General features: G+C 38.6%; 3 protein-coding genes and 1 long non-coding RNA gene across 7 annotated transcripts; 2 read left to right on the top strand and 2 right to left on the bottom strand.

Annotated features, from left to right (window-relative positions):
* The first annotated feature begins 17,084 nt into the window (after positions 1–17,084).
* Positions 17,085–19,356, top strand: LOC141621609 (replication protein A 70 kDa DNA-binding subunit D-like). Its single transcript, XM_074437986.1, has 7 exons — positions 17,085–17,364; positions 17,464–17,753; positions 17,852–17,930; positions 18,020–18,146; positions 18,268–18,454; positions 18,544–18,673; positions 18,831–19,356. Exons 2-6 carry the CDS (start codon positions 17,630–17,632, stop codon positions 18,630–18,632), a joined length of 606 nt encoding a protein of 201 aa, XP_074294087.1. The 5' UTR covers positions 17,085–17,364; positions 17,464–17,629; the 3' UTR covers positions 18,633–18,673; positions 18,831–19,356.
* Positions 19,357–24,684: 5,328 nt separating this feature from the next.
* Positions 24,685–27,928, top strand: LOC141623645 (uncharacterized). 4 transcript variants are annotated; one of them, XR_012533492.1, is made up of 4 exons: positions 24,685–25,013; positions 25,101–25,167; positions 25,289–25,366; positions 25,891–27,928. It is a non-coding gene; the product is annotated as an uncharacterized LOC141623645 (long non-coding RNA). The 4 variants fall into 4 exon arrangements; XR_012533493.1 differs by having other exon boundaries at positions 25,289–25,964; positions 27,471–27,928; XR_012533491.1 differs by having other exon boundaries at positions 25,289–25,964; positions 27,339–27,928.
* An 80-nt stretch (positions 27,929–28,008) lies between these two features.
* On the bottom strand, positions 28,009–41,416 carry LOC141623644 (protein Iojap-related, mitochondrial-like). Its single transcript, XM_074439763.1, has 4 exons — positions 41,010–41,416; positions 38,858–38,945; positions 35,737–35,834; positions 28,009–28,356 (listed from the first exon to the last, which is right to left on the bottom strand). The coding sequence occupies exons 1-4, from the start codon at positions 41,292–41,294 to the stop codon at positions 28,291–28,293; spliced, it is 537 nt and encodes a 178-aa protein (XP_074295864.1). The 5' UTR covers positions 41,295–41,416; the 3' UTR covers positions 28,009–28,290.
* A 48-nt stretch (positions 41,417–41,464) lies between these two features.
* LOC141618447 (uncharacterized) lies at positions 41,465–48,373 on the bottom strand. Its single transcript, XM_074435556.1, has 2 exons — positions 48,000–48,373; positions 41,465–41,543 (listed from the first exon to the last, which is right to left on the bottom strand). The coding sequence occupies exons 1-2, from the start codon at positions 48,371–48,373 to the stop codon at positions 41,465–41,467; spliced, it is 453 nt and encodes a 150-aa protein (XP_074291657.1).
* Between the last annotated feature and the right edge of the window lie 23,716 nt (positions 48,374–72,089).

Here is a 72,089-nt window from a genome sequence, read left to right as displayed (position 1 = left end):
TCAGTCTTCTTGGAAGAAACTTGCCTAATTACTGATGAGGCTCCTATGAGAATGAGCGATACAGAGGTACAAGTTCTTGGATTTGCCTCTTATTCTTTTAATTGTGTTCTGTATGCTACAAGAGTTGGTATTACATTATTGCATGCAAATTTTCAGGTCACAATTTGGTCTTATTTGTCATAGTATATTCAACATGCATCAAAACATTGGCACTTAATAGCGTTTGTTTTTATTTTCCTCAACTATTTTCAGACTTTCTGGAGGAAGGGTTAACGAGTTCTATTAGACAAATCTTTTCATAATTCCTAAAATTCTTGAATGGATTTGCACTGGATTAGCGTTTTGGTAAACTAGGTAGTTTTTTCAAGGTTTTGTAGGAGTGAGCTTTTCACCGAGTTTTTTGTTTTTTCATTTTTGATGCAATTTTAATTCTTATAATTGACTGAAAGTCACATGTTGCATCCGCATCCATTTATTGTGCTCGATGCAAATATGGTCGCTTATTGATGTAGAGCAAGAGCACAAAGCAATGCCAGTAAGTCTAAAGAATGCCATCTTAAATGAACTTTGCACAAATATATGAAGTATAAACCTAGGGTTATCATTAATTCATTACTCTTCAAGCCTTTGGGGGAATGCATTTACACAGTTTTACAATCCTCCAGGAGAAAAAAAAAAGGAATCATTTCATTCCCTTAAACAAAAATAAACAAAGGAAAATACATTTCTGTGACACTAAATATGAAATTGAAAATAGAATGTAAGTATCTCATATGTTTTAGACTCCTTGGTATGTTTATTAAATAAGCTGGTAAAACGTGCTAGCAGCGAAAATATTACTTGTTGATCGTCCTGTGGTTTTAAAATTGCAGATGCGACATTATCAATCAAAGGTTGGGTAGGGGCCATCTCAACATTTCATATAGTAACATCATGTCTTGATAAATAGTTTTTAACGATTGTACAGTCAGTAGAACTAGAATTCTAAAGTGCAGCCTAACTGATTATAGCTTCCCTTTTGATAAGAATGTCTATAGCTTCTCTTCTAATAAGAATGTAATACGTATACACACGTGGTCTTTTATATTAAAATTACGGACATAATGATATATATGTTGCAATGTTTCTAATTCATCTTGTCAACTAAGAGTTGCACATTCCCTTACTATCGAAGAGAAGGATGGACTAAGAAGTTGCAGCCCGAGCATCGTCGGGCCCAATAACTAGTATATATCCTAATACCTAAAAAGAGCGAGAAACTGTTTGCGTTATTTTCGTTGGACCATTATGTCCCTGGGTTTATCTTCCTAATCCCAACTGTGCCCTCCCCTATAATTACCCTACTTTTCTTTTCCCGCTCCTTTTTTTTTACGGCCTTTGGACTAATCTAAGTTATACTTATCTTATAATTTACAGCTGTCCAATTCCTCCACACTGTATACCATGCATTTGGTCTACTTCTTCCATCTGTGTTTCATATGTTCCACCTCCTCTCTTCTTGCCTCACCGTCTGTACTCTTTTAGCCACATCTGTTATTGTTCCCTGTAACTTCACTTTCACTTTTACTCTGTCTCTTCATCCACCCATATATACACGCACATAACCTTGTCTCTATTGTAACATAGGCATCGTTTCATTTGTTTGTCGCGCTGCTTGCAATCGGTTTCGTTGCCATCTCTCCTAAATTGAAAGGTCAGCTGTGAATATTTAAATGTTCCTTTTACAATTTTGTTGCACATCGAAATAAATTTCGATTACAATCTATGTTTTCCGATGTTTTTCCAACATCGCTCGTCCGCTTGAACATCGCATACTATGTGTTCGATGAAATGTCGAGGCAGGCTGTTTTATTGAATTGTCTAGCACGGTTTTTTTGTGTATTCGCCTCCTATTTGTGATTGTACTTATCATTTCTTTAAATTTAATTGTCATTTTATATGCATTTTAAATAGATTCTGAAAGCATCAATTCATTTTTACAATTTTTGTTTTCATTTTTTAGAGTTTTATATCAATATGTTTGTTTCTATTACGCTTATAATGTTCAGCTAATTTTCTCTAATTTTATACGAATCACAACATCGCATATTACTGTCCACTTTTGTGTCGTGTAGTTTGGATTGTTATCTTGCCTGTGTTAAGTTTCATATTACGATATTAGTTTTGATTTACATCATTTGTAATTTTTATTTCAGCTGTAGCCGTTTCTAGGTTGGTGGCGTGTCCGTTATCGGTCATTCGTTTGTGGAGCAACTTTCAATCAGGTTTGCATATTTGTGCTCTCTAATATGAAATTAGCAGCCTTGACATAGTCAACTTTTGATTGTTCATCTTTCTCTTTGATGCGTTCTTAACAGTCTTATACTTGTATGTGTTCATTAGCTTAGCTGATGTGTTCTATTTTTTTTCCTAATTACAAATACTAATTTCGTGGTCGGCTAATTTCAGAGATTAGTTTCAAGTACTTTAGCGTGCAACACCTTGCTTCATCTAAATGGAATTTCCCATGTTTTGTGATTTTTTGTACTGCTCATGCCACTTTTGCTTATATATGTTTTTTTTTTTCGTACTACGCTACCCCCTCGACAACTTATTTTCACCCTATTTGCTTTTCGAGGTCAAAGTTTCCAAACTTTTTTATCGTAAATATGTTGGAGCATAAAAATAATTAGACTATATAAAACTAAACATTTACAGTTATTTTAATGCCATCTTTCCCGAAAGAAAGTTTCACGAAAAAAATTTAACATAGACTTCGGAAAACACGGTAAAAGTGTCGTCTTACGTTTTAGAGCGTCTACGCGTATCTTTTTTTCAGGTGGCCAAATATAGTATTTTCACTTATGGCCAATAAGTATCATTCACATAATCACATGGTTAGTTTTTTTACATCATGTTTTTATATGTGTCTGACCTAGCACAAACTCATCAATCCTACGCAACCAAATAGTTCTTCATCTAGCTAAAATTTCCTCTTCCCCTTTACTCAACTTCCCTTAGCTTTTAAATAAAAGTTACTAGATTTTCTCATTTTTTGTCGTTGCTGTTCTTTCTTTCAGATTTCGAAACGCACAAGTAGTTCGCTTATCCATTACATCTGCCTTTTGTCTGTTGGACCTAAATTACATCTGCTGAAATTGCATTACAGGTTTGCTTTATCTTTCCACCTTTTAACTGTTTATATTACTTTGCGTAAATACTGTCATAAATTTATTACATTACACGCTTGTCTATCTTTCTGTTCCGTTTTATCATATACGTCCACTGGTCTGTACGCTGCTGCTACTCCTATAAGTTTTACCATGTCTAGCCAAATGGATACGAAACTTAAAAAAAATGAAAATAAGAGAAAATGGTATGCAAATTTATCAGATGAAAGAAAGACCGAATTACGAAAAAAACAAAGAGATTCCTACTATAGGAGAAAACAAATGAAAGAAAATTTAAAAATAGTTGAATCTCCATCAGCACAACAAAGCCCCACCATCAACACACAATTTTATCGCAACAAAGGAAAATAACACATTTTGTATTTCACCGTTTTCGAACAAGGATCCACTTCAATGTCTACTCGCACAGACGGTGGCGTCCCCGCAATTACTCGTGTTGCACCACGCAAGTTTGTTGCGGTTGCGCACACTAATGCTTTCACACCACGCCAAGCTAAAAAGAGAAACACAAAACCACATAGCTATCCATTTATCTTCACTGAACCATTTACTCTTCCAGAACCTACCGAGTGCACTCATTGTGGTGCTCGGAAATTTTACCGTGAATCCAGAGGGTTTTGTTGCTCAAATGGAAATATATCTTTAGTTAATAGTAATTTGCCTGCTGACATTTGTACGTTATACTTATCTAAGACATCTACAACTCTTGAGTTTTTAAAATTTGTCCGCTCTTATAATAACTCCTTTGCTTTTACATCACTTGGTGTTCGGTTTGATAAAGAATTATGCAAAAGAAATAAAGGTATTTACACTTTTAAAGTTCAAGGCCAAGTTTATCATTTTGTAAACGAATTGCTCCCTCCTGACGATATACCAACATATTTGCAGTTGTATTTTTTTGACACAGATCATGAAACTGAAAACAGAATACAAGCAAAGCCAGTGGTAAGTGCAGAAATTGTTAGTCAAATCATTGAAATATTAAAAGTAAACCCATACGAGAACTTCTTCAGACGCCTAAAAGATATCCCTGATCTATCAGATCACAAAATAGTAATAAAGACTAAATTTGATTTAGACCAAAGAACTCATAACCAACCAACTGCGTCTCAAGTAGCAGCCATTTGGGTTGATAGAGAGGACTCGGAATATACAGAACGGGATATTGTTGTTTATAGCCATAGCGGTCACAGCCGTAGAGTTCACCACTACTACGGCTGCTACGATCCTCTTCAGTATCCCTTGTTATTTCCACATGGAGACATTGGGTGGCACCAAGGTATTTCGCGTGCACTAAAAGGACAACAAACAAGTCCATACAACTGTAATGCTGCTATTAATCTACAAAACTGTGCCTCTGCGATAGCACTATTTCAAAAGGAAGACGCAGGTTTTTCTTTTTTCTACGAACCTCTATTAATTTGAAATTAAAGAACCTCTCCCGTACTAAACTAAAATAGTGCACAATATTTTGCGTCGCAGCCTCCAAAGCCGGGAGAAAAAACCGCCAGATGGTTTCGTGCAGAGAATGTGGGATTTATCTGTATGCATCCCTTTAATTTAAGGACTATAACGAATCTATAAGATGATGAAAGCTAGTCATAAAATTAAATTGCATAAACAATATTGTAAAAGATTAAGAAATAACCTTTGGTCCTAGCAAAAACGGCCTAAGAACAATATCAAAGTTGATATTCGCCTATCAGTTGCACCCAAGACGATATGAGAAATGCTCTTTGATTTTGCTAGAATCGATCCAAAAATCACTGATTAATTTTTAGGTTTTTTTTTTGTGTTCTTCCGATGAGAGGAGGCAAGAATTGGGAAAAGAATTAGGTTAAAAAAATTCCCTCTTCTCCCCTTATAACAACCGAGTATATGGAGAAATAGGGTGGATTTTCTTTTCCATAATTTCGGCCCAATTTACCGAAATTAAGAGAGTTATTTCTCTTATTTTCGGTTATTCCAAAAATGTATAAAATGTGTAAATTGTCATCTAGTGAGGATCGAACCCATGACCTCTTGGTTTAAGTACCCTCACTATTACCACTATAACACATTCATCTTGTTGATATTAAATATAACCGATTACATTTAATTACGAATTAACAGATTAATTCGTCCAAGCTAACATTACATACATTTAATTAAATATAACTTATTATATTCAATTTACGAATTTACAGTTAATTCGTCTCAACTAATATTATTTAATCTTCATTAAATAATTGTCTCATCAACACATTGACTAACTGTTTAGTCATATAAGGCATCAATGTGATTATATTTCTATAACCACATCTCTCAAACACAACCTATAGGTGTGACCTTTAGGGACCAGTTGATCACCGCCATCTGTATGATAATAACGTCAAACTTTCTAGCAAGCCAACCGTTATTAGGTAATCGTTAATCAACTGATTAAAATACGAAGTATACCCTTGTGAACCTGTAAGAGATTTACAAATGTTATCACACTAATTTGTGGAGGACACAAGCTCCAACAAACTCCCACTTGTCCTCACAAGTGTATGTGCGATAACCGATTCTCATATCCTAAAATTTCTCCCACTCAATGTAAAACAATTTGCAAATCCGTATTCACAAAGGTCGTATTTTACAAGCGATCATCATCAAGAGTGGTTTCCCCGACTAGAGAGTAACTTAACTGATAAACGAATCAACATTCGAGCATGGCCATGCATTTCAGTTACAACTCCTCGAGTGGTCCTGAGAAATAACTATACCTGATAAGGGTTGGATATTTTCTCAACTCGAATCCTGCAGATGTAAGCACAAAGATAAAATGACCCGAAAAAATCTACTTAGCCTCCGATTCACGGTGAGACCGTGAGAAAGAAACCAAAGTCACCCAAAAACTGCCTTAATCTCAAGAGACAGTCGATAGTCAAAAGAATCGACTCTAGGAACACAATGGATGTCCTATCCACGACCTGGCACCGAATGTTTTTAAACATTTAGGACTCCATTACGTTGTCACAAAAATTTGTCCTACGAGGTATCGTTATAATCTCGTATTTGTGATCGATCAGTCAACAGTTTGACTTATGGCTCGTTGAACCCACCATCAATCGACTGCACATTATAATAGCCGGAGTTATCAGCTCACATGGGCGATTACGGACCAAATAAATATAATGTAATTCAGTTCACTTTGTGGCGTTCGATGTTGTCAGTACAATCCACATGAAAAACACAATATTATAATAAAACGATGAAGTTATAAATAGTATATGAAAAAGATAATGTATCAAATCCATAATCAAGTACTACAACTCAGGAACACGTTTAATTCCCATGGAAATAACGTGCCCTACATGCTTATCATAATTCAACGGTTTAGTGAGAGGATCCGCGATGTTATCATCTGTCGCAATCTTGTCTATCACTATCTCCTCTTGCTCCACGTAATCACGGATCAGGTGAGCTTTCCGATGTACATGTCTAGATTTGTTGCTAGACTTTGGCTCCTTAGCCTGGAAGATGGCACCTCTATTGTCACAATAGATGGTGATCGGGTCATTCGAACTAGGAACTACCGTAAGTCCTTGTAAGAATTGACGCATCCATATCGCTTCCTTTGCTACCTCCGAAGCGGCATAGTACTCGGATTCAGTAGTAGAATCTGCTACAACACTCTGTTTGGAACTCTTCCAGCTGACCGCAGCACCATTAAGAGTGAAGACGAACCCGGACTGAGATTTTGAGTCATCTCGATCCGTTTGGAAGCTAGCATCTGCGTAACCGATTGCACATAGCTTAGTATCGCCTCCATAAGTCAATACCCAATCCTTAGTCCTCCGTAGGTACTTGAGGATGTTTTTAACAGCTATCCAGTGTGTTTCGCCTGGAGTCTTTTGGTACCGACTCGTCATACTCAATGCATATGCCACGTCTGGATGTGTGCATATCATAGCATACATGATCGATCCTATTGCAGATGCATAAGGAACACGACTCATGCGCTCAATCCCTTCAGGCATCGTGGGTGACTGAGACTTGCTCAACTGCATCCCAGTCGTCATTGGAAGGTTCCCTTTCTTGGAGTTGGTCATGCTGAACTTCTCAAGAATCTTATCCAAATAAGACTCCTGACTAAGTGATAACGTCCGTCGTGATCTATCTCGGTAGATACGGATTCCCAAAATGCGTTGTGCCTCACCCAGATCTTTCATCTGGAAATGGTTCTTCAACCATTCTTTAACCGAAGATAGGAGAGGAATGTCATTCCCAATCAGGAGTATGTCATCGACATACAATATCAAGAATATAATCTTGCTCCCACTCGACTTGATATATAAGCATGGTTCTTCGACCGATCGAGTGAAACCATACTCTTTTATCACCTGGTCGAAACGATGATTCCAACTCCGAGAAGCTTGCTTAAGTCCATAAATGGAACGCTTAAGCTTGCATACTTTCTTAGGATGTTCAGGATCTATGAAACCTTCGGGTTGCACCATGTACAACTCTTCCTCCAAATAACCGTTTAAGAAGGCGGTTTTCACATCCATTTGCCAAATTTCATAATCATGAAAAGCGGCAATCGCTAAGATTATCCGAATGGAACGTAGCATGACTACAGGTGCAAAAATCTCATCATAATGCAATCCGTGCACTTGAGTGAAACCTTTTACCACTAGTCGTGCCTTATAGGTATCTGGTTGCGCGTCTACAGAACGCTTTATTTTGTAAAGCCATTTGCACTGTAGAGGTTTTACCTTATTAGGTAAATCAACTAGATCCCATACGTCATTCTCATACATGGAGTCCATCTCGGGTTGCATGGCTTCGAGCCATAACTTTGAGTCGGAACAGGCCATAGCACCTTTATAGGTAGCGGGTTCATTACTCTCTAGGAGTAAACCGTCATTCTCCTCGACCATACCAATGTATCTGTCCGGAGGATGAGAGACTCTACCCGACCTCCTAGGTTCCTCAGGAATATTAACCATATCATCAGTTGGAGGAACAACTTCCTCCATCTGTTCCTCGGTTGTTGGTTCTGGAATCTCCGACAGCTCGAAGATTCTATTACTCGTCTTGTTCTCGAGAAATTATTTCTCTAAGAACGTCGCACTAGCCGCAACAAAAACTCGATGTTCGGTAGGCGAATAGAAGTAATGACCAAATGTTCCATTTGGATTACCTATAAAGTATGTCTTAACCGATCGCGGGTCGAGCTTATCCTCGTGTCTCCACTTGAAATAAGCCTCGCAGCCCCAAACCCGAATAAAGGACAAGTTAGGGACCGTTCCCTTCCACATTTCATATGGAGTCTTGTCGACAGCTTTAGTCGGACTTCGGTTAAGTATAAGAGCAGCTGACAAAAGAGCAAAACCCCATAATGAATCAGGCACTACCGTGTGACTCATCATGGATCGAACCATATCAAGTAAGGTTCGATTTCTCCGTTCGGACACACCATTCAATTGAGGTGTTCCAGGTGGAGTTAACTGCAAAACGATTCCACAGTCTTTCAGGTGTTGATCAAACTCATTTGAAAGATATTCGCCACTCCGATCTGAACGGAGTGCTTTAACCTTTCTACCCAGTTGGTTCTGTACCCTGTTCTGGTATTCCTTGAATTTCTCAAAGGACTCACTTTTATGCTTCATTAAGTAGACATATCCGTATCTACTTAAATCGTCCGAGAAAGTGATAAAATATCTATAGCCATCTCTAGCGGTAATTGACATAGGTCCACAAACATCAGTATGTATGAGTCCTAATAGGTCACTAGCGCGCATTCCAACACCTTTGAAGGAAATTCGAGTCATCTTGCCCATGAGACATGATTCACACGTGCCATATGTAGAAAAATCGAATGCGGGAATAGTCCCATTATCGACGAGTTTCTTCACGCGTTTCTCATTTATGTGTCCCATTCGACAATGCCATAGATAGGTTTGATCTTTGTCACCAACCTTTAACTTCTTATTATTCATGTGTAATAGTTCTGTGGTTTGATCTAAGATGTAAATTCCATTCATGGAAACTGCTTTGCCATAAATCATTTCATTGAAAGAGAAAATACAGCTATTATCCTTTATTGAAAATGCAAAACCGTCTTTAGCAAGTACGGAAACAGAAATAATGTTCTTAGACAAACTGGGTACATAGTAACAGTTATTTAAAAATAACTCAAAACCACTAGGGAGTTGGATTACATATGTTCCCTACGAGACAGTAGCAACTCGTGCTCCATTCCCGACTCGCAGGTCCACATCACCTTTTTCGAGAGGTATGATGTTCTTTAGGCCCTGCATATGATTACACAAATGAGAACCACAACCAGTATCAAGTACCCAAGTTCCGAAACTTGCATGGTTAATCTCAATCATATGAATATAAGATGACATACCAACAGGAACGACGCGGCCTGCTTTGATGTCCTCACGGTACACGGGACAGTTGCTCCTCCAATGTCCAGTCTTGTGACAATGGTGGCACTCAATGTCACCGCCCTTGCTTTTTGCCTTGCCCTGTGAGCCACTAGTCTCACCAGGCGCACTCTTACTGTTTCCTGGCTTTTTAAGCTTTTGCTTACCTACAGCTAGGTCGCCATGAGCCTTGCCCTTACCTTTACCCTTGTTGGAAATCGTGAGAACATCCTGCTTCATGCTCCCACTCAATTTCATATCCTTCTCGGTCTGTACGAGAAGAGAGTGTAGCTCATGAGGACTCTTTTTCAAGTCATTCATGTAGTAGTTCGCCCGGAAAAGGGCAAAACCATCATGAAGAGAATGAAGCATTCGGTCAATGACAATGCTCTCACTGATTTTGCAATCAAGTGCCTCCAGCTTCTCGACATTCTCAATCATGTGAAGAATGTGTGGGCTAACCGGTTGGCCCTTTTGGAGTTTCGCATCAAAGAAGCGACAGGTATGCTCATTAGTAACGATTTTCGGTGCTTTTGAGAACTCGTTAGTGAGCGTGGTGAAAATCTTGTTCGCACCTTGGGCAATGAAGCGTCTCTGCAAATTGGTTTCCATTGCGAAGATGAGTACGTTCTTTATCGCACCCGCTTCCATAACGAAGTCACTATAAGCGAGTGACTCGTTGACTCCTGCATTGGGGCCTGGGTTTACCGGTATTGGCTCAGTTAAGTACCGAGCTTACCGTCAAGAATGCCAGCATTCCGTAGTCTTGCCTCCCGATCCATAAAGTTGGACCCGTCGTTTTTCGACGTGTGAACCGATTCATTTGGTCCATGAATATTTTCACCAGACTCGCGTCCAAGTGTGGCACTAGGAATTTAGATTGCGTTATTTCCAGACATTTTGTTGTAACAGTATTATCAAAATAAACGTGTTCTACACTGCGAGAAGAAGAATAAAAAAAAAATAAGCATGTGCATCGTTTATGATTTTTAAGTCTAATGAACTACTGTCATAACGCGAAGACTCAAAACATTTATACAATTGACCTCCCTCAAGAATTATATAAATGATCCCAAGACTCAATTATCTGCAAATTGATAAGCTAACTTTTTAGCTAATTCTACCGTTAGAATTCTTGGTCGATAAATTTCTGTAAATACTATCTTTAGTCCATCATAATCACGAGAAACTCTTCGGACTATGATGTTGAGGTAAACTAAGTCAACACAACTACTTACCCAACGTAGAAGGGGTCATATTATGCCTACCGACGAAGAAGGGGTTCATAGTTGTTTGCCCTTATAAAGACTAATCTCAATTTCCGTTTTAGAGGAAGATCTCATCAACTTAATTTAGATTCATTTTAAGTGAACTAATATCTAGCATGCGAGAATGAATAAGCTAAGGTGATGGCTTTATAAAGTGTGTGACATCTGTATGTCCATGAAAACTAACATACAATCTATATGAGTCAATTTTCATGCATTTTAGTAGTAGGTGGTTTGGTTTTAGGCGGAATATGATGCATAAACTATCATGTGAATGAAAAGCAATATGAATGAAAACGTAAAACAATAAAAGTCCTAGTGTGGCCTATCCTATCAAAATGAACATTAAATACAAGTTTGGAATCCATCCTTGGACCCGAGAAGCTTGTCTTGATGTTCCATCTTGATCCATGTAGCGGGAGTGAGCTCCAATCTCCATCTTTAGTCTTCTTTTGAAAAATACAATAAATAAAATTTACATAATAAACCTATTTATTACATTCTAATTTCAAAACTCAAAATTAAAGAAAAAATAAAGGAGATTCGAGATCTCATAATTACATAAAAATTATGTTTCCTTCATTACGAAAACATAATTAACAAAGGCCACACTAAGTATTACAAATTACAACCGATTGCAAAAAAACGTAAATTAAACCTTTCAATCGATTCATTCAACTAAAATAAAATGCATCAACTAAAATAAATTAAACATGCAAGACATAATTCTTTAATTATGTAGATTAATTTTCCAAACCACCTATTTAAAAACAAATTAAGTGACAATTCCTCAATTAATCACACTAATTTCAATCTTAATTCATATTAAACTTGTAATATGAATTTAATCCATCAATATTTTAAACTGCTTTAAAATAATTAGGTATCTCAAAATTGTGAACCGTTTCACAACAATTAATCATACATTGTAAAGGTAATGTATAATTAATATTGGCCAAAACAAACAAAAACAAAATCCCTTTTTTTTATATGTCTCGGCTAAACCAAGAAAAAAAAAACAAGCCCTTTTTTTTCGGCAAAAACAGGAAGAACCAAAAAAAACAACCCGTTTCTCATATTGTTCACGGTTTTTATCTGAAAAAAAACGAAACAAGACAAAAAAATTTTTTTTTTTTTTAAAACGGTCCTCTGTGAACAGTAACGTGACGTGAACAGTAACAGAAAAAAAAATTCTTTTCTCGGATGCTTTTCAACTCGGCATAAACAAAAACACTCGCAAAAAACTTTAATCGGTTTTTCAGGATAAACCGAAAAGAAAAAAAACAGAATATTTTTTTTATTTTTAATAAAAATACTGTTCATCCGTGAACAGTAACGTGACGGAAGGGAAAAAAATTCCACGGATAAAAAAAAATCCAGCCGATTATATATTTTTTTTCGCAAACCCTAATTATTGTTTACAAACAATTTTATGAAAATCATCAAAATTAAAATTCGTGGCCTTGGCTCTGATACCACTTGTGGGATTTATCTGTATGCATCCCTTTAATTTAAGGACTATAACGAATCTATAAGATGATGAAAGCTAGTCATAAAATTAAATTGCATAAACAATATTGTAAAAGATTAAGAAATAACCTTTGGTCCTAGCAAAAACGGCCTAACAACAATATCAAAGTTGATATTCGCCTATCAGTTGCACCCAAGACGATATGAGAAATACCCTTTGATTTTGCTAGAATCGATCCGAAAATCACTGATTAATTTTTAGGTTTTTTTTTGTGTTCTTCCGATGAGAGGAGGCAAGAATTGGGAAAAGAATTAGGTTAAGAAAATTCCCTCTTCTCCCCTTATAACAACCGAGTATATGGAGAAATAGGGTGGATTTTCTTTTCCATAATTTTGGCTCAATTTACCGAAATTAAGAGAGTTATTTCTCTTATTTTCGGTTATTCCAAAAATGTATAAAATGTGTAAATTGTCATCTAGTGAGGATCGAACCCATGACCTCTTGGTTTAAGTACCCTCACTATTACCACTATGACACATTCATCTTGTTGATATTAAATATAACCGATTACATTTAATAAGAATTAACAGATTAATTCGTCAAGCTAACATTACATACATTTAATTAAATATAACTTATTATATTCAATTTACGAATTGACAGTTAATTCGTCTCAACTAATATTATTTAATCTTCATTAAATAATTGTCTCATCAACACATTGACTAACTGTTTAGTCATATAAGGCATCAATGTGATTATATTTCTATAACCACATCTCTCAAACACATCCTATAGGTGTGACCTTTAGGGATCAGTTGATCACCGCCATCTGTATGATAATAACGTCAAACTTTCTAGCAAGCCAACCGTTATTAGGTAATCGTTAATCAACTGATTAAAATACAAAGTATACCCTTGTGAACCTGTAAGATATTTACAAATGTTATCACACTAATTTGTGGAGGACACAAGCTCCAACAGAGAATACTATTGCTACAAATTACAAATAAGAAAAAACATTAAATCTGTTCTATTACATTATGGCCGTTTACTACAACAATACGTTGTTGATATGTACATCAAACTTGAAACTACACGACTTGATTTCTTCCGCCTTAAACAAGACGAAATAAGAGCAGAGGTTTACCAAGGCATTGTCGATAGTATAGCTATGGGTGAATATACAGCGCTTAGAGTTGGGAGAAGAATTGTCCTACCTTCGTCTTTTATAGGAGGACCAAGAGATATGCGAAAATGTTACGTGGATTCAATGACTTTAGTTCAACGATTTGGAAAACCAGATTTATTTATAACTATGACTTGTAATCCAAATTGGCCTGAAATTTTGCAAGAGCTAAAATATAACGACGAAGTACAAAACCGTCCTGATTTAGTTGCACGCATCTTTAGAGCAAAATTAGAGGAAATGAAAACAGATTTATTTAAAAGCCAGATTTTTGGCCCTATAGCAGCATATACATATGTTGTTGAATTCCAAAAAAGAGGTCTCCCTCATGTCCATTTCCTCTTAATTCTCGAACCATCACATAAACTTAATTCTCCTGAAACGTACGACAACTTTGTATGCGCTGAACTTCCTGATAAAGACACAAATCCACATTTGTATGCCACTGTAGTCAAACACATGATGCATGGTCCATGTGGCAAACTGAAATCTACAAACGTTTGTATGTCCACATATGGTAAATGTAAGAACAAATATCCAAAACCTTTTTGTTCAACAACTACGCATGGGAAAAATTCATATCCAATATACAGAAGAAGAAATGATGGTAAAGAAGTAACTGTAAGGCACTGTGTCTTGGATAATAGGTGGGTTATACCGTATAATCCGTACTTGCTTGCCAAATTTGATTGCCATATTAACGTTGAGGTTTGTTCAACAATAAAAGCAGTAAAGTATTTATATAAGCATATATATAAAGGCCATGACCGTGTAGCTTTCAATGTCTCTTCGAGTGATATAGGAGCTGATGTCGATGAAATTTCCCGCTTCCAATCAGGCCGATGGATATCACCACCAGAGGCTATGTGGAGAATATATAAATTTCTTCTAAATGAAATTTACCCATCTGTACAAAGTTTACATCTACATTTAGAAAACCAACAACTTGTAACATTTAAAAAACATGTTGACTTACATAAGATTGTAGACAATGATTTCAAAAAAGAAACAATGTTAACTCAATATTTTTATATGAATAAATTAGGAAAGAACCCTAAACATCTATTATATAGACAATTTCTAGAAAAGTTTGTTTGGAACCCAAAACATAAATATTGGCACCCACGAAAACAAAAAGACGTTATAGGCCGCGTAGTTACGGCTAACCCCACTGAAGGAGAGCGATATTATCTACGCATTTTGTTAAATCATATAGGCACCGCTACACGTTTTGATGATTTGCTTTTGGTCAATGGCACAAAAACAATTTCTTATCGAGAAGCTGCTTTATTACATGGGTTGTTGGAATATGAAAACGGTTTGGACTTATGCTTAAAAGAAGCTTCTATATATCAGATGCCTCATAGTCTAAGACAATTATTTGCAACAATACTTGTTTACTGTGACCCAAAAAATCCTAAAGAATTGTGGACAAAATATGAATGTGCTATGTCAGAAGATTTCGCATATAACAAAGCATTTACAAAGGAACAAATTAGATATAAAGTAGTCAAAATTTTAAGTTCTACATTAGAATCCATGGGAAAAAACATTGCCGACTATAAATTTGTTGATTTCAACCTAAGTGCTTATGAAGATAATGATCACTGCAAAGAAATTGAGGATGAGTTAAACATATTGGTCACAGAGGATGAACTTTTAACAATATCGAACTTGAATGCTGAACAAAGGCTTGCTTTTGACACTATAACAGACAAAATATTTTCAAACATGCCTGGAGCATTCTTCGTTGACGGTCCTGGGGGAACTGGGAAAACTTTTTTATATAGAGCTATCTTAGCAGCTGTACGATCAAGAGGATTAGTGGCACTACCCACCGCAACATCTGGGGTACCCGCTTCCAACCTTCCCTATGCTAGAACTACACATTCACGTTTTAGAATACCAATAAACATTGACGAAAATACATGTTGCAGTGTAAGCAAACAATCTGGACTTGGCAAACTTCTTAGAGTTGCTAAAGTTATTATTTGGGATGAAGCCACTATGGCTAAGAAAAAAACTGTTGAGGCTTTGGATTTGCTATTACAGGATATAAATGATTGCGACTTGCCTTTTGGTGGTAAGGTCATTATTTTTGGTGGCGACTTTCGCCAGGTTCTACCCGTTGTCCCAAACGCGACAAAAGAGGAACTCATAGATACAAGTTTAGTTAGCTCTCGTTTATGGAAACAACTACAGAAAATTCACCTTACTGAGAATATGCGAGCCAAAGATGACCCTTGTTTTTGTGAGTACTTATTACGAGTTGGTAATGGTGAGGAAAAGACTATATCGGACGACATCATTCAGCTTCCACCTTCGATAACCATACCATACTTGAATGACACATCCTCTTTAAATGCTCTAATAGAATATGTATTTCCGAAAATAGGCGATTCTAATTTTTCAAGTGAAGAAGCTGTTACTCGAACTATACTAACACCGACAAATGAAGACGTTGACTACATTAACAACTTACTTATTGACAAATTTATAGGAGAATCTTATGCTTACTGTAGTTTTGACAAAACTGTTGATACTAATGAACAAAGTCAACATGAAGACTTCTTAAACAGTTTAACTCCAAATGGTCTTCCTCCACATATCTTGAAATTAAAAATTAACTGCCCTATACTATTACTTAGAAATCTTGACCCGGCAAAAGGACTATGTAATGGAACACGTTTAATTTGTCGCCGCTTTGAAAGAAATGTAATTGACGCAGAAATTGCTGTTGGTCCTTATAAAGGACACAGAGTATTCATTCCAAGAATTCCCCTAAAACCAAGCGAGCACGAAAAGTTCTATATCCCTTTCACTAGAACTCAATTTCCGGTTAGACTATGTTTTGCTATGACTATAAACAAAGCCCAAGGGCAAACTCTCGGATGCACAGGAATATATTTACCACAACCTGTTTTTTCTCATGGACAGCTATATGTTGCTCTATCTCGTGCTACAACAGCAACAGCTATTAGAGTTCTTATTAAGCCATCAGAAAAATATCCCTCACAAAATTACATGTGCAATATTGTTTATAAAGAAATTCTTGAACTAGCCAAAAACAACTAATATCTTCTTCTTTTAATACGCTATTTCTTTGCCACATTAAACTGCTTGCTTTTGTCATGTTTTCTTTATAAAACAATTTCTAACTTTCTCTGTTAGAATTACAACGGAACAAAGATATATAGCTAGCATTACGCCTGAGACCAAAAAATGGACGGCAAAGGTGCGTGTGATGGAAAAAGCTTTTCCTCGTACTTCTTCTCAAAGCTCCAAGAAATTCCAGAGGCTGCTTCTTATCGACGGGTAGGTAAATAATATCTTGTTGTTTTCTGACCTTTTCTTGTTTTTTATATATGCCGATTGACAACGCAGAACGTTCATGCTGATTTTCATGTCTGGGTGACTTTTTGTTACTACTGCACTACACACTGATTTTTTAACGCTTATATTTCCGTTTACTTATTATTGTCTGTCTCTTAGTTTTAGTTTTCCACTGCTGCAGAATTATATATCTTTCGGTCGTCTTTACATTTAATCTGTACTTTCAATCATTTACCCTTTCAATGATTATAGGGAATGCGCGTCCAGGCCACGATCTACAACAAAGATATTGACTCACTTTCAAATACTCTATACATACTTGGCCACTACTACATCTCAAATGCAATAGTACGCCCCATACCAGAGCAACATCGATTTGTTAATAACAAATACCAATGGACCATAAGCACAAAAACTCCTATCCGAGAGGTTTCTGAAGAAGAGCTAGATGGCAAAGTTATTGCTGCAAGTTACAATCTTGTTCCATTCTCTGACCTTACATAGTACAAAGACTCTGGCACACTTATCGGTAGGATATTAAACACGTTCAATATTTTCCTATTTAAAGCTTCTATACAATTTACTGTACGGCGTAGATATATTAAGCAACTTACAATAATGGTTGCAGATACACTTGCAATAGTGGCTGACATTTACCCAAAAAAAACGACGAGAGATGACAGCACACTACAAGAATTTCTGCTTATAAATCACGAGTAAGTAAACTGCCAAACTACATTAACGTTTGTTAAAGGTACATCACTTTACAACCTACTTGTATATGTCTTTTCATAATGAAGCCAACCATTTTGACTATGTGGGACGAACTCGCATCAAATGAAGGTTCCTACATCTCGCAGTTTCTAGACTCCTTTCCTATTATTCTTGCTACACGTCTTAGAGTTACGTCCTACAATGGTATGCAAACCGCCTATCAAAAACTTTTTTTTATCGCTGTTTACGTATAGTTCGGATGCACACATCCTACAAAGCAAAATTAACACACCTTTTTTTAGGAATATCATTGTCCACAAAGTCGTCCACAGCCGTTTTATTTAACCCACAAACTCCAGAATGCCAAGCTCTTCAATATTGGTAAGTTAGCTTCCGGTGTAGTATTTGTTATAACAAGAGCGCGTTATGACCACATTTCAAGTAACAACATTTTTAATACACTCTCACAGGCTTCTTCAAAATGAAGAACAAATTAAGTTACTCCAAAAAGATACCGCAGTCTCTGCTTCCACCATGGGTGCACGTACGACTCCACCAGTTGTGATCCCTATTACTTCCGTCTCCGAAGACAACAAGGTAAACACGAACTAAAAGGTCCACTCTTATATTCATTTTTTATTACTTCCGTATCCCGCTTATTTTACTTTTACATAGGCATACCTTTCAAACTCTATTCTATTTGTTCTTCGCCTCACAGGAAACATCCTTTTGGGTAAAAGCATCAGCGTCAATAAATAAGGAATCACAAAAACTCTGGTACATGTGTTGCAGCACATGCTGGCGCGGACCATGTGTTGCAGCACATGCTGGCGCGGAATTGATGCTGAGCACAACGAAAAATTCCATTGCCGAAAATGTGGTCAAGACCGCATTGCTCAACCAAGGTACATACTTATAATAATCTCTATGATAGCGTACAATATGCAGCCGTATATTATCAAGTTTTATAATGTCATTCAATTTCGCACGCCAGGTGTAACTTCCAAATACAATTGGACGATGGTGTGGCATCACTACCAGCTACAATTTTTGGAGAAAATGCTGAGAAAGTATTCGAAATAGATGCCAAGACTCTGATGGAAATATCTGAAAACACACATAAGGTATGCATAGACTACATTTGTCTTTTTCAGGAATCGCTTGCCCCCTAACCTGGAAGACCCAAAACTCGTACTTTCTAAGTAACAGTCATTAGATTTGCTATAAGTAGTACTTTCGTTCTCCACATTTGTCTTTACAAGTACGCGAAATTTTGTTCAGGTTGAACCTAAAGCAAAGCGCTTGAAAACAGAAACTTTGTCAAAGGAATATTACTTCCTTCTTAAGCATTCCAAGAAACGAGAGCATCAGTTTATTGTGTCACAGGTGACGGAAAAATCACCAACAACTGACGAACAAGATCCGTAATAAACATCGCTGCAAAATACAAAGGACGTTGTTTTGTTTGGTGCAGTACAGTGAAGCTGTGAAGTAGTTGTATATAAACAGACCCTGCTGCAAACATGATGTACATAACTCGCCACAATCACTTGCCTTTTGCAGAACATCCCGCATAACACAACTTTTTGAAATGAACGGCTCCAGACACATGGTAGCTTAGGCATGGCACAAGTTTTTGACAACACATCATCCCATAGCGTACACCATCTTGGAGATGCACTGCCAAGCATCTTAAGCTCGCCTAATGCTGCTGCTAGCCGCATACTTTTGTTGACAACGAAAAAACATGTTCACTCATAAACCTTGTAAAAGTTTATGTGAATTTATGTATATTAAACCTTTTCGCTATATATACATATATTAGTACTCGCTTAGCAATTCCCGTCCTTACCGACTACTTAAGACGTTGCTGCCCGAGCATCGCCGGACCCAAAAACTAGTATCCTAAAAAGAGGCAACATTCCTCTTGCGTAATTTCTCCTTATCCCACTTTTGCCCTTCCTTATACTTATACTAATGCAACGATTCTTACTTTGTTTAAGAGCGACAAAAGGTTTGCATCATTTCCGCCGGACCATTTTACCCCTCTGTGATAAGTACTCCTTATTGTTGTACAGACTTGTCAACTTATAATCATGCTGCTCAATTGCTCTCTTGACAGCTCATTTTTACCTCCACGGTTAGGCTTACCAATCTCCATCAATTCTAAACTATATACTCCAGTTTCCATCTTACCCAGCTTCGTCATTTGCGCCATCTTTCTCATCTGATAAGTTAACATCATAACTTATTGTATTTTCATTGAAATTATTTATCATCCGTATTACCACCTTGTATATTACCTAATATGCATGTTGCAGCTTTCTTTTTAATTGTTTTATAACTTTAGAATTAAAGCCGTCAATTTTTGACATGTTTATTCTCAATTGTTATGCTCTGTTTTTGATTTGGTTGTCAAACTCAAATGTTGTTGCCATCTGATTTTCAGCCTTACTTATTGCTGCTTTGAGACTTTGTGTTTTGTTGTACATGTAAGATTGTAATCCCCTGAAGAGGGAGTCTTTGCTATTCATTAATATATAGGTTATACAAGATCTATTGCTAACAATACAACGATATGTACGTGATATGAATGCACTAAACTAGGAAACAATATATTGACATATATTTACATATCTTTGACTAATACACCCCCGCAGTCGGAGCGGGAGGAGGACGGACGCTCAGGCTGGACTTAAACCGATCAAAGCGATGTCGCGGCAGGCCTTTCGTAAAGATGTCGGCATATTGATATTCAGACGGGACATGGAGCACGCGAACAGTACCAACTTGAACTTTTTCTCGGACAAAATGAATATCCAATTCAATGTGTTTCGTACGTTGATGTTGAACTGGATTAGTAGATAAGTAAACCGCCGAGATATTGTCACAATAAACGAGTGTGGCTTGCGTAATGGGAACGTGGAGTTCAAGTAATAAATTACGGAGCCAACTCGTTTCAGCCACGGCATTGGCAACGGCCCGATTCGGCCAAAGACTTTGGATTTGGATAAAGTGGGTTGTCGTTTGGAGGACCAAGATACCAAATTATCACCTAGAAAAACACAGTACCCAGAGGTGGACCGTCTAGAATCGGGGCAACCGGCCCAGTCCGCATCGGAGTAGGCCGTTAGTTTCAGTGGACTTGATGGCGTGATAGTGAGGCCGTGGGTAATGGTGCCCTTTACATATCGAAGAACACGCTTCAAAAAATGAAGATGAGGCTCACATGGAGCGTGCATAAATAAACATACTTGTTGAACGGCATAAGAAAGATCAGGCCGGGTAATAGTTAAATATTGAAGAGCCCCTGCAAGACTCCTATAGCTTTTAGGATCGGCAATTAACGGACCGGCCGAGGCACTCAATTTAGCACCAGTTTCAACGGGTGTAGAAGTTGGATTACAATTAGACATATTTGCGCGGGCCAAAATATCAGCGGCATATTGTTGCTGAGAAAGAAAGAGTCCACCTGCATTGCGAGTAACAGTAATGACAAGAAAATGATGGAGTAGCCCGAGGTCAGTCATAGAAAATTCCCTGGAAAGATCGGCAATGATGCGTTTGATCAGGGAAGGGCTAGATGCAGTGAGCACAATATCATCCACATAGAGAAGTAGATATGCCGTGTCACCCCCATTTTTATATACAAATAAAGATGTGTCACAAATGCTACTTCGAAACCCCTGAGAGATCACAAAATTAGAGAAGCGTTGGTACCAAGCACGAGGGACCTGCTTGAGTCCATATAAGGACTTGCGCAGGCGACATACATGTCGAGGGGCATTGGGGTCAACAAAGCCGGGTGGCTGATGCATATAGACTGTTTCAACAAGGTCCCCATGAAGAAAAGCGTTCTTGACATCAAGTTGATGTATTGGCCAAGAACGGGAAGTAGCGAGACTGAGAACGGTACGAATAGTAGTAGGTTTGACAACAGGAGAAAAGGTTTCATAACAATCTACACCAACCTGCTGACTTTTTCCATTAACCACAAGGCGAGCCTTGTACCGCTCTAAAGACCCATCCGACTTAAACTTATGTCTAAATAACCACATGCAGCGAATGACAGAGGCATCCATAGGACGAGGTACCAAATCCCATGTATGATTATCTTGTAATGCACTAAATTCGGCCTGCATGGCTGCCTTCCAGTTCGGGTCACATAGGGCAATGGTGGGTGATTTGGGTAAGGGACTAAGGGTAGGCTTGGGGGAGATAACGAGGGCTTTAGGCTTGAATATGCCATTCATGCCTCTCGTTGTCATGGTGTGGGTGGGCACTGGAGGCTTGGGCGGAAGAGGTGGTGGATTGGGAGGAGGAGAAGGTGTTGTATTAGGTGGTGGGGATGGTATTGTATTCGGCGTAGGAGGTGAGTGTGGTTGAGGTGTGGCAGGAGGGTTCGGTGTAGAGGTAGGAGGGGGGTGCGAGGTGGAGTTGTGGGAGGGGTATCTGTATTCGGTGGTGGGGTAGGGTTGGTGGTATGGTGTTGGGCAACGTGGTCAAGGACGTGGGTGGGTAGGTCGTGGTCAGGGGGTTAAGAAAGCGGTATGAGGATGGTGTGATCGTAAAGGAGGACGCAAAGGGGAACACCGATTCGTCGAAAGTCACATGGCGAGATAAAATGATTTTATTAGTGGCAAGGGAAAGACAGCGGTATCCACGATTTTCAGATGGGTAACCAAGAAAGACACAAGCAGTGGACCGGGGAGCTAGTTTGTGAGGGACTTTGGCAGACAAATTTGGAAAGCAAAGACATCCAAAGACACGGAGGTGGTCATATGAGGGTTCTTTTAGGAACAGGACGGAAGTGGGGGATCGAAAATGTAGAATTTTGGTGGGAAGAATATTATGGAGATAAGCAGCGGAATGTAAAGCATCGACCCAAAATTGTGGGGGAAGGGAAGCGTGGGAAAGAAGAGCTAAAACGATTTCATTGAGACGGCGTATCATTCGTTCAGCTTTGCCGTTTTGTGGTGACGTTTGAGGACAACTAAATCGAAAAACAAGGCCATTTGTATTAGCATAGGACCGGAAAGAAGAGTTATCAAATTCCCGTCCTAGGTCACATTGAAAAGATTTAATGGGTTTTTCGAATTGAGTTTTGATGTAGGCTTGAAAATGGTTAAATTTATTGAACACATCCGATTTAAATTTAATAGGGTAAACCCAGACAAATTGCGAGAAATTGTCAATTAACACAAGATAATATTTAAAACCCGTATGACTGGGAACAGGAGAAGTCCATAAATCGGCATGAACAATATCAAAAGGCGCAACAGTGACAGAATTCGACTCAACAAAAGGAAGACGCTTATGCTTACTAACTTGACATGAAGAACATAAACTGGAGTCGTGCTCCTTATTACAACTGACTCGAGATTGTTTATTAAGACAACGAAGAATTAAAGGGCCTGGATGGCCGAGCCTATTGTGCCAAGTGGAGGAGGTGAGGCCGACAAACGGAGGAGAATTGACGGAGGTGGACGCTGATGGAGACACAGGATATAACTCGCCACGACTATTGCTCCTCAGAATCGTTGTCCTACTCTGGAGATCCTTCACACAGAAAAACCAAGGGGATCAAATTCAACGGACACATTATTGTCTTTTGTAAATTGTCGGACCGATATGAGATTTTTAATAATGTGTGGTGTGTATAGGACATTGGTAAGGTGTAAGGTTCGGTTTTTCGTGTGAATTTGGGTGGTACCGGTTCCCCGAACTGGAATGCTATGGCCATTACCAACATAAATAGACCGAATATTAGATACATTAGAAGAAGGAGCAAGCATACCTGAGTCGGAAGTGAGGTGTGATGAGGCGCCAGTATCCATGTACCACGGCCCATCAGATTGAGGAGCCAAGGTCATTGCATTAAAAGCTTGTCCAATGTCAGTGAATTGCGGCTGCTCGTATTCAGTCATAAACGCTTGAGCAGGAACCCGATTTGCATTAGAAGAGCCAAGAGCACGCCAATTTGATCGAGTGGTCGCGGGATAACGAGGAGGTTGTTGTGTGGGCCATGGCTGCCATGGAGAGCTCCAACCTGGATAAGTTGGGTATGGACAAGGGGGTACGGGCCATGAGGGTTGTGGCCACGGCTGGGGAGAGAATTGCGGGACAGAGGACATGGTTGATTGTGATGAATTGGGACGGTTGTTTGAGCGACCGTAATTGTTGGTGTTGGATTTGCCATTACCACGATTTTTGTTGTTACCTTTGGAACGATTGGAAGAGGCTTGGCTTTTATTGTCAGACCAATTGCTTGAGTCCGATGGAGGTGATGATGGGGCAGCGAGTGCAGTGGGGGGTTCATCACGAGTGGACTGTCGTTGGCGCTCGAGTTCCAACATACTGCAAGCATTGGTGAAAGTGGGCATGGTTTGTTGAATATAGGCAGCAGTGGTGTCATAATCTTTGGGTAACCCACGAACCAGTTGGAGAACGAGACGTGAGTCGGTGACGGCTGCATCAACATCCTTTAATTGGGTGGCGAGAACCTTGAGGCGTTGGCAATACGCTTCAAGAGACGGCATGGATTCAAGCTTTAAAGTCGAGAATTCATTTTCAAGGGCAGCAGCGCGGGCGCCCTTGTTATTAGTGAAGATGTTCTTGACACGATCTCAAGCGGCTTGGGCAGTCGATTCATCTTCGAGGACGCGCTCAAGGAGGTCGTCACTAAGGGTTCCGTATATCCATTGAAGGACATGAGCATCAATTTCTTGCCATTCTTCGAACTTTGCGTCAGTTTTAGCCGGCGCGGGAGTTCCATCAACATGATGAAGGACTTTGTAGCCCCGAGCGTGAAGCAAGAACAATTTGACCCATGACGAATACGAAACCTTAACACCGTCTAATACACGAACTTTATTCTGGATATTAGTAACGGTGTAAACAGGGTGGAGTTTCGATGGCAGGGGGGATTCATTACCGGCCATGGAAACGAGATGTTATTGTGGTGGCTGTGTTAGCAGCGAGAAGAAAAGAGGCGGCTAGCGGGTTTGAATTTCTCGAAACCTAGCTGATACCATGTAAGATTGTAATCCCCTGAAGAGGGAGTCTTTGCTATTCATTAATATATAGGTTATACAAGATCTATTGCTAACAATACAACGATAAGTACGTGATATGAATGCACTAAACTAGGAAACAATATATTGACATATATTTACATATCTTTGACTAATAGTACAATATTGTCTTATTTTCATGCCCTGATGCACATCATATGTTTGCCGATTTCCCTCAAACACGCTTTCAATTAAACTTCGTTGTTTCTTACTACCATAAAAAAGCGATAATTTAATTGATAAATGGTTCATTTAACTACTTTATATATGTGAATCAGGGATATTGGTTTGGACGCAGGAGGCAGATGGGAATACTATGCAGCAGGTTTCAACTTTCCCATAAACCCGATGCCGATGATCAAACACTTTCTTCAACTTAATAATCTAATTGGTTGGTTCTTATTTTTTTGCAATAATGCTCTTTAATTGCTTGAATTTTGATTTTGTTTGTTTTTCTGAATTTTCTTTTGCTCTCCAGTTCCATCTCAGAAAGCTCATCATTTATTCCGACCTCTTTTATCACATCAAAAACTGATTGTCATTTGGTAAGTTAACAAGTTAATTATATAGTAAAATCATCATCTATATTAGGAAGCTGTCAAAATTTAACATTGCATGTTCTCATTCTAGCGCTCTGTTTTTGATTTCGGTTTTTTTGTTTCTTAGTAAATCCGGACCACAAAATAGAGTCAAAATCGGCGCAACGTTGTTCTGATCTCAGTCCAGAGTCCAGATACCATCCAGGTTTTGGTTTTGTTTCGTTTAATCTGATTTTCTGCTATTATTTATTGCTGATTTTGAAACAATAATTTGTATTTTGTTGCACAATAAAGTGTCTTATTTTGATGCACATCATATGTTTGCTGCTTTGTCAAGTGCTTTACTACTATTATATTGTTGTAAGAGAAGCATAGCATAAGTTTCCCTTTGCGCATCCCAAGTGTTCGACAAAAGGTAGACAAAGACGTAGCATAAGTTTTCTTTTGCGCATGCCAAGTGTTCTACAAAAGGTAGACAAAGACATAGATACGAGTATGCGACTCGTATATGGAAATGCCTTCCATTTTAATTTTAGCTAACTACAGTGTCATCCGTTGTTAACAGGGTTGTTAAGTAATGGTTTAATTTACTAAAATTAGCAGTCGCATAGTTTAACTTTAAGCTTCTGTACTTGTGTACGATCAGACCTTGACCGATTTAAACAACCAAAACTTCTAGGCTCGATTGATTAAAATCAAAGGAATATAAAATTATTGGTTGTTTTTTAGGCGTTACTACATATATTTTGCGAGGTGTTCCGGTCTTCATCAACAAATATGTTTGCTTGCTCAAAGAGCGCTAGGTATCCTCTTATCTTTGTATATTTTCCGTTTGTTTAATAAGTGCATTGACCTTTCTGCAATTCTGCACGCTCTACGTCCTATGTTGGAAGTGTATGTTGTAAAATATATTAAATGATATTGATAGCTAGCTATTGCAATAGGATTTCTTGATTACCAGTGTCTACACCACTAGCGAATAAGGTCAGAAGAAATGCGACACAGAGAAAATGGTATGCAAATCTATTTGCCGAAAGAAAATTAGAATCAAGGAAAAACAAAAAAAAACCGGGTATTTTGCCTGACGAATTGTAGACGTTTTGCTTTCTAAAGAATTTATTATTCCTCTCAGAATGCTTACCGAAAATAAATATATTGCTAATATCACTCGACTGAACAAAAATTTGACTATCAACGTACGAATAATGGAGAAATCTTTTCCCCGGATTGATTCTCAAAGTTCGCAGAAGTGCCAAAGACCAATTCTCATTTATGGATATGTAAATTAGATTATCCAAAAAAAAACCAGTTTTCGGCTTAGGCATGGTGATTGTCAGTACGATATACGAGTCCTCTACTTATATATGTTAAATTTACGTATACAATATGAATAGCTTAGAAGCACTCATGAAAGGTTCGTATTGCTGCATATTTTAATGCCTTTGTTCCAAGTCGGGTTAGGGTATGGGTTTGCGGATGTGAACAAAAACTGGTTTCCATAATTTTTAATCAATAGCATCTAAGTGCTCATTTTTGGTATGAAGCCTCTACTATCTTGTGTGTAAGTTACGGTTTCAGTTTGCTATCCCACACTTGAGACTGCCTTATAAAAAAAATACTTTTGTTTCGTACTTGGCCGATTTAATATATAGAGGCTTGTAGGCAAGGTCTGGGTACACAAGTCAAATAGCGCAAGAGCATTTGTAGTTTTGTTACTTTGTACCAAGGTAGGAGCTGACTACATCAGCAAATAGCAAGTCGTTCTACAAAGGCCTTTTGTGCTCAACGTTAATTACTTCTTTATATTTGTTACTTGTATTTTTCTACGTGAAGGTTTTCTTACTTTGTTAAGGATGTGTTGAAAACAAGTAGGATCGATAGGTACATAAAGTAGTACAACTGACTTACTTCTTAAGCTCTCCAATTCATTTTCATTTTTTAGATTCATACTATTATTTTGGTGAAACTCTCTCTCATTTTTTTGAAATAGAAGAAAGCATTAATGCCTGATCAGAACTAAATTAGTCTATGGTTATCCATTTACTTCATTTGTAATTTTGTCGTATAGTTTTTATTTTACATTTGCATTTAGGTCAATTAATTTGGAATACATTCATAACTTTTGATTATGAACATATGAAATCATCTTTTGATCTTGAGAATTTATCATACTGTAGCAAGTGTTCGTGGACCCGGGTTGAAGATGTGAGACCTGATGAGTGGCTGCCGAGTTGTCGCGAACTATCGTTTAAATTAGTGTGACAAACTCTTTTGTTTAGTGTATGCTATTGGGTACTTTTATTTTGCAGGCCACAGGATATCACCGATATTCTACACAAAGTGAAGCCAAGCTGATGAAAACGTGCGGGCTTTCTACAATAATACGCCCGAATAAATAATACGTCCTTACACTTTCCAAGAAACACAATAATCATTTTATCGTGCCATGTAATTTTTTTCTCACACCAAAGAACCAGTTGTATATAACCATCTTGTATGTGACCTCTGCAAAGTCCGTCCATTCTACAAGGCACAACTTTTTGGATTTGACCGTTTGACATCCTCAGGGAATGCCTTAGCTCAGGCAGGGGCACAACTTTTGGGTTAAACATCATCTCAGGGGACGTACAGGGCAACCGTCTAGATGTATTTATGCTATTTGACCGTCTAGAAGTATTTATGCTATCAAAATACTTTTGTCCACACAAAAACTCCTATAAACACATGTAGGAATACTTGTATGTATATATATGATGCATTCTCCATATATATTATCAATGTAGCAAAGACGTGTTTTCCGGAAATCTTAGGCGTTGCAGCCCGAGCATCGCCAGGCCCAAAAACTAGTTTTATGAAAAGAGTAATATCAATATTTATCGTCTCCATTTCTCATCTAATATTGTCCTCAATTCGTTGGGTCTTCAAATTTTACTAACTGCATACCTCTAAATTAACATGGAGTGCATTGAGAAAATTAAAGATTAATACTCCACGCGACAATAAAAGAATTCAAGCGGAACAAAAGTACCAAGAAGACAAGGGCGTAAGAGCACACAAATAACTTGGAAGGGGAGGCTCTTTACATCACCGCCATCAGCCTAATTGTTATGCATGTACGAGTGTTATTAATTACTTAGCACTCTTCCTCTTGGAGTTGTTCTTGGGCCGCACCTTCACCATAGCTTTATCCAATTCCTGAACCATATACAAGAGGTCAGAAAAATCCAAGCCAAAGCAAGAGGGCAAATTGTTGAGTAAGAGAGTCTCATGCTATAAGACCATTCCAATTAGATAAAAGCCCCAATAAAATATAACTTAAGAGTTTTTTTGTCAAAAACTACCTAATATTTACCTCATTTTCATAAATACTACCTACAGTTTTTAATTTTGGAAGAAACTACCTAATATTTTCACTTTTGTTGAAAACTACCAAATTGAAATTAATGAGCAAATTCGACAATTTTTTTTCCAAATTAACTAAAATTCCGACAAATAAGTCAAAATGCCAATCAAATTAATCATAATTTTGTCCATCTCGGCCAAACTAGTCAAAATTGTAGTACAACAAATTGAAATAAATGTGTTAGTAGCTAATCAAAACAGTTGGCGATGGTCAAGTATAGTAAATAATGTATGTTCAATGCCAAAAATAATGTTTTTGAGTTAGAATTTTGTCTGATTTGATCGGATTTTTCAATTTGGTAGTGTCCGACAAAAGTCAAGAAAATTTAGGTAGTTTCTCACAAAATTAAAAACCTTAGGTAGTATTTATGAAAATGAGGTAAATTTTAGGTAGTTTTTACAAAAAAAAAAAACTATTAACTTAATCAAAGAACTCCTAACTTCTGTTTTACCTCACTCTTGTCTCCATCACTTGCATATCTATATTACGACTTATATCATAATTCATAGCATTTCACACAAAATATATTTATGCCTATGTTAGTCCGACACTTCACATAACTGCCGTGTCGCGTGTCAGACACGTGTCGGTGTCCGACACGACACGACACTTCGACACTTCAATTTAGACCACAAAACAGGAAAATTCATCCCAAATAGTCGTGTCCGACGCGTTGACACGTGTCTGAGTAACACAGATTTATGCCATTTATCAAGTTAATTATCCGGCATTTCTTCAAAATTCTATCATTTGCTTAACATCCACCATTAATAACAATACAAACTTCTAGTTTTAATAAGATAACTAATGACATTGTCCTGCACACTTTGGATTTAGATGGTAAATTAGGACTTTAGTTAAAACTTAAGTTTTAAGTTGAATATTGTATATTTGGAATATAATGTAAAAATTAGCATATAAGTTTGGATATTTGAGGTTTTAAATTGAAAATTAATTGTTTTTATTTGAAAACTTTGGAGTTTGGAGTGGCTTTCTCCAACTTGGTTTTAACTTGAAAAAATCATGTTTTAAGTTAAAAACTTTGAATTTAGACTAAAAGTTTCCAATATAAAATCATGAGTACTCCAATTATAACCATTAATTAAAGATAGAAGCATTGAATTGTACTTTTGAAATCTGGAACTTGATCTTTCAAACCAATAAGATGCTTGTGGTTGGCATCGATGGGTAATCAACGATGATTATTTGTGATGTTCATAATTTCTTTTCAATTGATTAGTGGTTGTGGGAATGACAATCACAATGGTGATCGGTGAGGCAGTAAGGAAGAGGTGGTGGTAGTGATGGTGGTGGATGTGGCCTTCAAAGGCGTGGAGGACATTGACATGGGAGGTGGAGATGGGTTATCAATTTTTTTTTAGATTTGTTTTGATTGTATGACGTGAAGTGGATGGGTGTTAAACAAACCTCCTTTTATTTTGGGCTAACTTTCTCTTTTGGGCCCGTCCTAGGCTATAGGACGGTCCCATAGAAGAGTTGCTGAAGCAAGAGATAACTTGCCAAATAAACCCTACTCTTCATATTTTTCTGCCGTTCAAATTCTATTACATTTGGTAGTGACGAAAGTTTTTTCCCTCTGTACCTTTTTCTTTCCATAGGAGGGTACTTCAGAGTGGGAGAGTCGTTGTAGCATGTGGCTCTTTATTTAGGTAGGTAGTACGCATTGTTGAAGTAATCAATATATATATATATATATATATATATATATATATATATATATATATATATATATATATATCTATCTATATTAATAAAGGAAGCTTTTTTCGAGCGATTACAGAGAGTCCAACTTTTACGAACTACCTAAAATAAATTAACAATTAAATAATTTGAAAAATAATCCCCTTTACTAATACCTACACTACACGTCTACACATACTTGGAGTTGGTTGTTAATGTGTATTTGAGTTGTTCATAAATAAAAATTCTTTGGGAATAAGAATACTAAGAAAACACTATTACCTAGATGTGTATATATAATTCTTCCTTGCCTTCATGTTTTCCTCAATTGTTATGGGCATTGTTTGTCTTCTTATTTTTGTTTCTCTAATTATGTATTCTTCCCAAATTATTACTTCTATAATCTAGCTTGAATTATCTGCTTATTATTTTTTGATGATGAACTTGCTATAGTAGTGCCTAATTATTGTCATATCATTTAGCTCCATAGATGATATTTATGTCGGCTTCATTTAATCTATTGCATGTTATATATTACTCCGTATGATTCTTACTAATATGTCTTTCATACTATACATGTAGGTTCACGATAATCTTTAAATGAAGGAGCAAGATCACATAATTTTCACATGGAGTTTGATTATCCACCTTTAATTTGTTGCCGGTTGATCTAATTTATTTCATTGAGGGAGCTGGATAGAAGAGGCTAGCTAGGAGAGTAGCGGAGCGTGAATATTTCGAAGTTTACGGTTAGGAATTTTGATTTTTTTTTTTGCGTTTACATTATCTTAGACTATTATTACCCATTTGCCTCGGTGAAATTCTTCATCGCTTATTTGAAATCATGGCTCCGCACTTTGTATATATGCTTATGGCCGGTTAGGTCACTTAAATCTTTAATTACTTGCTTGCTTACCTTTTTTTTTCTTTGTTAGTGTTGAGCGTAAATTTCTTTTTTTTTAAGAACATTGTGTTATTCATTGTGATGCGGGTGAAGTGCAATTGTAAAATGGTGCAAACCAATAAAAAATCTAATATATATTGCCAAAAAAAGGCTTTTGGTGAAGGTACTACATCATTGATCACACTTTGATATTTGATACTGCAATACAAAGGTAAGGTATACAATGATTTTGAGCTCAAAGTGCTTTTATGCTTAATTAGTGCTATAGCTTTGAAATATGATTATTCTTCCAATTGATCTTTGCATTAATTTACTTACAAGGCTTTATAATCCGATGGTAATAACTTGATAAATTATAAAGGCAATACAATGCGATAGTTTATTTGGTGAATTCAACTGGTGTTGTTATGGTTTCATTGACATTATGTATATATGTTGATAATTAAGTTTTTTTGAACAAGGTGAGAAAGTCCGACTTATGAAACACTTTTGAGCATTTTTTTTTTCAACTTTCGAGTAAATATTAGAGAGTCCATATCTTACAAGTTATAATTAATTGCGGAAACTAAACCAAAGACCATATTGTGGAGCAATATTACGTCAATATTTTATTACTAATTGCTTAAACTAAACAACACTTCTCCTACTACATATTTTTGTGTATTGTTTTATATTTTTCTATTTAACCATTGTTTTTGTGTGAGAGGTTTGCTTGAGGGTACGATTTCGAACGGTTATAGAGGGTTCAACTTTTTTAAACGACATTCGAGCAATATTAGGCCAGTCTCCAAATTTTATGAAATACCCTAAAAACATTAAAATAAAATTATTAAATTTAAACAGTTAAATATGAATTTGGTTATCGCTATTAGGAAAGGAATGGATAAATACCATCGTTGAGATTTGAGAACAATTTGGTTATCGCTATTAAGAAAGGAATGGATAAATACCAACGTTGAGATTTGAGAACAATTCCATACACCTACTTATGCATGTAAATTATGTAATAAACTAATATATAAATCGTTATGAAAGATAATCACCAAATAAATAAGAAATCTATCACATTATGAATAAGCCTGGCAAACAGATCGGGTCGTGTCGGGTTCGGGTTCGTGTTCATGTCACATGTAAATGAGTCCCTAACCCTTTAACCCAAACCCGACTCAAATAATTATCGTGTCGTATTCGCGTTAACCCAATCAGGGGCAGCCCGCTGGGCGTTCAATTCGGTTCGTTGAACCGGGGCCCAACAAAGAGAAGGGCCTCATTATATCACTGCATTGCTGTAATTGTAACTCATGATGTAGGTGTTGGTACAGTGGTAAAGTTCACTTTATTTTTGTAAGAGATCGCGTGATCGATTCTTACGAGCGACATTTTATTCCACTTATTTGGTTTGTAATTGTGGGCTTCTTTATTAATTTGTTTAAATGGATTATGGCCTAAAATATTTCTGTTGCTACTCTCTGAAATTTTTTACTTCATTAATCGTCAAACTTTAACTTTCAGATTTTCACAAGTTTTGAAATAAGACGGTCTCATATCGTGACAAAGTTCGTTTTTATAAGTTATAACAAGATTATTCATTTATTGTTAACAAATGAGTTTTTTTTTTTCTTACATGATGATACCGTCTTATTGTATAAGATCGTCCCATCTCCCATGCTATAATTAATTAATTACTGTCACATCTAACATTATATTTAAGGAAAAGACGATTTTTGCTCAATCCATCTAATGTAAATAAATACTCTTGTTATCACATTTATTAGCCAAAGCTCAGAGTAAAATTGATATTTTTCTGCTCTCTCTTAAATTATCCCTTAAAGAAAAGACGATAAAAATAAGTACAAACAATACAAAGTGCAAATGATTTGAAATGGGGCCTCAAAATAAAACTTTGGAACAGGGCCTCCAAATTCTATGGGCCGCCCCTGAACCCAATTACATAAATGAGTCATCCAGCTTCATTCCTAACCTGTTAATTTCGTGTCGGGTTTTCTGGTTATGTCAAAGTTCTTCTCCTGCTATAATCTGATACATATCCCCATAATTGTAGTAGTGATCACGTAGATTTTTTTTTTTTTTTTTAGATTTTTTTTTTTTTGAAAGGTGCTTTATATTAGCTTACTCCAAGGAAAGAACAAAATCAGTGACAACAGCATCCACTCCGGACATACAATATGCGCACACTCGGGTCGTGTAATCTAGAGGCATTTAGTGTGCAAATGTTATGAGCACCAACATTACAATCGCGTCTAACATGACTAAAACATATAGTATAAAAACCATCAGCTAGCATTAAGAAACCAACTACAAATTAATGGAAAAATAGTGTAAAAAGTACTCCCTCTGTCCCGGTCATTTCATTTGTTGTCCTTTTTCATTTTGGGGTGTCCCAATCATTTGTTGTTCTTTCTATTTTAAGAATGAATTTGATAAGTAATTTGATCATTTACACTCAATTTATTCCACTTGTCATTTAGTAATTGACCCCCTCCCCTTTCCTTGGTCTTTGTGCCAAAAATCAAAGTACAACAAATGATCAGGACGGAGGGAGTAATAAATCAAGTACGTATACTATAAAATTGGGTACCATTAAAAATGGTAGAAGGGGTACAAAAAAAAATTTATATATAGGTATGAGGAAGTGGTCTTTTAATAACTTGCCTAGAAACCGCCTCTCTATAATTTTCAGTATATTGAAAGAAAGTACTAAAAGGCCCGTGCATCGCACGGGCGTTAACTCTAGTATATATATAAAAGAGGCTTTTTTCGGGCAATTCTAGAGTCTCCAACTATTCTAAAACACTTAAATAATTTTAAATTAAATTAATAAATTAATATTATTAAAACTAAATCTTAAAATTATTTTAAAAGTTAAAAATAAATCTTAAAAGATAGAGAATTTGATAAGATGTCATATTTTAGTGAGATAGAATTCTATATTAACTTAAATTGGCTATATGCGTAAGACTAAAGAGTCGTCCCTATTATATAAACCCATCATTGGTTATGCAAGATAACGCCCTATGGCTTTAATTTTCCCTAATGCATTATTTTTTTTTTTTTTTGTGTTGATTTTATTAACCGAGTAATATATAGCCCTATTTGATTATGCATCGGTTTTCGTAGATTCTAAAATTGATTATCTACTCTTATGGAGGAGTAGAGATTCAAGTAGAGGTAGATTGAAGATTTGTCAAATCCTCACCGGTCTCTGTATGTTGTGCCAAAATTAAACCATCTAATTCGTTTCCAAAGACATGTATTTTCTTTGCTAGACCGTTGTATTCTTGTTTCAAAAGTAAACGTAAATAGGTTATCGAAATGGACAGGTAGCAAGTTAGCAAAAAAAAAAAAAAAAAAAAAATGAAACGTGTCTACAATTTGTTTGGTTTCTAGATTCTATACTACAGAACTACAGTCCTACAGACATAGTCATACACTTATTCAAATCTCTGAATCTTTCTCAACGAATTAACCCTAATTTCATAATTTTACCCCCAAATTTTCAATCTTCCGATTAATTCATCACTACAAGATAAATTCTTTCATTCATAATCCGTTTTCATTGTCATTTACTCCAACATCATTAAAAATCTTGAGCATTTGTTATCGTTTACGATTCCTGTCATTTATTCTTAAATTTCGCGCAATTTTATATGCATTTGTTTCGTTGGAGCTCGATGGATTACTTAGCTTCATGTTTTAAGATCCATCGTTAATCCACTATAACGTTTTGTGGATCGGAACCCAATTATATAAGGCGTACTGTGTTGCATGTTAATTATTAGATGTAAACTCGTGCAAGATTGAAGTGTGTTTTTAAAAGCTATATATGATATTTCCATGATACATTGGTTACACTTATGAGTGATTTGTCACAATTAACAAAATAACTTGCTCTGTTATATATAGTAGATGGAGCCTATATATATAAGGTGTATATATAATAAAATAATGTTATGTGTTTGGGTTGGTTTCAATTATACATTATTTATATTTATTTTGAGTTTTTTACCCACTAAAACTCATACAAAGTATTTGCATTTTTTTTAAACCTAGAGGGGTAAAATCATTAATATTAACCAACAAAACAATCAGCTATCTCGGGCAACAACTACTATCGGTAAAATATTATATGGATGTTAATTAATATTTATAATTGTGAACATCCGCTTAAAATGGTAAAAAAGTTCCACAACAATTAAAGGAGAATCAAATTTGAAACCCGTGCAACGCACGGGCACAAGATCTAGTTGAGGGGTAAAATGTCAAATGGCGGCTACCCATGACTAGGTTTAAAAACCCAGCCTCAAAAGCTACCCTTGTGTCTCTTCATAATATATCTTCTACATCAGACAGGGTTCCTAAGCAAGGATTCTTTATTACCAGTAGTCTTTTCAGATATAGTTGATAGTCATCATAGACTTGTGTACGTTTAGCAGGGGAGAACAAAAAAAGCTCGCATATAAGATTATCAATTCTCAGTGGAAAAGCATAGAAAATTATAAATCTTTGAAATGGGTTTGCTGATTCAGTAAGAAAGTGAAGCATGTACCAGGTTTGAATCAACTGATGTTTTTTCCTTAGTCCAATGACTTTCCAAGTCGTAATATGCTCTAGCTTGCTCATCTAATGCATGAACCATCACGGTACCTGATGGGGAAAAGAAAGGAGAACAGATCAACACGACAGGTTCATTACTGTAAGAGTGAAACAAATGCACAGAAGTCAGAAGTTCAATGCGAATGGACAAAACAGTAAAACCTTCAGATAAGAATATTAAAGGCAAGGATAAGTGATAACAAAAGGAAAGAAACCAGCAATAAGCTTTACATGATTACATCATAAAACAAACAGCAGAACCACCACCCCAAGAAAGTGGCATCAGCGGAATACATTAGCATTCAAATCCCGCTGTAAATGTCATACACTAAAAAAACTCAAAACAGTTCTTCTTGGACTACACAGGGTGAGTGGGTGATGCAAAGAAGTGAACAAACATGTACACCCGCACCAAACAATCCAAAGTCCAATCTACTCCCCAAAATTATGTACCTTCCTTCCCTTGATCCTGCTAAACCCCTACGTTACTGACATGAAAATACATTATGACAGAAGGGAAATAAGCCCAACAAGTAACTGGTTGGAGGAAGATAACTAACTCACAATATGAATCATTCTGAGTACACGCCTCCTTATTCCGAAACACAAACAGAACACATGAGAAAACCATAACACACCGGTTTGGCCCCTCAGATCACCGAGGCGTCCAAACATAACTAGACAGAAGATATTGCTTTCAATTTTCTGGAATTGCTCCATTTTGTTTTTGCACAAATAATCAGGAGAACAAGTGAGATAGACATCCAATGACGGTAAACAAAGAATAATGACTAACTAGGTGGGCCATAAGATACAAAGTGATTAGTTTAATTAAGATTGTAAAGGTCAAAACAACATTTTAGTATTAAAAAAAATAAAAATGAGACTATTCCATTGACTTGACTGAATCAGAAAAATGGGAAGATTTTGAAAAATAGGAAAAGTATATAAAAGTTAGGAAATTATTACTACTAATGGGCGCTAAACTTGTAAGTTGTAACTAGGCTCTTAAAAATCATTCAAGAGAACATATTTTTGTATCAGTCCGTTTTTCTTCAGACGACTGTTTCTCGTCTGAAATAAGACAATTAACATGTCATCATTTTACAATAAAATGTTGTTATTTTCTGATAACATGTTACCATTATTTTTCACATCAGTTTCAGGGTAAAAAATGACACCACTAATCATAACATTTTGTGGATTAAATGGTTACATTTTCTTAAAAAATGGCAACATTTTATCCGTCTTATTTCAGACGGGAAAACAGCCCGTCTGAAATAAGAATTTGCGTTTTTGTATATATTGGAAAGCAATGGACTCTATCTCACGTACCATCATCCACCATCTAGAACTGCTACTCTTACCAGTACGGATTATCTATATTACTTTATGGATTCATTAGATATCGCTTCAATATTAAATGTAGACAAAACCTAGTATACATTGTAATGTTTTGCAATGAAGGTCCTTTATTGAGGCCAAAAACAAGACACCCAAACAAACAAAGCTTAGGAAAAGTAAGCTCTGTGATGATACGGATGGAAAGCCACAAACGTTAGTGTCAGACAACATAAAATGCTATTTCTTTCAAATCCAAAACTATATACAAAAGCAGTATTACTGGCGCATACAGAGGAAACAGGATGCTGAATGGATATCACGGCAAAGTATTTGAAGGATTTTATCATGGTAAATACAAAAATTACCAAAAAAAAAAACAGCCCTCATGAACTTAGAGCAACCTAGCGACTTGTCAGTACAAGATATCACAACAAACGAGTATCAAACACGGATCTAAAGCCAGTTAGCCAGGATACATGAAGTGCAAACCACTGAAAGACTGATAACTTAATAACCCTCAACACTACTGTAGCATAATAAACGTCCATAAACTGCTTGTATAGAGGGCTAGAGACGTAAGCAACGAGCCGCAATAGTAAGATCAAAGCCATATAAAAGTCCATTGCCTATAAGAGACGATATATTCAAGTTTCGCCATTAGTATTACGAAATTTTCACAACCTAATATCCTAACCGTTAATTATCCATAATATGGAGTTATATGCTCCGAATAAGTGAATAATGTGAATGAGTAGGTCACAAAACCACTGGAGAAAAATATTGTAAAGCATGGGTTACTGAATTCCCTCAAACCCCCACCAAATACAAACTGATTCTTTCGTATCCATATTACATTATTTGGTTTCAAATATCTGTATTACAGTGTCAAAAGTCTGTATCGCATATGCGTATTACCTATTTGTATCAAAGTGTACTAGAATCCGGCAGACAAAAGCAATACCGGGTTAAGGAGTGATAACGAGCCAAGCCGAACACGAGGCTTTGCTTGACTTGTGCTCATGAAGCAAAACTCAGGCTCACTGGAGCTTGAAGAAATTGAGCTCATTTCAATCTTTCGAGACTAAAACCGTGTTGAAGTTGAATTCAAACTTAACTCGAGCCTATATATAATTGTTAAATTTCTGTTTTTTTCTTAAAATATTTTTCAAATACTTGGGATTAGAAGAAAAAAACTGGTACATATCAACAAGAACATATCTTATGGTGAAACAAAGATATAATTACGATACATATCTTAATAAAATAAGAGCAAAATATTATATAATCATAACAGGTTTGGGCCGCTCGCGAGCCTTTCGAGTCGAGCCAACATTATCCCGGCTTGGCTCATTAATTCTCGAGTTGAGCTCACAGGAGCCAAGCTTCGATCGAGCTGCTAGTGAGCCGTCTCGGTCATTATCACCCCTAGGTGGGTACTCAAATAGTCACACTAAGTCACTAAGACACAAAAACAATTAAAAAACGATAGCATACTAAGCTGATTATAGGGCCAAAGAATATCTTCTATCCCCACACAAGAATTAGGTATTAAGCTATGGTGAAAAGATTTACTTTGTCCCTTCAATGCAATTAAATTCTGATACTAGAGGATCATTGGTTTTGGTACACAACAATTAGTCATGTCACATGTATCTTCAATCCATTTGTTTTGCAATTGTTCAAACTCAGGGATAAAAAAAGGTGTATGCGGAAAAAAAAAACAAACAAACCAGAATCAATAACAATCCAATTGGCAGTTTCTTCCCCGTCAAGACTTGGCAACAACATCCTTGGCGAATCCTTTTGCTTTCTTTTGGCCTACCACAATTATATACACAAACACCATTCAGTCTTCGGTCACAACATCAACATCAGAAAAAAGATTCACGGGTATAAAAAAAGCCTACATAAACTACAACTTTCACAGTTTACCACAGCATCATCTGTCGACGCAACAGTGAAGCACCATGATAAAAGACTAATGCCATATTTTTCAAAACAAATAAAACTACTCAAAATTTATCCAAACAAGTTGTGATGCTTGGATGAGTGATGTGAATGAGTTGAGATTATACGTTGAAACTTGAAACCTTACAAACTACCCCAAATAACATACAAGCTTATTTGACAAGATGCTTATTAGCTTATTTTGAAAGCTAAGTATCCGCATTACCCTTAAGAGTGTGTTTGGATGGGGGGATTTGGAGGGAAAGGGAGGGGAGGGATTTAGAGGGATGATAAATCTTTTGTTTGGTTAGGAAAATGGAGATGGAGGGATTTGAAGGAGAGGCAAAATGTATCCCTCCATTTCCATTTTCCCTCTCAGCCGAATTATTTCCCCTCCAATAAATGAAAGATTTGGAGGGGAAAATGACCTCCTACATTATCCCTCCCATTCCCTTCCCTCCATTCTCCCTCCCATCCCCTATGGTGGATGGATTTCTATTTGCCTTGGTAGGAGGAAAATAAATCCCTCCAAATCCTACTCCCTCCTTTCCTCTCCATCCTCACTTGCTAACCAAACAAGTTATTTTATATCACTTGTTTAGTGTTGCTCCCAATCCCTTTCATTCCATCCAAATCCCCTAATCAAAACAAGCACTTAAGGTTTAGTATGGCTCTCAAACTCAAACCCTTAAGGGTCGTTTGGTTCACACGTAGGTATGGGTTTGGAATCAGGAATCATACCTGGGTGGTATGGGTTTGGAACTTGATTCCTCATACCCTGTGTTTGTTTCAATTTTGGGTGGAATGGGGTTGGAACTTCATCAAAATTAAAAAAAATCTAAAATACAACATTGAAAATAATTATTTTTGATACATGAAAATAAAGATTTGATCAAATAAATGAAAAAAAAAAGGTTTTGGTTTTATATTTTTATTCTCATGGGTATCAATCTCATACCCACCTCCCCCCTTGGGTATGAGAAACCCACACCTCATGGGTTTGAGGTATGGGTATGAAATCCTTTTTTTTGCCAAACAAACACCTAGTATGGGTTTGGCTCATACCTTTATGAGTTGAAACAAACACCCCCTAAGATCTCACCCTATCTAAGCATCTAACCAAACATCACATTATTCACACATTACCACCATTTCATCACAATTCAAATTGTCGATGATACAACCTGAGCTATCAACACATGGTGCTACTCCCTATGTCAAAAACCATTTCATCACTCATTACCGCCATTTTCGTCTCTCCACGCTAGATCTTTTCAATTTTGAAAAAGATTTGAAGGAAAACTTTCATCTCTCCACTCCCATATCCGTCCCTTTCCTCCTCAAAATTAATCAAAACAAGGTGTAATGCTTGTATGAGAGAAGTACAACAAGTTGAGGTAATACATTGAAACCTTAAAAACACCTCCAAGGGAGTCGGCTGCAAGGGTCGAACAGAACACGGGGTGGGAGTGTGGATAGGATTATGTTTCCCGAAATTTTCAATTTTTGGTCTAAAAAGAAGTGTTGAGGTGAACTGTCATGTTGTGTCATGTCAGAAAAGCGACAAAGTGAAGTGTGGTAGTAACATAGCATAGAAGCAGCTCACTAATGTATTTTCTCAGCAAAGTATTCAATTTACGTATGTGAAACATCAGTGAGACTGTGTCACCATCACAGATGACCGTTTTTGACGGTTTTCGACTGTCAAGCTCACAACCTTACAAGTCCACCCTAATTAAGTATTCAACTAATCATCACACATTACCACCATTCATCACAATTCAAATCATCAACAATACAATCGGAAGTAATTATCACACATTACCACCATCTCATCTAGAACCACGCAATGAAAACAGAATTAAGCAATTCACAAAAAATAAATCAAATGAAATCAACAACATAAGGAATATAATAAAATAAAAGTAAACATGCCTTATAAACAAGGGCTTCGGCGATATTACGGACATGCCAAGTGGATCGGCCGGTGGCAAAAACCATGTAATCAGTCCAATCGCAGAAATGGGAGACAGGAATAACCCTAACGTCGTCGGCATGAACTTCGCGAAGAACTTGCTCAACTTCCTCCAATTTAAGGATCTCGGTTTTCCCGTCAATGTCGGGGGTTAATGACGCCATCGTGTTACGGCGATTCAGGTTCCATAAGTGTGGCCGGAGATTCGCAATGGCGCTGGATCTTGACCGTAGTGCTGCCAACATTTTTGGTTTTAGGGCGACAACAATTGTGATGCGCGGAAACTGGGGGACCTAAAAGTCTAAAACCCTAAATTAAACCCCGACTTTCTTTTTTACTTTATATACATCACTTGTACTTTTGTGGTGTGGTACCTTATATTTTTTTTTTTTTTTTTTTAATACCCAAAGCGTGATTACCTCATATCATTACGATCAGAAACAACCAAAGATACAACATCATCAGGAAGACAACCTTCCCAAACTCTCCTACCACTACAAAAACCATTAAAATGAGCTAAATCGTGCGCACAACGGGAATAATGGCGCCTAACAAACAACCAAACAACCTTCAAAAATCAAAAATAGATAGCTCATGCCCTTCTTGTTGCTTTGCAGGTGATGTGACTCATATTTGCACACATTTAGTCCCCGAACTAACCTCGTTCCTATGCTTTCTTGCATGCATTAGGGTCGTTATCTTTAGCTTCCTACTTTGCATATTCTTTGAGGTTTTGTATCCTTGGTAGGAGAGGAATGCTAACCTTGCATATATGGAGCAAAACGGAGCTAAATGGATTGCATCTAACGACCAAGCAACAAAGAGGAGACCAATACTAAAGGCCTAAGTTAATAAAACAAGTATTTGGGCAATGATTAAGGACCCCCAAGGCTCCTCAACGATCCCCGCGGATCATGAGGCAGCCAATTAAAGAAGAAGCCAAACTGACCTATGAGACAGGCGTCCCAAGCTCAGCCCGAGCGTCCTGAAGAGCACGACGGGCGTCCCAAGACTCAGCCCGAGCGTCCCACAAGGAGGATGGGCGTATTCTTTTACAGTATGGGCGTCCAACAGGGGCAGGTCGGGCGTTTCCTTGAGGGACTTGCAAGTCGTTAATCTTCATTTTAGTGACTTAATCGTCATTTAAGCCCTTAGTTACCCTAATACTTGTACTTAGTATAAATACTCCATTGTATTAGGAGATTATAACCAAGTTTTTAACCAAGTTTTTAATCAAGTTTTATTAGTGATAGTCAAGTTTTATTACACAATTTAATCTTAATCACATCTTAATCTTTCCTTAATTATTCAAGTGTTCTTCGATTTAGTTGGGTAATTTGAAGACTATTTGGGTTTATGATGGTGAGCGAGTCGTTGTTCACTCCATCAAACACATTTATAATCTCAACAAACAACTAGTTAGTGGTTAAGTCGAGGTCGATCCACGGGACGGAGTGCTTTTGGTTCTAAGCCTATCTATCTCAATTTATGCTAGTGTCACAAATTGGTTTGGGTTGGAGTTGGTGAGTCTAAACTAATGAAAGCAATAAAGTAAAACAAGCAATAAATTAAAATATGTAAACAATTGATTAAAGGCATTAGGGTGTCATGGGATCATAGGGGAATCATGGTGAAGTAGCATAAATGAATCATGTGGATGCAAGCAATTATTATTGTTGGAATCGATTTAATGTATATCTTACGATTTCTAGGGGAAACTTAGGTCTCGGAGCCGAGTCGGTCAAGACTATACAACACCTACAAGTCGACTTGGTTTTCCCTATTAATGTGATATAACATAAATGAGTCCTAGGAAGGTTTGGGTACTGGAGCCGAGTCGGTCAAGACTGTACAACACCTACAATTGACTTAGTCCTTCCTAATCAACTATATGCATGGTCTAAAAAGCCTTGAGTTGGTTTATGTCTTACAAGTCTTGTTGAAGAGATAAGAGAAACATGCTAGGTTGTCAATCAAGTATTTCATCAAACATGACAAGTGCATAAATTGGAAAACAATAAGCAAGCATTCATATGATCTCATTAAGCATAAATCTTTTCCGTGATTAACTCCCCTAATCCTCCACTAATCCCTAGTTAGGAGACTATTCACTCATTATCATGGAAAACATGCTAACAAGGGTGTCAATCATATTAACAAGTCTAAACATGATGAAGGAGTAAAACAATAAACAAGGATTGAGTAAAGAGTAGAGAAATTGTACCAACTTAGGATGATCAAATAGAAAGCAAAGAATAATAGAAGAAAACTTGATTGATTGATGAAGCGTTATCAATTCTCCAATAATAACCCAATAATCTTCAATTACCCAATAATAAATCTTGAACAATAATTAAGGAAAGGTTAAAGTGCAATTTATGGAATGATTAAGATTAATCTATTCTAATCTACTCCTAATGAGAGCTTAATCTAAACTAAGGAAGTTTAATCCCTTGATTATTATAAATGGAGTATATATAGTGGTACAACATTACGTTAAGCAAGGGTAGATTAGGAAATAATATGCTTAAGTGTCGAATAGAGCCTTGCAAGTCCTAGGAGGAGCCTCACGACTCCCCATTGCGAAGACAATCTCGCTGCATAACAATCCGCTCGATCTGGGCTAAAACCGAGCGTCCTGAGCTTCAACCCGAGCGGGTTGAGAATGACCCGAGCAGGTTGAAGGGTAACTCGAGTGAGTTGATCTTGACCCGAGCGGGTTAAGCTGCAGAATCCTTTTTCTTGCTTTTATGCCTATGATGCCTTCATATACTCTTTATTCCTATCATCCTTGGTCATCATTCTTGCCTCCTCTTCATACTAGTCCATCCAAGATCGTCAACAAGCTTCCAAATATGCGCGAGAGACGGGAATTCCGCCTCATTATCTCCTTTCCTACAAGACATATAAAATGCACTAGGAAAGCAAAATAGAAAGGATTTGACGGATAAAATGGCCATGAAATGCTATATTAGTATGCAAAATTAGGTTCAATTAGGGGACTAAATGTGCGTAATTATTACTCACATCAGTTTATTGGAGAATTGACAACTCTTCATCATTCATCAAGTTTTCTTCTATTATTCTTTGCTTACTATTTGGATCATCCTAAGTTGGTATAATTTCTTTTATCCTTTGCTTAATTATTGTTTATTGTTTTACTCCTTCATCATGTTTAGCCTTGTTAATATGATTGACACCCTTATTAGCATGTTTTCCATGATCATGAGTGAGTAGTCTCCTAACTAGGGTTAATGGGGGATTAGGGGAGTTAATCATTGGGTAGATCTTTACTTAATAAGTTTATATGATTGGTTTCTTGTTGTAGTTTCAACTTATGCACATGTTATGCTTGATGAAATGTTTGATTGACAATCTAGCATGAATCGCTTATCCATTCAACAAGACTTGTAAGACATAAACCAACTCAAGGTGAAGTAAACCATCTAGGACTCGATTTTTGGACAAATAAGGCTTGAAAACAGAATTTAAATTGGACAAAATTAGACTCAACAAATGGACTGATTTGAACACAAACAAATGCTAACTAATTGATTTAAGGAATAAGAAGATAAAAGACTTAAACTTGCATAATTTAAGACACAAAACAGTATGCTTGGGACGTGACAAACATCTCAAATGAACCGAGTAATGTGACTGAAAACAGTGAAAGTAGGATTGTAATTTAAATGCTTATGAAGTAAACATTCAAATAACAATTTCCACAAGGACTTAATAACCAGGATATGACTTAAACTAGATCACGAAGTAGGTTTAAGCCTTGAAATTAAACACAAGATCATGAAGAAATGTCTAATTCCATCTCAAACACTAAGTAATAAGGGGTTTTCCGCACTAAGCAAGAAGAAAATTGGTTGAAAACTTCAGTTTCAAACTCATTCTTTAATTTACTCAAATCTGATTTTTTACATGAGATGAGAGCTCCTTAAATAGAGTCCTTGTTGCAATCCTAGCCCTACATCTAAAGTAGCATCTAATGGCTCAAAAGAGTCTTCTAAAAAGACAATAAAAATGGCCCAAAGGACCTTACACAAATCAGAAAAGTAAAACTACAAGACAACTAATTTAAAGAGGATTGTTGACAATAGTACAAGCTTCATTGGCATGCTCTCCTTATTTATCTTATAAGGACTTCTTGGGCAGCTGGTGAGGCTCGTCCATAAGGAGTAGAAGACCCAAACTTGCAGCAAAAAGTACTTTAGAGCTTGTTTGGACAAAAGAAGAAAGCTTGAAAGCGATGTTTAGCACATACTCCAAAACCGTATTCATTGTGACCACTCGGTTTGGTGCAGTCTTTTGCATCTGGTTTAAACCCTTTCAAGATTAATTATCCTAGGCAAAAAGGCTCTAAACTCATCATAGAAGAGTCTTAGGCCGGAAAATGGCATGTGTTCTTAGACGGAATTTGAATTGGACCTCATTTTAGGAGATGGCCCAAAACCGTGGAAAAGGGAGCTTGGTGTTGTTTCTAATTTCACTTCATAAGGCTTGTTAGACCATACATATAGTTGAATAGGGAGAATTAAGTCGACTTTTAGGGGTTGTAAAGTCTTGATTGACTCGGCTCCAAGACCCAAAACTTCCTAGGAATTGTAAGATATAAACTAACTCGATTCCACTACAACAATAATTTGCTTGCATCTATGAAACTTGTTTATGTGATCTCACCATGATTCCCCTATGAATCCATGACACCCTAGTGCCTTAATCAATTGTTTACAAACCCCATTTACTTGCTTTGTTTTACTTTCATTTGTTTACATTTCCTTTGTTAAGTAGTTTAGATTTCAAACCTCAAACTCAACCCAAATTGTGACACCTAAGACATAACTTTCTACAACCGATAAATCAATACAATACCCGTCCCTTGGGATCCGACCTTTACTTACCACTCTATTAAGAGTAGTTTGTTGAGATTATAAATAGTGTTTTGATTGGTAAGCTTAGACGACAAAGTTTCAACCGAATCAGCAGGATGTCGATGACGGCCTTGCAATCGCTTTCTACAATAAGTTTTCACTGACCCCTTCTTGCAGCTTCCTTGATCCCCTCCAACACCGCTTTCGCCTCCGCTTCTCCCACTTCCACAACTCCCCTTCGTCTCTCTGCCATCGCCCATACAACTGTCCCCTCATCATCACAGCAGACCACCTCTAGCCCGAATCATCATCCTTCCTTCATTCCAGCATCACACGTAATCCTCACCCATCCCTCACCTAACCCACCGCTCTCACGCCTTCCATCCCCCCCCCCCCCCCAATTCCCCTTCCATTCTAGCCTTGACACACACTACCCCTGTAACACCCCCGTATACCAAGGTGCCTTAACAAGGATCACCCTAACATATAACGATGCTACTATCTCGGTTACCCGAGATAAGTATATCAAAAGAGACCATCAAAGAACAATTATTAAAGTATAATGTTAACTGAATACATAGTCTCAAAACTGAAACCAAAGTAAAAAGAGTATAAATCCAAATACAACGAAACCAAGTATCTAAAACTCGTGACAATGAAAGCTAAGACTCTAGGTGATGGCATCCCCTCCTCGTGCCCGTAGCTAATATGAACCATCACCTGTCACAATTTACTCACCATCCCCGAATAGAACACCGCAGTTTTACAAAACATAAACGGGGCCAGTTCACTGAATAATCGAGATAAGATAATTACAAAGAAACAACCAACGCAATTCAATTCAACTGTATAACCACTCTCCCAACTCTAATAGTATCCAATAACCGGCTACACACCTAAGTGTGTAGCCCTACCAGATTACCCATCCCAATAGGTAATCCTCACCGCCAGTGGGGGACCGCAGCCTTGCCCACCTAAGCCCCACTCATCGCAACGAGTAATAACCCATGTCTATTAATATGAACATCCCCCTTGTGACGAGAACCACAAGGGGCGAATCAAGGGCATGAAGCCATTCCTGAATGATGACTCCACTCAGCCGAGGACGCACCTCGCAAACATAGACAAACAACAACCAATCCAACAACCAAGAAAGACAATTCCAATAATGATACTAATCTTGCCAATACGACAACCAATCTGTCTTAAATTAATTAAAAGGCAACTGAGTAGGGAAATCCTACCTTATCACTGATCCGAATCACAAGTACACAGCGGAAGCTAGAAACGTTCCTCTACGAATCCTTCACCTAACAACAATCACAATAACTCTAATCACAAACATGCCAATCAACCATTTTCCCAAATCTAACCATTAGGGCAAAACCCTAAAAGACAAAACAACTCAAAAGACACAAAACTAGTGACTTACCGACGAAACTGATGCGAAAGAGATGAACGAACGACTCACAAACGATCAATTGCCTTGGGAGTCATTAAGGATGATTAGAGGAGTGAAGAACCTAGTTAGGTTTTGGTAAAAATGAATAAAAACTATTAAACACGATTTATATAATCTTTAATCACCTTTAATCAAACCGCGAAAATTAATCCCGTCAGGCCGGTTACTCGGTCGAGTACCTGGAGTACTCGGCCAAGTACCCCTTACTCGGCCGAGTATTACACTACTCGGCCGAGTGTTCCTGGGCAGTAGCCTGGCCAGAAAACATATGACAACTTACTTGGCCGAGTTAGCCCTATTCGGCCGAGTAAGCTAAACTCGAAAAACAATAGTATTATAGTCTTCCCTCCTTAAAAGGAACTTCGTCCCCGAAGTTCATACCAAACCTAAAACAAAATGATACAAAGCAACACTAAATACTTCAAGACAACTCCCACAACTACTCAGAAGGACTACTCACACCGACTATGAACAACAAAATAACTCATCCCAAGCTCAAAGATACCAACAACACAACCATGTTGACCTCAAACTAACTCAAAACATGCATGCGACCATCTCCTACCCCCCTTAAAAGACAACGGTTACATCCCCGTAACCAAACATACCTGTTCAAAAAGGTGAGGAAAGCGCTCTCTCTAGACTCCTCCGGTTCCCATGTGGCCTCCTCCACATTATGATTAGACCAAAGTACCTTAAGTAAGACAGTCTCACCATTCTTTGTATTGCGTACCTTTGTATCCAAGATCTCCTTAGGAAACTCTGCATAAGTTAGAGACTCATCTAACTCTATGTTCTCAACTTCAAGCACATGGGATAAGTCACACACATACTTCCGGAGTTGTGATACATGAAACACGTTGTGGACCCGATCAAGCGATGGTGGTAAAGCTATCCGATAGGCTACTTCACCTACCCGGTCTAGAATCTCATAAGGGCCGATAAACTTCTGACTCAACTTCCCTTTCTTACCAAACCCCATCACTCCTCGCATAGGTGACACTTTCCCAAGGACCTTGTCACCTACCGCGAACTCAATGTCCCTGCGGTGCAAATAAGCGTAACTCTTTTGTTGATCTTGAGTTGCTTTTATCTTTTGGCGAATCAAGTGAACTTGCTCAATCATATCTTGCACCATCTATGGCACTATTATCCCAACATACCGAACTCCTGCACTTCCTGCCATACAAAGCCTCAAAAGATGTCATCCCAATACTGGTGTGATAGATGTTGTTGTATGAAAACTCGATCAAGTCCAATCTATCTTCCCAACTTCCACCAAACTCCATGGCACAAGCTCTTAACATGTCCTCTAAAGTCTTGATAGTCCTTTCGGTCTGACCATCTATTGCAGGATGAAATGTTGTACTCATCTTTAAGGTAGTTCCCATCAAGTTCAGCAACTCTTGCAAAAATCGCGATATGAACCTCACATCTCGATCCGACACTGTATCTTTTGGTACCCTATGTAACCGTACCACACGCTTCCTGTATCCAAAGCTAGCTGCATCTTAGTCCAAGTATCTTTCATCGGGATAAAGTGAGCTGGTGAGGCTAAAGTCGTATTATCAAATCAAAGTAAAACTATCTCAGGACTAACAAGAATAGCTAGTGATAAGACAGGTATCGAATCCACAGGGAGGCGGTAAAAGCTAAGTCTAAGAGTATTTAAGTCATCTAGAAGTAACCGATTTCGGGGGTTTTGTTTTGAGTTGATTCTAACAAACTAATTGCAATGTAAATAAAGGATGAATAACAATATTATTAAAAGTCTAGGAATTAGGTTCACTAGGTCAATCAGTCGGGGATTATCAATCAATTACTAGATTTATCAAGTTGTTTAAGGTCATAAGATCGGTCGACTCCATTATGCCCTTTAGATTGATTCTAACATGCGGTCGCTATGATTAGATACTTTCTATTTGATTATCGCACCTATATCAATTCTAACCCTATCGGCGATAGGATCGATTCGCTACACTAATTAATAACTCAGGCCTCAAGTTGATTAACTAAAAGAATTACAATAATCAAACAACAACTTTAACGATAACAATAGCAACTAATTGATTTTCCCTTTTAATTAACCTAGATCCCCTTCATCCTAGATGAGGAGATTAGCTACTCATAATTATAATAACAACAATTAATATGATTAAAGATGAAAACATAATTGCAAGCATAAAACAATAATTGAAGAACATAAAACAATAATGATTAATTAACGAGGAAAGATTAGTACCATACAAGGGAAAGATTAGGGTTCTAAGAGAGTTTTCCAAAGAATATCCAAGCAAAATATATCGTAGTCTAACAATAAAACACGAGTCTTTAATTTATAACAAAAGATTAACGTTTTAGGAAATTCCGGAAATAAACCCGCTGAGAGAGGATCCTCGATCGAGTCGAGGTGACTCGATCGAGGATACCGCTCGATCGAGTCGGAAGGACTCGATCGAGGAACTTGCTTCACAGGTTCTTTCTTCTCTTCTTTCAGTTCTAGTCTTCATGATTCCTCGTTTCCCGTGCCATGCTTCGTGTATTCTTCTATGCCGTCTCCGCCATGCTAATCTTAGCTTGATCATACTCATAACGAGTCATTTCTGCATCAAAACACAAAATAGCGGCAGATTTCGACAATTCATTGAAATAAAGCATATAAATGATATAATAGGCACGAAACGGTATGTAAAACGGTATAAAGGGAGCTATAAAAGTATATATGAAAGTGATACATCAAACTCCCCAAACCAAACCTTTGCTTGTCCTCAAGCAAAGCAATCAGACCAAACAAAGAACAACAAACATATGGTGAATGAATAACTCGAGCAAATGTCTAGGCACATACAAGACTCAAATTGTCCATATCTAGAACAAAGTAATGACAAAAATGGTGCTAATAAAACAAATTCAAAAGCACGGGTAATAGACTAACGCAGCTCTTACTCAAGATGTGACATGATACCGAGACTCAACCAAATACTTTTCAACCTTGCAAGACCATTTTGTTGGATTCTCGCGGTTTCACTCATGCACTCATAATGGGTGAGATATATGTAAGATAGAAAGAAGTAAGACTCTCACTCAACTTATGAGATATGCATGCAATCTAATGTGATAAGAGATTCTCCAACTAATACGCATTCACGAAACAGACCAAGTACATGTATCAAGGACATAATGGTGGTAAAGTGGCATGGGTATAGAAGTGGCTTGTGCAAAAGCACGTATGGATATGTGAGGCTCAGACGGTAGTCGCAGCACTAGACCAATAGCCAAATCTAATAAGAAGTAAAACAAACATCCAGCTGGAGAAATAATCTCAACTTTGACAACATATGAGAGAAATGTAAAGGCTCTCCAAATGTGCATTAGACTCCAGTAATTACCACACACGACCTCCTAACAAAACCGAATGAAGCATACATTTTTTCTTCTTTTCTCTTTTGAATCTTTTTTTTTTGAAACTCTTTTCTTTTTCATCTCTTTTTCTTTTCTTTTTTTTTTTTTTTCTTTTCGAGACTCATAGAGGCCAAATCGCGACTTACCTGAGCAATTTAAGCAATGGAATTGAGAAAATAAGAACAAGAGAACGATTCAAACAAGTGATAAGCAAGTAAGCACAAGTTTTAAGTGAGTTTTGACGATGATTGATGATGAATATAGAGAGAATGAGTAGTAGAGGAGGTAGAATGCAGGAAAGTAGTAACCAAAGAAGAAGGGAATTGAAAGGAATTAGAGTAACAAAAGCATAAAACCGGTGAAAATAAAACTCGGAACCCTGGTCTAAATTGGATCCTCGATCGAGTCGCAAATGCTCGATCGAGGAACCAAATTCCTGACTACCCAACTTTCGTTTTAAACTTTTTGAAATTCTTCATCGTTCCTCGATCGAGTCGCAGCTGACTCGATCGAGCTGATAGGTTCCTCGATCGAGTCGCCTCTGACTCGATCGAGGAACCAGGCTGGGGCTCCTTTCTTCGTCTTTTGTTACTCATAACTTCAATCCCGTCAAAATTCCCGCAAAAGACACTTGAAAGCATATCAAGTACCCTCTCCTCGTCTCTCCAAGTTCAAGGAAACATAAAAAACAAAAGCAATACGTGAATTTAAATCCTAATTACAAACTAATAGTTTACAAAATCCGAGCCGCCTCTCGAGCGGCCGGTTTTTTGCGGTCCCGCACGACCGTAATTCTTCATCTGTAAGAAGAATCAATGCGGAAGAGGTCAAGAGCCTCTATTACCCCCACAAAAGCACCTTCATAGTATGTCTTCAAGCGTTGCCCATTAACTTTGAAGGTCTTTCCCGTGTCGAAATGCGGTGTAAATCGACCCAAATTTGTTCACATCGATGAATGGTGAACGGTCCGGACCATCTACTCTTCAATTTACCAGGAAACAAGCGCAAACGAGAGTTAAATAAGAGAACTTTCTCACCAACATGAAATTCTCTTTGCAAGATATGCTTGTCATTCCACTTCTTCGTTCGCTCCTTGTATACTTGAGCACTATCATAGGCATGCAATCAAATTCATCTAGCTCATTCAATCGCATCGCCGTTTCTCACCCGCCAAAGAGGGATCCATATTCAACTCTTTAATGGCCCACATAGCCCTATACTCAAGCTCCACAGGTAAATGACAGGACTTGCCATAGACAAGTCGGTAAGGTGAAGTTCCAATCGGCGTTTTGAAAGCGATGACGGTAAGCCCACAAAGTGTCATCGAGCTTCCGACTCCAATCCTTTCTCGTTCTTGCTTACCACCTTTTCCAAGATCTGTTTCACTCTCTGTTGGAAACCTCTACCCTCCACCGGTTTGAGGATGATAAGCCGATCCTCTTCGGTGTGTAACACCATACTTCTTCATGAGAGAATTGAGATGACGCTAATTGAAATGCTTGCCTCCATCACCGATCATCGCGCGAGGCACTCCAAACCGTGGAAAGATAGTCTTCTGAAACAGCTTAACAACAGATTTAGCATCACAAGTGGGGGTGGCAATTGCCTCCACCCATTTAGAAACATAATCTACTACTATTAATATGTATTGGTTCCCAAAAGATGTAGGGAACGACCCTTGGTAATCAATGCCCCAAACATCAAAAATCTCTACTGAGATTCCAGGTTTGAGGCATCTCATGCCTTTGCGAGATATTGCCGGTTCTTTGACAAGCATCACAAGAACGGACAAAGTTAGTAGCATCCTTAAGGATAGTAGGCCAATAAAAACCCGATTGCATTACCTTAGCAAAGGTCCGAGAAGGACCATGATGACCACCATATGAAGAAGAGTGACAATGAGAAAGGATGGCACGTACCTCACCCTCTGGGATACATCGTCTGTATATACCATCGGCACACTCTCGAAACAGATAGGGATCGTCCCAGAAGTACCTCTTCACATCATGCATGAACCTCTTCTTCAAAGATAAGATAAGTCAAGAGGAAGTGTACCTCCTACCAAATAATTGGCATAATCTGCAAAAACATGGGGTATTTGCAGCTACAATAGAAGATGGTCGTCTGGAAAAGAATCATCGATGGGCAAAATCTCTCTTCCCGAGAATCTCAATCTGACAAATGATCTCGAACAACATTTTTCAAAGACTGGACTTATCACGGATTTCTAAATCAAATTCTTGCAATAATAAAATCCATCTAATAAGTCTAGGTTTAGCCTCTTGTTTGGTTAAAAGATACTTTAAAGCTGCATGGTCAGTGTGTACAATAACTTTAGAACCAACAAGATAAGCTCTAAATTTGTTTAATGAATAGACAACTGCAAGAAGCTCCTTCTCTGTAGTAGCATAGTTGATTTGTGCATCGTCGAGAGTCTTGCTTGCATAGTAAATGGCATGTAACACCTTGTCCTTTCGCTGTCCCAAAACAGCTCCAATCGCATAGTCACCGGCATCGCACATAATCTCAAAAGGAAGGCTCCAATCCGGAGATCGGATAATAGGAGCTGAGATAAGTGCTTGTTTGATCCTGTCAAAGGCTTGAACACACTTGTCAGTAAACACAAAAGGAGCATCTTTATGAAGAAGCTGAGTTAGAGGTTGAGCAATTTTAGAAAAATCCTTTATAAAGCGGCGATAGAACCCTGCATGATCAAGAAAACTACGCACACTTTTAACATTAACCGGGTACGGGAGTTGCTCAATTACCTCAACCTTAGCTCTATCCACTTGAATGCCCTTACCTGACACCAAATGACCGAGTACCACCCCTTCAGTAACCATGAAGTGGCACTTCTCCCAGTTGAGAACAAGGTTGCTCTCCTCACAGCGCTGCAAAACTTTAGTCAAGTTTCTCAAGCAAATATCAAAATCGCACCATATACACCGAAATCATCCATAAAGACCTCCATGATAGACTCTATGTAATCATAAAATATGGCCATCATACAACGCTGAAAGGTAGCAGGAGCATTACATAAACCAAAGGGCATCCTCCTATAAGCAAATACACCATATGGACAAGTGAAAGTGGTCTTTTCCCGATCCTCGGATGAATGGGTATCCGAAAGAAACCGGAGTAGCCATCTAGGTAACAGAAATAACTATGACATGCTAATCTCTCTAACATTTGGTCAATGTAAGGAAGTGGGAAATGGTCCTTTTTAGTGGCCGTGTTCAACTTCCTATAGTCAATGCACATCCTCCATCCTGTGACAAGTCTAGTAGCAATCAATTCATTTTTATCATTCTTTACTACCGTAGTACCTCCTTCTTAGGTACAACTTGGACAGATCGACCCATTTAGAATCGTAAATAGAGAAAATAATACCAAAGATCAAGTAATTTCTGTACCTCTTTTCTTACCACCTCCCGCATTGGAGGATTTAGTCGCCTCTCGACCTTGTGCACTAGGCTTGTGGCCTTCTTCCAAGTGAATTCTATGCATACAAAAATCAGGACTAATACCTTTGAGATCGTCAATGCTATACCCAATTGCCTTTTTATGAGTTCTCAAAACAACAACAAAGCAGATAGTTGACCTTCGATTAGGTTAACATTGACAATCACTGGGTTCATCTCACAACATCAAGAAATTCATATTTGAGATGAGAGGGAAGAGGTTTTAATTCAGTTTCTTTACCTCGCTTACCTTAGGTGTGACACCCAAATCAGTATACCTTCTCGATGTGGGAATTCCTCTCCGGTTAGAAGCCTCTCAATCTGATGAACTGGACTCCATGAACTCGTCGATCACCGGATCCGTGACAAGGGCAATCTCCAGAGGATCCCTGTCCAAACACATAGGAAGACACTCATCAATAGTAAAATCAACAACATCTATACTATGACAAGTCTCTTCTATCATGGGGTTTTTCAATGCTTTTTCTAAGTTAAAAATAATCATATCATCCCCCATAGCTAAGGTCAATCTCCCTTGCCTAACATCTATGACCGCCCCCGCAGTATGTAAGAACGGTCTGCCCAAGATGATAGGGATTTGGTTGTCTTCAGCCATGTCCATGACAACAAAATCAACGGGGATGAAAAACTTCCCTATTCGAACAGGAACATCCTCTAACACCCCCAGTGGGTGTTTAACAGATCTATCGGCCATCTGAAGTGTCATATTAGTAACTGTCAACGGACCCATATTTAACTTTTTACAGATAGAATACGACATAACACTGACACTAGCTCCCAAGTCACAAAGAGCTTTACTAATAGAAAGGTGACCAATTTGACAAGGGATAGAAAAACTTCCTGGATCCTCTAATTTCGGTGGTGAGTTAATTGGCAACATGGCACTGCACTTCTGAGTGTAAGCAATAGTTTCCACCGCGTCAAAGGATCTCTTCCTTGTCAAAATCTCCTTCATGAACTTTGCATAAGCCGGCACTTGAGTAATTAGTTCAGTAAAGGGACACTTACCTCGTAGATTCTTCACGACCTCCATAAACTTACCGAATCGCTTATCCACTTGGATTTTTGTTGTCGGTGAGGAAAAGGTAGTGCAATGGTTATGGGCTCGGCTTGCTTCTCTTTAGAAACAACTTTTGAAACACCGTCTGCGACGACATTTGGGATCCTCGATCGAGTTAGGGGTGACTCGATCGAGTGGCGGATCCTCGATCGAGTCGCCTCTGACTCGATCGAGGAACCTTTACAGGTTCAGCTGCTTCGTCTTTTTTACTTTTATCGTCAGCTCGTGTTTCAACTTCGTCAGGTTCTTTCTCATCATCACTAAGCTCCAAATTACCCAATCCTTTGGGATGCATGTAGGGGACCTCATCAACAATAATGGGCACATCTCTCTCAAGGCTTTGTAGGTCGGGATTCACATAAGAAGTACCGCTCCTCAGCTGAATAACATTAGCTTGCTCATGAGCTTGCTTACCTTGAGGAGGAAGACCTACGGCCTGTTTTGATGGGTTTTGAAGTGCCATCTGAGCCACTTGATTATCTAGCATCTTGTTATGGGCAATCAACTCAGAGATCTGAGCCGTCTGCTTCTGCTGCATCGACAAAGTTTGTTGCAAAAGATTGCGCAACTCTGCCATATCATTGTTCGGAGCTTGGTGAGGAATTTGTTGAGGAGTTTGCTGAGGAGGCTGCTGATATTGATTGTTGAACTGCTGGCCTCCTTGATTTTGCCTTTGATATCCCCCTTGTTGTTGATTACCGCGATTGTTAGGAGGGATATAAGGATTCTTTTCGGTTGTGATCTGCGGGTTTTGCACATTCTGGCTAGACCATTGAAGGAACGGATGCTCCTTCGTTCTTTCATTGTAAAAATTAGAGAAAGGTGTACCTTGTGCACCTTGTCTGTAAGCCTGAAAGGCATTAACCTGCTCCAACGTGCTCATACAATCAGCTGCACCATGACCATCTAAACCGCATCTAGCACAAGTCTTCTCTACTTGTCGACTCATAGATGAACTCTCTCTTTACTACCCAATGATTGGGTAGTCTTTATCTCAAAGAATTTGGGCTGAAATAGTCTCCTCTATTTGTCTTTGCCAGAGCACTATCAACTCCAAAGACCTCACGTGCTTCCCCTAGGATTTCCATACCTGGCGGTATGGGTAGCAATCTGATCAATCAACTTCCACGCGTCACCATCATTGGTGTTATCTTGAAACCTCCCATTCGCAGATGAATCCAAAAGGGCACGATGATCGTCAAACAACCCATTATAAAACTGGTTGCAAAGGAACCACTTTGGGAAACCATGATGGGAACGATCGAACTAAACGCTTGAAACGAGTCCAAGCTTCATTCAAATCTTCGGAGCTCCTTGCTTGAAACTAGTAATTTGATTCCTCAAAGCATTAGTCTTCTGAGGCGGGAAGTACCTCTTGTAGAAAGCAAGGTAAAAGGAATTCCATCAGAACTCCCTCGGTATCCATATCCATATCTCTTAACCACTCAGCTCCATCTTTCGGAGAGAAAGGAAAGAGCACCGCTTAACTTGATCTTGTGTCACTCCACCGATAATGGAATAGAACAAAGAGTAAGTGACAAACTTTTCCATATGCGTCGCGGGGTCCTCAGCACTGTCCCTCCAAACATGTTTCGTTCCACCAAATTGATGTAAGATGGCCGAATCTCGAATGTTCCATTGGTAGTAGTGGGCGCTTGAATCCTTGTGGAATAAAAGCCAAGGTTGGCTCGAATGACCGCTAGAGTAGGCATGATGATAGTTTCGGGAATATCAGGAATAGGAATATCAGGAATAGGAATTTCTTCCTCCTCCTCTTCGTAAGATCGACCGGCTGACTCTGTGGAGCTCGCCGTTTCGACGTCAAGTATACTCAAGTCTTCTACTTGACCCACTTCTTGATTAAATTTCCGTCTCGTAGCGAAAAGTCTTCTCGGTTCGGGATCAAAAGAAGTAATCTCGGACCTATTAGACACGGGCATAAACAGAACTAACAAGAAAGTGTGAGAACGGTCTCAAGGAACTGGGTTCCCTGAGACAAAAAGACAAAATAAACACAAAAAGACTAAACAATTGTTGCCTCCCCGGCAACGGCGCCAAATTTGATGAGGCTAAAGTCGTATTACCAAATCAAAGTAAAACTATCTCAGGACTAACAAGAATAGCTAGTGATAAGACAGGTATCGAATCCACAGGGAGGCGGTAAAAGCTAAGTCTAAGAGTATTTAAGCTGTCTAGAAGTAACCGATTTCGGGGGGTTTTGTTTTGAGTTGATTCTAACAAACTAATTGCAATGTAAATAAAGGATGAATAACAATATTATTAAAAGTCTAGGAATTAGGTTCACTAGGTCAATCGATCGGGATTATCAATCAATTACTAGATTTATCAAGTTGTTTAAGGTCATAAGATCGGTCGACTCCATTATGCCCTTTAGATTGATTCTAACATGCGGTCGCTATGATTAGATACTTTCTATTTGATTATCGCAGCCTATATCAATTCTAACCCGGTCGGCGATAAGATCGATTTGCTACACTAATTAATAACTCAGGCCTCAAGTTGATTAACTAGAAGAATTACAATAATCAAACAACAACTTTAACGATAACAATAGCAACTAATTGATTTTCCCTTTTAATTAACCTAGATCCCCTTCATCCTAGATGAGGGGATTAGCTACTCATAATTATAATAACAACAATTAATATGATTAAAGATGAAAACATAATTGCAAGCATAAAACAATAATTGAAGAACATAAAACAATAATGATTAATTAACGAGGAAAGATTAGTACCATACAAGGGAAAGATTAGGGTTCTAAGAGAGTTTTCCAAAGAATATCCAAGCAAAATATATCGTAGTCTAACAATAAAACACGAGTCTTTAATTTATAACAAAAGATTAACGTTTTAGGAAATTCCGAAATAAACCCACTGAGAGGATCCTCGATCGAGGATACTGCCGATCGAGTCGTGATGACTCGATCGAGGAACTTGCTTCACGGTTCTTTCTCTCTCTTTCAGTTCTAGTCTTCATGATTCCTCGTTTTCCGTGCCATGCTTCGTGTATTCTTCTATGCCGTCTCCGCCATGCTAATCTTAGCTTGATCATACTCATAACGAGTCATTTCGCATCAAAACACAAAATAGCGGCAGATTTACAATTCATTGAAATAAAGCATATAAATGATATAATAGGCACGAAACGGTATGTAAAACGGTATAAAGGGAGCTATAAAAGTATATATGAAAGTGATACATCATGAGCCGACTTTGTTAAACAGTCGACGATCACCCAAATCATATTGTTACCTTGCTGAGTCCTTGGTAACCCAACGATGAAGTCCATAGAGATCGACTCCCATTTCCATTCCGGTACCTCAAGTGACTGAATCTTACCTTATGGTCTCCGTTGTTTACCCTTTACTCTTTGGCAAGTTAGACACTTAGCCATAAACTCAGCCACCTCTTTCTTCATATTAGGCCACCAAAAAGTCTTCTTTAAGTCCTTATAGAACTTGTCACCACCCGGATGTACGGAATAAGGAGTGCAATGAGCCTCCGTCGTGACCAACTTCTTCAAGTCGACATCACTAGGTACACACCATCTCCCATCAAAACGAACACTCCCATCTGTATGGATAGAAAACCTCGAAACTGTGCCACTCTCTACCCTTAACTTCCACTCTTGAATCTTGGGATCAAGTTCTTGTTTCTTCTTTATGTCATCATACAAATCTGGCTCGATAGTCAAGTCACTGATGGCATCGCCCTTTCGAATCATATAGATCCCCATCTTAGAAATCTCATCCCGCAGTTTTATCAAAGACATAGCAGTGCACAACGAATGTACACTCTTCCTACTCAAGGCATCTTCTACCACATTAGCCTTACCCTCATGATAGATGATCTCCATGTTATAGTCCCGAATCAACTGTATCCATCTCTTATGTCGCATGTTCAGCACTTTCTGTGTGTAGATGTACTTCAAGCTCTTATGATCCGAAAACACCTTAAAGGTCGACCCATAAAGGTAGTGCATCCAAATCTTTAGAGAAAAAACCACGGCACCCAGTTCCAAATCGTGAGTAGGATAGTTCTCTTCATACGGTTTCAACTGCCTCGACGCATAAGCGATAACCTTCCCATTCTGCATCAACACACAACCCTACCCATTCTTTGAGGCATCAGTATAAACCTCAAAGTTCTCACTTCTCTCAGGTAGAGCTAGAACGGGAGCTGTGGTCAAACGCTCCTTTAATGTTTGGAATGCTATTTCGCAACTCTCATCGCAACGAAATCTGGTCTCTTTCTTCATCAAAGCTGTCGTAGGTCTAGCGATCTTAGAAAAGTCTTTCACGAACCTCCTGTAGTAGCCAGCTAAACCCAAGAAACTTCGGATCTCAGCAACATTCTTCGATACTTCCCAGTTTGTCACGGCCTCAATCTTACCAGGATCCACCGACACACCCTCTTTTGATATCACATGGCCCAGAAAAGCCACTTTCTCTAACCAAAACTCGCACTTAGATAACTTGGCATAGAGCTGATTATCTGGCAAGGTCTGAAGTACTAACCTCAGGTGCTCCTCGTGCTCCTCCTTAGTCTTAGAGGAGAACAAGATGTCATCATTAAAGACGACCACAAACCTATCCAAGAACGGGCTGAAAATCCGGTTCATAAGATACATGAAAACTGACGGTGCATTAGTCAACCCAAAAGGCATCGCCACATACTCATAGTGACCATACCGCGAGCGAAAAGCTGTCTTTGGAATGTCCTCATCTGCTATCCTCAACTGGTGATAACCCGACCTTAGATCGATCTTAGACAACACTCTTGCGCCACTCAGCTGGTAAAAAATATCATCAATCCTTGGCAAAGGATACCTTTTCTTCACGGTGACATGGTTCAATTCTTTATAGTCGATGCATAGCCTTATACTCCCATCTTTCTTTTTCACAAACAAAACCGGTGCACTCCAAGGTGATATACTGGGTCGAATGTACCCCTTGTCTAGCAACTCATCCAGCTTCTTCTTCAGCTCTTCGAACTCTTTAGGCTCTATCCGATACGGTGCTTTAGATATAGGTCTCATCCCCGGTTTGAGTTCAACACTGAAGTCGATGTCCCTCTTAGAAGGTAACCCTGGTATTTCATCTGGAAAAACGTCACCAAACTCCTCAACCACTGGTATGTCAGATGCTGACGGCTCTTCCACACGCATATCCCTCACATGACAAAGGATTAAAGGGCACTTCTTCCTCAAATATGACTTTAAAGTCATTACCGCGATCAACTTCATCTTAGGTCTTACTATGAACCCCTTATATGATACCTTAAATCCTTTAGGCCCCTTTAAAGACACTCTGTTTTGTCGACAATCTATCTTAGCCTCATACTTTCCCAACCAGTCCATCCCGACGATAACCTCAAACCCATCCATTGGAAACTCTAACAGATAGACTGGTAAGTCTACTTCCCCCACCATCACGGACACCCCTCTATACAACTTAGAACATGACACCGACTCTCCCAAAGGTATAAACACATTATCTTTTACCAGTTCATATTCTCCCAAACCCATAGCTAAGGCACGACTTCTAGACACAAAAGAGTGGGTTGCTCCCGAATCAAACAGAACAAAAGATGGTGTGTTATGAACAAGAAAAGTACCGGTAACAACATGAGCATCATCCTCCGCTTCCTGCTTGCCCATCATAAAACGTTTCCCCACTGCTTTTTTGGCCTCCACCCTGAACCGTGGTAGCCGAAGTAGTTAGCTTGGCTGCCGAGTTCTGCGTCACACTGTTGTTCGAACGCTGTTAGGACCTCCATTATTGAGGTTATAGCCGCCATTGTTGTTGTTCTGTCCTCCATGATTACCCCACGACCCAGCTGGCCTGTTACTAGCGAAGCTCTGGCTTGGAGCGTGCGAAACGTTTCCCTGATATGTCCCTGGAAACCCCCTTTCCTCTAGCAGCACTTATACACTTATACCTCTTATGACCCGATCCACTGCAGTTGAAACATGTAAGGTTGGAGTTATCACTTGTACTCCGTCCGCCTCTTGTTCCCATGTTCGAGACCCCCTCCCTGCATAACTAGATCCTCCAGAAAAGGTCCTAGCCTGATTGTGATTACCCTTCTTGTGACTCTACTGGTTGCCGCCCTCACTCCCAGCCTTTCTTTTCTCTACATTCCTTTCCTTAGCCTCCTTGGCCAAGCCCACTAACCTCTCAGCGTGCCTCGCTCTTGCATATACCTTATTAAGATCTGTGAGTACCCCAGCTGGTAGTCTATCCATGATCTTCGATGCCAACCCCTTCTCAAAGCGAAGAGCCAAACTCCGTTGACCCAGTTGCATATTCTCCGTATATCGTGACAACTCTATAAACCGGTGATAGTACTTTGTGATGGTCATGTTATCAGCCATGGAAAAGGAATCGAACTCAGCTCTCAACTTATGGTGAATGTGTTCCGGCACGAAGTGTTCTCTCATAGCACTCTTGAAACCTGCCCATGGGATAACATCCTGTCCCCGGTTCCTGTAGTATGCCCGAGCCTCCTCCCTCACGTTATGCCACCATACCCCAGCCTCATCCCTTAGGTAAAACACAGCCTGTTCCACCATCATATCCTCCGGACACTTCACCACCTCTAGCAAACTCTCCATCTCACGCTGCCAAATGTCAATAAACTTTTGGCTCACAGGTGCCCTCATAGGTAGAGGGGTGGAAGTGAGAAATGGTGGTGCTCAGCTGAGATGCATCCATAGGTTTCTCCCCTCCCTTACCCACATTCTTGAGTGCCTTCATGAGCGCATTTTTCTAGATACCCGTATCTGTCGATATTGGAATTTACAGAAATCCCGACAAAACACCCGATGATGATAGGACACATGTTTACTTACATCGCTTGTTAGCTGATTTCGTTTTGTGATGCGGGACAAGCGTTATTTGACGGTTTTATAATTTAAATGAAATTTAAATTATTTCGAAATAAATGAAATTTATTTTATCGATTTTCATATTTTCGAGTTTATTTAAAATTTAAAAGCTTTTAATTTATTTGAAAAATAAATTATTATTCAAAGTTTTTATTTTGAATTTATTTGAAATGAGATATTTGATGGTTTCATGTTTTATCGCTTTATTTTAATTCGAAGAATTGATTTTCAAAGCAGTTTTAAACGAGGTGTTTTGAGACGGTTTTAAGCTCGATTTTTGAACGATTTTGAGCACGAGTTTCGAGGTATAGCTTTGGTGCGAACCCATCCCCATAGGTCCCGGGTTCGATTCCCCATACCACCACCCTTCCCCCTCCTTTTTCTTCCCCAAACCCGACACCCAACCAATCCCCTCCCCTGTTTTTCGAGCCCAACCCAACCCCAACTAGCCTAGCCATCCACCCAACACCTAACCCATAACCCAACACCTATCCCAGCCCAAACCCGCGTCCAAACCTATACCAAAACCCACAGACACAACCCAACCCGAGCCCCTGTTTTGCCGCGCCATAGCAGGGTGCAAACCCATCCCAACAAACTCCCTTCCTCCTTTTCTCTTACTTATTCCCCAAGTAAGAGAAGATATTTTGATCATTCAACCAGCTCACACAATCTTCACAAAACCAAAACACAATCCCTTTGTTTATCCTTTCCAAAACCAAAAGATTATCCTTCCTTACTCCATATTTCGACCAAACTCTCCTATCCCTTCCTCAAGCAACGTTTTTGGAACCCTAAGCAGCTAATTACCAAACCCTAGCACCCCCATCTCATTTTCCTATATAAACAAACACCACACACACCGAAAAAGGGGACGAAAGAACACGGTTTTGAGAGCTCTCGAAACCCTAGCAAACCACCATCAATCCCACGTAACAAAGCAACTCTAAACTCCTATCATACCCAGAAACAAAGCACAAAGTTCACACAAGGGATTAGACGAACATTAGAGCATCGATTTTATCTCTTATTCGTGTTCTCTTGCGTTCTGGACAACACCTGTTCTCGTTCATTTTGAGTCATGTTTTAACCGTTTTTAATTCTGTTTTTTTTGTTAAATTTTGATTCTTTGGAGTTTAAGAATTTCAGAACATCTTTCGGATTTAAATTTGAGTAAGAAACGAAGTCATAATCTTCGTTTGAAAATCGCTGCACGAAGTGCTTTTTACGCGAGAAATTGTTTTTGTTTTTCGAAATTGATTTTGTTAAATTGCTTTGGTTTTTGTTTTATGATCGTCAAAGACGCGGCTTCTAAGCAACACTTGCATACTGGATCCCGAGTGGTGTCCAAGTTTACATGTAAGTTGAGGGTGCACAAAATCCCGTCTCTTTCCTTCTCCTTTTGCTCGTGTTTGTCACGGCCTTAGGCCTTTTTGTCTCGTTTTTTGCATCATTCGTTAATTATCGTTTCATTAGTTAATGTTTCGTAATTATGATGTTAATGATGGTTTAATGGCTGTTTAGAATAAATAGTATGTTAATCACATGTTCGTTTTTCAATTTATGACGATAACATGTTAGTTAGAATAATTGTCATGTTTAAATTATAGAACGAAACAATTTGTTAATTGTATGATGATAGCATGTTTTAAATTAATTAAAATGAAATTTTAGTTAGTTTAATTCTTTCTCACATGATTTGCATTTGTTTAATTTTAATTATGAAGTAATTAGATCGTGTTCACATGTTTTAATGTTTTGTTTTAATTTTAATTATGAAATAGTTAAGATTAATTCACATGTTTTGTTTTACTTGATTTATGATGCATGCATGTTATTTGTATCGTTTATCATTGTTAAATCGCAGCTTGGCCAGATTAATATGTAGAATGCATGTTAAATGAATTAGACATTCATAGGTCATACAAAACCCGACATAGGATTTAAATGAATTTCTTTAAAGAATTTAATGAATTCATCTCTTCTCATGACGATTTCTCGCTAGCTGAATTGCGCATGCTTAACATCTGATTCATGACACTCGATGACTAGAATAGTCAACGTTGACCACCTGTTTTGGCCATGTGATGCCTCGGCCTCTTTTCCCTTTGTCTCGGCCTTCGTGCCACTTTGGTTCGGTTTTTTGTTTCCGTTTGTTTAATTATTGCGGTTTATTTCAATTGTTATTGTAATTTAACCATTGTAATTATTGGAATTAATTTCAAGCAATGTAATTTGTACATTAAAATATGGGTCAAGTAAGTCCTTTATTTTGAGTCAAAATGATTTTACAAAACCATTGTTTTAGTTGGTTAAATTGAAGTATTTAATCAATTAAATCGAAGTGAGTGCGCAAAACGATGATGAGGCCAAGGACGAAGTCCATGTGAGCCGTGGCCTCACCATATGGCACGAATTTCAATGCCTAAGTAGGTTAGTCGTGTCGTGTGTCAAGTGTCCATGTTTAACAATTATATTTAGATCGAGTTGTATCTTTAATTCAATTGTTTGCAAATCGAGTCGATGAGAATCGTCTGGGTTGTAATAGCTAGCTCCCCAATGGCTCCCCCACTCCCATCTAAGCCATGTTTGTGAATGCTTGTTAGTGTAGTTCAAATCAACCTCACATGCTAAATCACTTGGACAAAGTAGATTAAAACGCATTAAACGATTAGAAACCAAGATCACATGTTAGGATCAAAATAGTGTTTTGCACTCTCATACAACAATCGTAGTCTTGTCCAATTAGCCATCATAGTCCCAAGTAGAGGCCGTTATTGCAATGGGCGGGGGGTGGGTGTTTTATTAACGAACTTCCCATCACGTACTTTCAACAACGAACTCAAATCTCGTTTTCAAAAATGGTTCCCAAATTTCCTTAAATTTAGTGGTGACTCTAAACGATTTTCAAACCCGTGGATATAAATTCAAATCCCCACATCCATATTTTGGCGACTCCGCTGGTGAGTTGTAACTTGAAAAGGAAAATGATGGCTAATAGGACCAACACTATGATTTGTTTTGCATACATGCATTACCCATTTGAGACTTTAGGAGGACCACCTCACGCATTGGGTCGATTTCAATGGTTAGGAGGTGACGTCCACTATGCTAATTTAAATATCAAAATGGTACCGCCGAGATCTTTAAGCACTTGCTCTTACCATATTGCACATTTCTGCTTATGGGAGGCTTGACTTTCTTTGATAAGGTGGATCATTGGCATATACCCAATTAGAGGACCAACCGAGACTTAGAAGCGTCTAGGTTCATGCACGATTAATATGCGAATGCTTATGTGCTATGTGATCATCCTCCAGGTTTTTTTTGAAAATATCGACTGTTTTGTCAAAACCGTTTTTTCGAAAACCGTCTTCAAATCAAGCATGTTTTCAAACTCGAAATGCTGCCGAAATAGATATAGGGTTTTCGACCAAAATGAGCTTTTTATAGCCGGCATGCTTCCCATTTAAAATCTCATTTTCAAATCATCCATTTTCAAATCAATTCCGAAATGAGTTCTCACCGCACCCGAGCATAGAATATGTTTCGAGTCAATTCAAACCGTGTCATTGGTTCGAGTGAACCATGTGTCTAGCCAATACACAACCCTAGTAGGTCGCCCAAGCCGCCTCTTGGGTCCAAGTCAAGCGTGTTGACCATTTGGTCAAAGTCAAACCACCAAAACGTCCATCCTAGACCACTTAGGATTTTTTTCACGAGCCCACGAACCATGTTTGGTTCAATCACGGGTTAGTCACACCGAGTCGGTGTCAAGTCCAAGTCAAGAAGTTAGTTGAGTCGAGTCATAGCCCTTGTTAGGTCTAGACCCCTCTTCCATGCGACCCCTTACAAGTGAGCCACTTAGCTCATTTCCTGGGTCTAGTTCTATCTTTGAGTCAAGTCTGAGTCAAAGGTCAAGTCTGTGTGTCGAGTCCTTATTTGTGCAGGGGATTTTTATTTGAGTATTGATTGGTTTGGGGTTTTTCTTGTAGAAAAGCCACCTCAAACCCGAAGGAAAGCAATGGAAGCCGCCGTCACTAAGCTGAGTGAAACTTTGGAGTTGATGATGACTCGACTAAGAGCCATTGAGGCTAAGATCAATGGGGAAAACATTGCTACTACCCAACCAGAAATGATTGAATTAGAAAAACGGTTCAAGCTTATCGAAGGTCAACTGAAGCTCTCTCGGGGAGAGAGCATCCATTATGAGAACTCCAGGACCTATGCTCCGGTCCAAGATGAACTCCCTAAGAACTTTGTGCTCACTGACATCCCAAAGTTTAAAGGAACGGAGGACCCTCTCCAATACATTCGATCCTAAAAAGAACACCGTGCCCTGAAAGGTGTACCCGCAAATATGCTCTCTGCCATCTTCGCTCAAGTCTTTGAGGGTACACCCAAGGGCCTGGTTATATAACCTTGAACTGAAGAACTACCCTATGTTTGAGGACATCACCGTAGAGTTTTGCAAACATTATGCTGATAACGCAGAGATCCAAACCACTATGAGGACTCTGGAAGTTATGAACCAAAATGAAAAGAAAGGGTTCACTGATTTTCTGGCCCGATAGCACGCAGAGAGCGTAAAGATAGCCAGAAAACCCGAAGAAACGGAAATGGTAGACAAGTTTGTGAAGAATATAAGGCCCGTCTACCGTGATGTATTGAAGTATCAAAACTTTAGCACTTTCAAAGAATTGACAAGGCATGGGAGGAAAATCGAAGATGACCTCCGAGCTGCCGAGATGGAGAAACCAAAGGGGTATACTGGGGCCTCATCCTCTAAATTAAAGGCACATGCTAGTGCCAATCATATTTAAGCTATTAGCATTACGGGAGGAACTTCCAAAAGGCGTTAACGCTCTAGTCCAAGAGCATTTACTGACATAGGGTGTACCTACACATACGCCTTAGAAAGACTCATGGCCTAGGGGAAATTGAACTCCATTGGCCCAACTCCTGAACCACCATTGGAACAACGAAATAAATGGTACAAGCCTGACGCATATTGTGCATACGACCAAGGCAAAGGACAAGACACCGAAAACTGTTTCCGTCTCAAACATGAAATACAAGATATGATCGAGAGTGGAACACTCCCGATCCCGACGGTCAAACCCAACAACGTGACCAACCCATTTGGTGACCACACGAATGCCGTATTTGTCGAAGACAATATTGATGTGACTCATTTGATCCAACCCGTTTGTCGCCTAAAGGGTTTCTTTGTAGGAAAGGAGTTCATTAATTGTTCAAAGTACCTTCCAAGCCCGAAGAACGAAGTTCGATTTGGGGATTTCGGTATCGACTGCACACCATACATTCTCCGGAGTGGGAATGAAATCCATGGAATTTGGGACGATAATGAAGATGATATTTATCTTACCAAAGGAGTGATTGTCCCACAAACCCAAGATGAAATCTTGAAGTTAAGGAAGGATGTCCTCGAGTCCAATCATTTAACTCGATCGGGGCGCCCCTACCAAGTTGAGAAGGCGAACCACACTACTATTGCCAAGGATGTTCCAGATTAGGGATCCTCAAAAGAACCTACTTTAGTCAAGGCACATAGTGAAGGGTCGACCTCAGAGGCTTCCCTCATTGAGCAGTTCTAAAAGACTAAGACAGTTGACACTGCTGGGAAACCGATCTCGAGTTACCTTAAGCACCAACGCCGAACAATGAAAGACGCCAATAGCAAACTTATTACTGCCATGAACTTCCTAGGAATCCAAAATTCTGTAGATACCCAGTATCTGTTGAGTCTCCAACAAACACCCGATGATTATCGGACTACAACATGCTTAGGAATTGCAGCGTTTGATCGACAGTTTGTATACAATTATACGTCGGAAAACTTAAAACGATTTCGAAAATAAAACATTTCAAAACTTTTTAAAAGTACCTAGAGTGTTTAATTCATGACGACGGGGTCGCAATGACACTAACTAGAGTCAAAACCGACACCGGACCAAAAACCGACTCAAAATTCAAATCCCGACTCCAACAACGAGTCAAACCGAGTCAAACACAAAAAACAAACCATTCAAATGCTTCCATGTTAAGATTTCGCGGAATCATACATGGTCAAGTACAAATCAAGTTCTTCCAAATCCTAGGATAAAACAAATCATGATTTCCTCGTGTGATAGTGACAAGACACCTCAAAGACGTGCGACATGGCCCGCGCCTCTTTGAGCAGCCCATGCGGCCACGTCGCTCAAAACACACACAACCACCCATTTTCCTATAAATACCCCTCAAATGCCACCATTTGAGAGTTACGCGAGTGTCCGCCCCCTCATTTCTCCCTTAAAATTCTAGACTCGACTTCTCAAGTCACAATCCGACATGTGTTTACAACCTACCGATCGTAAACATAAGCCTTACACATTGTTTGGTACCGTCATCGTGCATTAAATCACTTGACCAACCATATCGACCACTACACCATCACTAAACTTAACAAAACACTCTTTTACTTACTAAAACGGTTTTCAAACCGAGTTTTCAAGCCAAACAAGTTGATACACTTTCGTAGGTTTCTCGCCACAAGCCTAGCATGTAAGTATGAGGGTGTAAAAATCTTCCTTTATCATGTTTTCATATGTTTCATGACTATAACATGGTCCAAAACATTGGAAGAATGAGCCAAAACCGGATTTTTGGTTGAGGCAGAGGCTACTTATGTAGCACATAGGCTCGCGCCTAAAGCAGCCTGCTCAACCTAAATCCAAACCGTGTTTGGTCTCTTCATCTCCTTCATTTTCATTTCATATTTGTAATCGGTTTTTACCATTTCAAATATTTCAAATCATTTTTATGACAAGTTTTTAACCATAAAATATTTTTCACCCTTGGTTCCTAATACCATGACGGTTTAATCCGTGTTTCGGTGATAATACTTGGTTAATTACATTATAAAGGGTATTTTAAAGCCTTTTATTTCATTTCTTTACATTTTGAAGGGTATTTTAAAGCCTTTCTCATTTCTTTACATTTTCAAAACAAATGTATTAGTCATCAACACAAAGTCATCCTTGGTTCTACATACCATGTCGGATTTTAACCCGAGTACGATGATGAACATTGACTAATTACAAACAAATGAACTTAAAACAATTAATTCATAACCATTTCAAAACTATTCATGTCAAGCTTGCAAAATCAAACCCGACATCGAATATTGTCAAAATAATGACGATTATTCAAGTCTCGTTCTTCAAATCAACACAAAAGCGGCCTAAACGGTCTTTTCAAACCAAGACGGGTTTAAACACCCATTCTTCAATACGTTTTACAAACCCTTTCAATGGTCAGAAGACGTTTTCCATCTTCTGTTGACCCGCGCCTAAACAGGCCACTCACTTTTCTATTTTCAAACCAGGGCATACCCGTTTGCATCGCCAACCGGCTCGCGCCTCTTATGCTGGTCTAATGCAGACCAGGGCAGACCCATTTGTATCGCCAACAGGCTCGCGCCTCTTCTGGCTGCCTGATGCAGGGCCTGTTCCCCTTCCAGCATTCGTCCAGGACGATTCCGACTTCGGTTAACCCGAATACAAGACAGATCAGACGACGAATCTGTCCATTCAACATCATATTTGCAAAAAGCCTTACTAAGACAAATGGATCACGTTATGCACCATAGACCTAATTCGGTAAATGGATGTTTAATTTCCGTCTTGCATGCAAATCAACATTAAATCGAACTCGACATCTTATACTTGATACTTGGATTAAACAAACCGACATAGAAAGCTCACATGTTAGGTTCAAACTAGTGGATGCGCATTCATGCATTTACCCGTTTTATCAACTTTTGCATTTAACCAACCAAGATCGATCAGTAGAGGCCGCTACCACGGGTGGGATTGGGTGTCTAATTAAAGGGCTTCCCAATACGTACCTTCACCTCTTACTCAGAAACTTTGGATAGTGGACGACCTTATCCAGGGCGTACGAGAGTCATTCTAGAGATATGATGCTAAAGAGGGACGATTCCTTATCTTTAGTACCTATGTCAAACACTGTTTTGTGCTTCGTTTGACCGAGGTATAAAGTGGATTCGTACGGGTTTCAAGTATCCCACAAATGCTTGGTGGCGACTCCGAACATCTCTTGCATCGTTTCGAGACCCTTGCCAAGACGAAACCGACCGATCTAAAACGATCCGGTCGAAAGCATTCTTACGCCACCGAGCGTGGCTTTCAAAAAGAGCACTGCCATTGTCCACAGATCGGCTGAGCATACGCAGGTGGGACATGTCCACAGATTGGCGACTCCACTGGGGAAAAATAGGAAACTTGTGTCTTTGTGATCCCTAGATGGTGAGACTCGAACGAGGTCTTGGTTGAAATGCATTAATTGATATTACGGTCATAGTCGGGTTCCTTGTCCGGGCCCACAACCTAACCCTTTTCGACCAATTGGCTCGTCTCGTCGGCGTGAGTTTTATCATCCTCGCGTTTTGAATCCTGATTGAGTCAAGCATACCATTGGCGATACACATTTCTGTTTCGTCAAAGAGCTTTCATCACCTTCGAGCACGAGGCTAGGGCACCCTCTTTACACATTTTGTTTGGATTGGTATCCCTCTCGAAAATCAGGGTTTGACTCCTTGGTGTGTAACCCACCCTTTAAGCCAAAACCCGTGTCAGCATTATGCATAATATAATGAAACTGCGAGTGCTTATGTATTATGTGATCATAAGTCCTTTCGTGTCATTTTTCAAACTTTCAAAAACACCTTTTTGCGCCGTTATAATGGTCATTTCAAACCTCGGTCTTTCGCCGACCGTTACATTTCAACACGCCTTTCTAGGCCGTCGTAATGGCGATTTTCAAACTCGGTTTTCTACAACCATTTCAACACGCCATTCTAGGCCGTCGTAATGACGATTTTCAAACCCGGTTATCTACAACAATTTCAACATGCCTTTCTAGGCCGTCGTAATGACGATTTTCAAACTCGGTTTTCTACAACCATTTCAAAACACCTTTTTACGCCGTTATAATCGCCGCGTCAAGACACGGACTTTAACCCGTCTCGCGCCGACAATGGCTCTTTCAAAACCCGAGAAAAGCACACACCCTTTTCTCGAGACATTTTCGAGATCCCGAGGACCATACACCGTCCCCGAGACCTTTTCAAACGTTTCAAAACCCGGTTTTCAAAACATACAATTTTGAATTTCAAAAACCGTCTCTGGAAATAGTACATTGTTTTCTGAGCCGACTCAAAATCAAACCGTCTTTTGCAAACAAACTTAAGACAACTCTTCAACTGACCGACTTTCGGAGATCCCTATTCTTCGGAAGCCGTCCATAAAGCGACAAATGAATCTTTTTGAATATCTCTATTTTCGAAAACTTCAGTCCACCATTCCAATTCCGCCTCGTGTCTATCGAGTCAGAGCAAACGTACTTATGGGCCTTTACTTATGAGTCGTCTCACCACGAGACTCGTCCAACGGCGTCACGCCACTACGTTGGATGCGAGTCAAAGTTCGGTCAACACCGTCACGTCATAAATCGAGTCAGCACCGAGGTACCACACACGGTCATCCTCGTCTTGTCGAGTCTGATTTTTGTTCCGTCCTTTGTGTTTTCTGCGTTCAGTCTTTGAACCGTGTCGGATTGAGATGTAATGTGAGCCATTTTTCTGCCTCAGAACCATGGCCCCGTCTTCAACTTCGTCCAACAACAATGACAACAGAGATGTTACGACTGATCAGCTAGCCAGCCTACTCACTGCTCTTAAGGTCACCCTAGACCGTGTCGAGACCCGTATCGACACCCTGGAAAACAAGGAAGCTGGAGAACACAACACTCCGCCC

The sequence above is a fragment of the Silene latifolia genome, chromosome X, assembly GCF_048544455.1.
Source record: "Silene latifolia isolate original U9 population chromosome X, ASM4854445v1, whole genome shotgun sequence".
Taxonomy (NCBI): domain Eukaryota; kingdom Viridiplantae; phylum Streptophyta; class Magnoliopsida; order Caryophyllales; family Caryophyllaceae; genus Silene; species Silene latifolia.
The sequence above is the reverse complement of the archived record's forward strand: the minus strand, read 5'-3'. Positions and strand labels throughout refer to the sequence as shown.

What these genes read in the sequence shown, in the direction of transcription:
- LOC141623644 (XM_074439763.1), bottom strand. Translation starts at nt 41,294, where the DNA reads ATGTTGGCAGCACTACGGTCAAGATCCAGCGCCATTGCGAATCTCCGG. An exon ending in CCGAAGCCCTTGTTTATAAG is followed by an intron (nt 38,946 to 41,009) that starts GCATGTTTACTT and finishes TAATTGTGGTAG; the next exon opens with GCCAAAAGAAAGCAAAAGGA. An exon ending in TTGGATTGTTATTGATTCTG is followed by an intron (nt 35,835 to 38,857) that starts GTTTGTTTGTTT and finishes TTTCCCCATCAG; the next exon opens with GTACCGTGATGGTTCATGCA.
- LOC141621609 (XM_074437986.1), top strand. Translation starts at nt 17,630, where the DNA reads ATGAAGCCAACCATTTTGACTATGTGGGACGAACTCGCATCAAATGAA. An exon ending in CCGTCTCCGAAGACAACAAG is followed by an intron (nt 18,147 to 18,267) that starts GTAAACACGAAC and finishes TTCGCCTCACAG; the next exon opens with GAAACATCCTTTTGGGTAAA. An exon ending in GACCGCATTGCTCAACCAAG is followed by an intron (nt 18,455 to 18,543) that starts GTACATACTTAT and finishes TTCGCACGCCAG; the next exon opens with GTGTAACTTCCAAATACAAT.
- LOC141618447 (XM_074435556.1), bottom strand. Translation starts at nt 48,373, where the DNA reads ATGGGGTTTGGTAAGAAAGGGAAGTTGAGTCAGAAGTTTATCGGCCCT. An exon ending in TTCCTCACCTTTTTGAACAG is followed by an intron (nt 41,544 to 47,999) that starts GTATGTTTGGTT and finishes TGGTTTTTGTAG; the next exon opens with TGGTAGGAGAGTTTGGGAAG.